The sequence below is a fragment of the Ruditapes philippinarum genome, unplaced genomic scaffold (genome assembly GCF_026571515.1).
Source record: "Ruditapes philippinarum isolate M1 unplaced genomic scaffold, ASM2657151v2 ctg1006_1_1_1_1, whole genome shotgun sequence".
Lineage (NCBI taxonomy): Eukaryota > Metazoa > Mollusca > Bivalvia > Venerida > Veneridae > Ruditapes > Ruditapes philippinarum.
This window is the reverse complement of record NW_026864870.1, coordinates 45,053-117,141: the sequence shown is the minus strand read 5'-3', so window position 1 is coordinate 117,141 and position 72,089 is coordinate 45,053. Positions and strand designations below refer to the sequence as shown.

At 32.7% G+C, this 72,089-nt stretch overlaps 2 protein-coding genes across 2 annotated transcripts; both read right to left on the bottom strand.

Moving 5' to 3' along the window:
- Positions 1 to 20,100: 20,100 nt before the first annotated feature.
- On the bottom strand, positions 20,101 to 49,056 carry LOC132727116 (sushi, von Willebrand factor type A, EGF and pentraxin domain-containing protein 1-like). The gene is made up of 20 exons (XM_060712523.1): positions 49,018 to 49,056; positions 48,311 to 48,455; positions 47,831 to 48,004; positions 46,381 to 46,554; positions 45,699 to 45,872; positions 44,988 to 45,161; positions 43,452 to 43,625; positions 40,284 to 40,448; positions 39,464 to 39,628; positions 38,338 to 38,502; positions 37,516 to 37,680; positions 36,381 to 36,545; positions 35,575 to 35,739; positions 34,460 to 34,621; positions 33,348 to 33,512; positions 30,408 to 30,572; positions 28,510 to 28,595; positions 24,970 to 25,057; positions 21,333 to 21,536; positions 20,101 to 20,781 (listed from the first exon to the last, which is right to left on the bottom strand). The coding sequence occupies exons 1-20, from the start codon at positions 49,054 to 49,056 to the stop codon at positions 20,777 to 20,779; spliced, it is 2,919 nt and encodes a 972-aa protein (XP_060568506.1). The 3' UTR covers positions 20,101 to 20,776.
- Positions 49,050 to 51,429, bottom strand: LOC132727115 (uncharacterized). The gene is made up of 4 exons (XM_060712522.1): positions 51,354 to 51,429; positions 50,636 to 50,702; positions 49,584 to 49,722; positions 49,050 to 49,177 (listed from the first exon to the last, which is right to left on the bottom strand). Exons 1-4 carry the CDS (start codon positions 51,427 to 51,429, stop codon positions 49,070 to 49,072), a joined length of 390 nt encoding a protein of 129 aa, XP_060568505.1. The 3' UTR covers positions 49,050 to 49,069.
- Positions 51,430 to 72,089: the final 20,660 nt, after the last annotated feature.

The following is a 72,089-nucleotide window of genomic DNA, read 5'->3' as shown; positions in this document are numbered from 1 at the left end:
ATGATATATAAAAAGAAAAAGAAAAAAAACACTTTCAGTTAATTTTAACTAACATCTAACCAAAAATTGTTATGTTGTAGAACTGTTATTGAAACAATAAAACCACATTTTATTAAGTTCTAAAAACTATTCTTGTTATTTAAAGGATATATTTAATGAAAAAAAATCATTGTTTTATTTTTTTATAACTTTTGTGAAGTTTGTGGCCTTTTAAGATTTTACAGTTATTGAAATGATTTAAAAAGAAATGGTATTTAATATATTTTTTTGTTATTTAAAAGATTTATAAGCAAAGGATCACTTTGAAAGATCTTTTATCATTTTTGTGAAGGTAGCGGCCTAAACTTGTCATATGGTACGCCTTGGATTCAGGCGTTGATATTTACATTCATACGCATTATTTCATACTTGTTCGTGTTTTTTGATAATATCGATCAGCCGAACAGAAGCATATAAAACTGACAGACTGGAATGCAGGCTTCTATATGGTGTACAATTTCTGTAACAAATATGAATGGTCCTTTATGAAGTTTTAAAACATTTTTTTCGGGTACCATCCAATTTATTTTCCCCGTCCAATCCATGAGTATAAGTCATCCTTTACCGTCTTTACAAAATAACCTTTGCTTACACATTTATTAACAATAACTCATGATTACAGATGGGGTTATGGTCATACCCTAAATGATTACCTCCTTGTTATTGGATGAAACTGAAAAGTGAATGGTTTGGATTCTAATTGCTAGCATTCAAGTGTAAATTAGTCGTTATTCGGGTGAAAAATGTATTGAATGTTAACATGTTGTCATTTTAACGCTATTTTTTGTTATAGTTCAAGACGTTAACTTGTAATTTTTAAACATTGATTTGTTTTAACATTTGTATAATTTATGTTGTATGTTGCTTGTAAATGTACATGTATGTAGTTGTTATCATGAATCACATGTTTGTCAAAATATCGTTATGCTATTGCTGTCTTTAAACACTTCATTTCTATGGCGTTGTATATACGGATATTCCTAGAATAAATGTACATTACCTTTGCTTTCTTATTAGAATTATTTAGGTTTCGCTTCCATTTTCCAACTGCATCGCATAATAGTTATACCTTAACACTGCATGAATTATGGTAAAAAAAAATACATTTTTGTTACAATGGTGCCAATATTTGGGATATGGCCAGTTATGTGTTGACGTGCCGTAAAAATCCAAACAAACAAACAAATTATAACGGTCATGTTATTCTCTAAAACTTTTAAAAGTAAAAATAAAATCATAACTTGTACACGAAATAAATATCTACATAACCATATCATTATGTAATAAAACTTAATTCTGCATGTATATTTATAATAAATAAATTGAAGTATTATTATGGCGAGTGGTTAGCGCGTCGGACTAGTCATCTATATATCGCTCACCGTGTGGTCACAAACCCAGTCACGGGCAAGGCGTTATTTCTTGAGCAAGAAACTAAACACTAAATGAACAATGGCTCCCAGGCCACGAAACAACGGAACTACTATGGCAAGAGGTCGAAAGTACGATGACGATGATACGATATTATGCCGAGTTTTCATCATGGTGGTTTCATTAGTTTTTTTTTTCGATTTTTTAATTTTTTTTTTCTCTTTTTCTTTTTTTTTCTTTTTTCGACTTTTAACCATAATAAATTAGTTTTAACGCTGTTTCGCGTTATGTATGTGTCGTGATGGCTGTAATTGGACATCGTGGAGATCCGTCAAGAGCAATATTCAAAAGCAAATATATATAGTTGACACTTGCAGTCTCTATTTTCTTTGGTGTCTATTATTGAGAGATAATTAATTATATTATACCTCATTTGCAAACGGTATTCTATATTCAATATGACGTCATCCAGTCCAGAAACCGCATACAGACCGGGGCGGTCAAGACCTTTTAAACGTAGTTTTCACGACGTGCGAATTTCACGACGACACAAACAGACGATAACTGTCAAAATGGATAGGTGATTTGTCTCTTTATCAGAGACATAAATGTATTACATGTTGATCAAAAGTCATGATTTGTCTTTAATTTAGTTATAAATTTTATTTATACTGTTTGTGATATTCTAAAAGGTTTTTTTGCCTAGTAACATTAATTTAATATTGAATTTTGTTAACAAAATGGAATTACAACTCCTTGATCATCGGTAATACGTATTCGGAATATTAAAAGAAGAGCATGATTTTTGCTGCATTGCTTGGAAATTATTAAACAAAATCCGTTTAGGGTTTGAGATTTTTCACACTGAACTAGTAAAATCATTATTTGAAAGCTGCGCTTCGGGCCATATACCTTCCTCATTCTGACCAACCAGTCCGTAAAGCCTCGGTCTCACTTACTCCCGGCAGAGCCCAGGACCATCCCGGTAAGTTACCGGGATGATCCGGGACGATCCGGGATGAAATTATTGTTGCGGTCACACTTACCCCGGCAGCACTACGGTAGTTCCCTACTAACCACACAGGATGCGCTCCGGATCATCCAGGCAGAGCCCAGGTGAAGCTACGGTTCATGCCGGTGCTTCCCCGGTCGTTCCCGGATGACGCCGGAAGAGCCCCGGTTGACCCAGGCAGAGCCCCGGTCGATCCAGGCAGAGCCCCGGCAGAGCCCAGGACGATCCAGGCAGAGCCCCGGTAGAACCCCGGTGGATTGAAAACGCCCGAAAATGATAACTTTGATACATAATTTTTATTTAATATAATATCTATTGTTCCAGAATAGTAATTCATGATGATTTTCTGAAAAATCCTTATGCCATACTGGATAGAAGGGAAATGGGAAGGCTTTTAATACAAACAAGTTCAATCATCACAAATTGTCCTTATTTTTTTTTAAATGATCCGGGCTTTGCCGGGGCTCTACCGGGGCTCTACCGGGATCAACCGTAGCTCTACCTTTATCCTCCGGGGCTCTGCCTGTAGTTACCGGGGCTCTGCCGGCATATACCGGGGCTCTACCGTAGCTCTACCGTAGCTCTGCCGGCTATATCATACCCCGGATCATCCCCGGTTTGTGCCGGCAGAGCTACGGTGCTTTCCCGGTATCACCCCGGTCGTTCCCGGCAGAGCTAAGGATGATGCCGGCAAAGCTATACCTTCCCGGATCATCCCGGACCACCCCGGTGATATTAAATATTTTATTCCATCCGGGGTCGAATGCCGGATGTTCCCGGATCATCCCGGATCATCCAGGACGTTGCCGGCAGAGTTACGGATGTACCCCGGTTGTTCCCGGTCGTACCCCGGTCGTTCCCGGATCACCCCGGACGTCTACCGGGGCTCTGCCGGGATGTAAGTGAGACTGTAGCTTAAACTTGCATATTGCCCGAAAGGTCATGTCTTTTTCTTAAATAAACCCCATTCATCATTTCCGATACAGGACCTTTCTGTTCTAATGTTTTTTTTTAAACCGGTTGAAGCTTACAGATAAAAGTCAGATGGATAAGTGATAGCGTTTGCGTAGATGGGTCAGTGATTTCCCGCATACATTACGAACATTTTCAAACAACATTCTTTGTGTTTATTTGTTATATCAAATACATAGGTACATGTGTTGAGCACGTTTAAGCTAATTATTATTGACGTAATGGTCAAGTCCATTATAACGGTGTAAAACAGTTATCATATTGTATTTATCATCTTTCAACGATATAAATAAGAAAACTACTAATTAGTCAACTGTCCACTAACGCAGTAGGTAAGCCTGTCAGTTAAATTTCTTTTTGAATATCAATGCAAGGCAGGTTCGATTCGCAAAAATTATTTCTGCATGAAGAACATTTTTACTTTGTTGTGTTATTTTTATGTACTTCTCATTTCACTTTTCTTTTGTTTTCAATGTAGGCATATATAGCAAGTTGGTAAAACCTTATACTGCATACAAGTACACCTATTGTTTCAACTTCAGTTCTGCTGGCACGAAATACCCGTGCACTGCACAAGTACTATGACTACTACATACTGATCAAGACACGAGATAAAAATATTATTATCAGTATATTAAAATTATTAGACATTATAACAAAACTACCCTGAGATCCCAATTCATTTGCATATATCATAAAATTAAAAAAATGAGGAAATCAATGAAAAATGTTTAACAATTTCTGAGGCTCGAACTTAATGGTATCGTATACCGACAACTTTACCGAATTTGCCATAAAGTTGTTTCAAATGGTACTTCTTATCTTGTATTATATTCTCTTCTTCAAAAAAAAGCTGTTTTACCTATTATCCTGAGATGATAATTTGGTCTAAACGGTACTTAAAAAGTCCTTTAAAGATTAAGTCTGCATATTATCGGAGATTGAAAGTCAACAACTATATATACTATAATTTCTAATAAAATGTGTACCATCGTAGTGGTTCAGTTGGTAAATCAATGTCACTGTAACCTCTTATGATTTGCACTCATAGGTTCGAATCCAACGCTCAGATATGACATAATGATGATGTTATTTTGTTTTTTCCCTTTTCCTGGGACAGGAAGTGTTACACGAAGGATGAAGTTCTTATGATAACTTGTTCAGGAGTTCTTGTGATATCTGTCACGGAGTTCGTCGGAAAACATCTGAATATACTACAAAAACACTCGTCAAAAATGGTTATTTACATCGTTCAAAAATGAGTTTTGGGAGCTTAATTAAACTTAAATGATTAAGCTTGTCTTTTATCTTGTATTATGTGTCAAAAACTAATTCACATACCATTTTCCATCGCCTCTTGGTTCAAATTTGGTAGTTTTGAATAAAATTTCCAAATTATTTGCCAATTCACAAGTTTTGACCGATTTGTTTCTGGTCTTCATCCTTGCCATACATAATTACCTTATTAACTGACCTTGACCGTCAAGGTAAAGGTATTGAATTTTGGTTGCCACAATTTTGATATTATGTACGTATTTGATTAATATATGAAAAAAAACAACAGTCCTTGTGAACAAAATTAACAAACCTATTAGTAACCTATTAGAATTAAAGGTAAATTTATGTTTGTCTTCAAGTTTGTTTTAAGGATTTCTTAAAACCGTTTATTTGTTTGCTGTAAGAAAAGTAAAAAAAGTCGAGTCTTCCGACGGTGGTTCTTGTGTTTGGACCGATGTCTTTCATATTTAGTAGGCCGTAAATTTTCGTTGTTCTCTCACTTTGGGTGGAGGTAGATCCACTTACGTCAAGGTCAATGGTTCTAAGAAAAGATGTTTATAGTTTTGTACTTACAGCCTTCACTGCAAAATGTGCAATGACTACATTGACAAATATACAGGTTCTGGTATTTAAGAGATATCATTGGCTTATATAAATATAGACGTTACATTAAAGCAATATATCTGCATGTATTATATGTATTTCTTAACTGAGATGATGTACCGAAATAGGTACATAGTTTCGTTGACCAGTCTCATATAATCCTTACTGTATGTATTATCTTTTTAATATGTTAATAAAATTTAAAACAAATCCCAGTTGTTCATTATTTAAAAGTATTAAACATCCTAGTATTGTACTTTTATTAGACTGCTTTTTTCGCATAAACGGAATCGGCAAATGTGTTGGAAAAGGGTAAAAAAATCCTTACATGCCTGCGTGATGTAGACAATACACCGGTATTTCACAAACAAGTTATATGACATTTTAAATACCCCCTTTTTAAGACTTTAAAGCCGCAATTTTTTACATTTTAAAAGGTACTATTCAAATAAAAGCCATTATATGTAAAAAATTTAAGACTGTCCAAAATGATTGTTTTGACCTAATTACCATTAATTGACGAGATTTGTCTAAAGAACAACATAAAGAGCCATTCAAATTGTCATCAAAATTGTGTTGTTTTTTTTCTTTCATGTAAGGAGGAATTTCTTATGAACTTTATGATATAAAGATAAGTACCCCCGCAATAAGTCACGTTTTTAATAATATTAATAACATTTGTACAAATGTAAATTTCCGACTGCGTTTTCTTTCTTTAGAAAAATTTGTTTTCAAAATGATTTTTCTTTTTATATGTCCTTTAAATAACAAGAATTGTCTTTAGAACTTCATTAAATGCCGATTTATTGTTTAAATAACATTTCTACAGTTTTACAGTTTCAAATCACTTAAGAGTTGTTCAAATTTCTTTGCCAAACTTGTGTTAATGGTTAAATTCAGGCCGCTGGGCCGCCAGGTTGCCAGTTTCACAAACAAAGGTAAAATGAAAAAGTGTTCTCAAAGTGATTTTTTTAATATATCTTTTAAATAACAAGAATTGTCTTTAAAACTTGATAACATGCAATTTTATTGTTGAAACAACACAACACACCAATAATTTTTTTGGCCGCCGCCAACTTTACAAAAATTTATAAAATGAAAAAGTGTTCTCAAAGTGATTTTTCCCTTTATATATTCTTTAAATAACAATTATTATCTTTAAAACTTCATTAACTGCCGTTTTAGTGTTAAAATAACATTTCTACAACATTAAATTTTTTTGCCGCTGGGCCGCTAACTACACAAGAATGAAAAAATAAAAATGTTCTCTGAAAGTGATTTTTTCTTTTGATTTATCCTTGAAATAACAATAATTATCTTTAAAACCTCATTAAATGCCGTTTTATTGTTAAAATAACATTTCTACAACATTAACTTTTTTCCGCCAGGTCGCTGTGCCGCCAACCTGACGCCGCCAGGCCGCTGTGCCGCCAACTTCACGCTGCCAGGTCGCTGGGCCGCCAACTTCACGCCGCCAGGCCGCCAACCCACGCCGCCAGGCTTGGGGTAATAAATAAGGAATAGTATGTTGTAGTAGCTTTCTGAGGCTTTGTATTTTGCTACGAGCAGAGGTGTATACTAATATCAATTTTCCAACGTTGCAAGTTGGAAAATACATAGCCTTTGAAACTTTTACAACATGATTTTCACTATATTATATACATTTGTTTTACTCAGAAAATGAAATGTAGTTGTCAGAAAATAAATTCATGACTGACGGATGAATACGTGACTCTTGCAAAATCGACCACGCCTTTAATGATTTTGTTTCCCTTTTTTAAATGCAACGTTATACAAAGCTATGATCGGAACCAACGTCTAAAATAGTCCGACACTTCCATATATGGTACAGTATTTGTCACTAACATAATACGAAAAATTCTATCCGTTTAAGCGTATTTGCGCCCCAAGATTTGCGTGTATTTTCAGGAGAAAATTTATAGGCATATTATAAAATAAATAACACATGGGTTTGTGGGTAACAGTAAAAATATCATCCCTCGTTAAAATACTGTTACCCTCGCGCCTCTACGCCTCGCGTAACAGTATTTTCCTCGGGATGATATTTTACTGTTACCGACAAACCCATGTTTTATTTATATATCGTCCAAACTTGCAACAAAAAGCACTCTCAGGTATATCTGACTTCTTAAGTGGTATTTGAAAGTATTCACTAGTTCAGTCCAACAGCTAAAAAGGCTTAAACAATCTATCGCATTCAGACAGTCCTGAATTCTTGGTAGAAGGAAACCATCGGGTGTAACAAGGCTGTTCACCTTTCGGTAATCTACCCATGGTCTTATGTCGCTTGACTTCTGTTTCACTAAAACTATAGGGCTTGCCGGAGAAGAAGTACTTTCTTGTATTACACCTTTTTTAAGAAGGTTTACTATAGCATTTTTTTCTGCTTCGTGCTGCGCTAAAGGTACCCTTCAAGGTCTCTGTTTAATTGGCTTGGCATCACCTGTGTCAATTGCATGCTCTGTTTCTCTGAACCTTTCTTGCTGCCTCGACCCTCCTTACTTTGAAGCATGCAAACTCTGCGGTTTCACCTACTCTCTGGTTTCTTTTACTAAATTTGACCGCAAAAGACCTAGGGGTTTCTATAACGCTATAAATGTTATTCAACTCATCTATTAACTGTCTGTAACTTAGTAATACATTAAGCTGTAGCTGTGTGAACACAAACTCTGCGGTCTGTCCTTCAATACGTGGCAATACTTGGTCTAACCCTGTCTTATCTGACCTACCTTAACGCTGAGCTATAGCTTCAAATTTAGCTATCCATACCTTCCATTCTTCTTAACCAGTTAACGGTACTACTTTAAAATGTGTACCTTCATTTCTGTTGTTGGCACTGTACTTTGACGTGGGATATTGAGTGTAACTACAGTCATCATAATTGCTGGTTACACGGGTTGGCTATTCATACCAATCTGATTTACATTACCGGTTATACGGGGTGGTGACTGAAAATTCATATATTGGTCTATATTAGAAAGAGATCCTCGGGCTGTTGTAAAAGAACGCCCATTTTGGTAATCTTGAGGGATATTTACATCAGGTTGATAATTACCAGATTGTACTTGAAATCTTGCATTAATAACAGGGCCATGTGTACTTTAACGTTCTTGCCAATTTCTTCTATGCATGTGTGGTAGTCTTCCATAAGGGGGTTACATCATCAAATATGTGGTTATTTGAGTTCAAATCACTTCATTAGCTTTATTACTATCCTAAAGATTGACATTAAAAACTGCTTTAAACTTCTCAGTTCATTGACTACATCTTTTAAAACATCAGATATAGTGCTAAGGACTTCATTCACATTATTTGTTTCAGGTGTACTTTGTAAGATTGATGACGTGTTTACACCAACATCTTCATGAACATACATCATATGTGATAGGACTGACATGTTATCATCTTCACTCGCATGACCTTGTCCCGCTCCATCATTTGAGTTAAAAAAATCTAGTATGATCACTATTGACTGCTTGCACTGTACTCATATTGGCATCTAAAGTTCTGCTCAAGCTATGGCTTGTATTCGTAACACTGGATTTGATGTCTGATTTTCAAATCCCACCGCTGCCACTATTAAATGTTGCTCTACGGTCAAGCTATATGGTACAACGCCCCTTACGTCTTTTTCAAAATGTGGTAAAGGTAACGTGCTCAAGACTTGGTAACCAATAATCGGACTGAACTGTAACGAACAATGACATGATCACAATTATAACAATGTTCTATATAAAATAGAAATTGTTAGGGTCAGGGGGACTGATGATACTTGTCTTGGATAGCTTTCAAAGTCTATAGATCCATTAAACTGTAATATACTATTATGAAATCTGTCAATAGTGGGCTGCTCTGGCTAGGACACTGTACTCCACATTACTTGATAGTACTTCTCCACTTCTGAAGGTACGCCAGTTTAAGATTAAAATTGAGTCACAAAAAGAAAGACTGTTCACAGTTTACTAATTTTAATTAGTGGTAAACTGTTAATAAATTCAAATGTGAATTTTCTTTAAATAACGTTGTAAATAATATCAAAATATGTATATAATTATTTCCTAAATATCCTGCAGCTATGTCTTATATAGACTTCACATAAATTATTACCGCGACTGCCGTTCAATTTCTCTTCAAAATGTGGAAACGTACATGAGTCAGTGACCGTATTAATGTGAAAAAATAAGTTCTTATGAATTATTCTTAGACAATAATTGATAAAATGTAAAATGGTAATCTTAAGACTATGGGGTTTTTGTTGCCTTAAAAAAAGTAAAATTGCCGTTCAGAAGAACACGACAATAATGTAAACTAACCAAATGTTAAATGAAAACTGACTGAAGTTGATCGTTTGCTGGCCTATTTATACAAAATCTGAGAAAACTGAAATAAAAATGTTCGAAAAATGTTCAACTGTACGTTTTTGTTTGCGGGCAATGTTTGACGTTCGAAAACTGAAAATTTGACGTTTTGAAAAGATCAATTCCATGCACAAAGAACGCTGTCAACCAACCGAACGTTCGAACATCTACAATTCTAAGCTAATTTTTTATGAAAGTTTACATAAAAATATGATAAATTTATATATATAATATTTATAAAAATGACAAGTACCATGGATTGACTATAAAAAGTTTGTTGGTTTTGATGATACATAACTTTGAAACAGTTTGTTCGAGCTTCGGCAGCAATGCTATTGACAACAGAAGTTATACAACCCATAATGTATTTATTTAGCGAACAACAACAACACCTGTCAAAGTTTATCGAGTAAAATTTCAATAAATGCTACATTTTAGCTAAATGTACGCTGTTTACAAAAAATATATGTAAACAATTAAATAAATAAAGCATTAATCTTTATAATTCTGACATTATTTATAGTTGTCAGTCTCCAACATTAACACAAAAAGCGTGTATCGGTACATGTAAAATGTTAACAATGCCGATAATGACATACGATCTGAGTAAACAAGTGAGATTATATCAGTATTTGAATAGTTTGATACCGTATACCTCCAACCAACAATATCATAATAACTTGAAATTCTGTAGACATCAATGACACAATTTAAACTACTTTATAAAGCTGATTATTTGTAAACCTAGTTCCTGACTATTAAAAAATAATGCAATGTACTTTGTAAACCTATGTCCTGACTATAAAGAGATGATAGTTTGTAAGCCTAGGTCCTGACTATACAGAGATGATACTTTGTAAACCTATGTCCTGACTATATAAATTTGATAATGTGTTAACCTCGGTCCTGACTATATAAAAATGACACTTTCTTAACCTAGGTCCTGACTTTATAACGATTATACTTTGTAAACCTATGTCCTGACTTTATAAAAATGACACTTTGTAAACCTAGGTCCTGATTATATAAAGATGATACTTTGTAAAGACATGTCCTGACTATATAAAGATGATACTTTGTAAACATAGGTCCTGACTATATAGAGATGATACTTTGTAAACATTTATCCTGACTATATTAAAATGATACTTTGTAAACATAGGTCCTGACAATAGAGCCATGACACTTTGTAAACCTACGTCCTGACTATAAAGAGATGACACTTTGAAAGCCTAGGTCCTGACTATATTTAGATGATACTTTGTAAACATATGTCCTCACTATATAAATATGTAACTTTGTAAACCTACGTCCTGACTATATAAAGATTATACTTTGTAAACCTAGGTCATGACTATATAAAGCTGAAACTTAGTAAACCTAGGTCCTGACTTTATAAATTTGATACTGTGTTAACCTAGGTCCTGACTATATAAAGATGATACTTTCTTAACCTGACTTATAGAGATGATACTTTGCTAATCTGGTTTTATTGGGATGATGCTTTGATAATATCTGTCTTGACTATATAAAGATAATATTTTGTTAACATATGTCCTGACAATATAGAGATAATATTATGTAATCCTCAGTCCTGACTATATAGAGATGATACTTTGTAAACATGGCCCTGACTATATACAGATGATACTTTGTAAGCATATGTCCTGACTATATAAAAATGATACTTTGTTAACCTAGGTCCTGACTATATCAAGATTACACTTTGTAAACCTAGGTCCTGACTATATGGGGATGAAACTTTGTAAACATATGTCCTGACTATATAGAGATGATACTTTGTAAACCTAGGTCCTTACAATATAAAAATGATACTTTGTAAACCTATGTCCTGACTATATATATATATAATAGTTTGTAAACCTAGGTCCTGACTATATAGAGATGATACTTTGTTAATTAAGGACTGACTGTATGGAAATGATACTTTTTAAACATATGTCCTATTTAGAGATGATATTTTGTAAACCTGACTGTATTGAAATGATACTTTGTAAATCTATGTCCTGACTAAATGGGGATGATACTTTGTAAACCTTGGTCCTGACTACATAAAGATGATACTTTGTAAATCTATATTCTAACTATATAAAGATGATACTGTATTGAGATGATACTTTGTAAACCTATGTAGTGACTATATAAAGATGAAACTTTGTAAACGTAGGTCCTGACCATATAAAGATGACACTTTGTAAACCTAGGTCCTTACTATATAGAGATGATACTTTGTAAACTTAGGTCCTGACTTTATAAAGATGATACTTTGTAAACCTATGTACTGACTATATAAAGATGACACTTTGTAAACGTAGGTCCTTACTGTATAGGGATGATACTTTGTAAACCTAGGTCCTGACTTTATAAACATGATACTTTGTAAAACTAAATCCTGACTTTATAGAGATGATACTTTGTAAAACCAAGGTCCTGACTATATAGAGATGATACTTTGTAAATCTAGGTCCTGACTATAAAATTTAGACAATAAATTCACGAAGAATATGATTTGAAATATACAAGGTTGAATAAATTCGTGTTAAAGGAAACTTCATGTCGAATCAAGAAAGGAAAGAAGTGTACAGTCATATCAATGGCATATTTACACTTTTAATGACCTTATCTGCTGTAATACTAATTTTCATTAAAATTTACATAACTTTTTAACAAATTTTTTTCGCAAATTTCATCAATTCAACTCTATATCAAACAAATTGTTAACTATTTCAGGTAATTGAAATAGAAACACCGTGCTTGATTTAACGAACTTGTAATAATAAAATTATTTCTAACACTATCTTTTCCCGCTAATATAATGAAAATAATAAATGCTGCATTAAAGTTAAAAGACCTATTCATATATATTTTGAAACGATCACGTTAAATTAAAAAAAGTTTAAACATAATTATTCGAAATCTTTACGCTTCGTGTTTTCTGCCAGTAAACACAAATAGGGTTGCCTGTACCGAAAGTGAATTGAAGATATTATAATCTTAGTTAAACCTTTTCACTGGTAATTGATTGGTAAATTGTCAATGATGTTGCAAGAAAGTGTTAATACCAGGCTCTATGATATATATAAATATTGATAATTTCGTTTTGATGCAAAAATAATAATCACTCAGGTCTACGGTCTTCTTGGTCGATTTCTACGCATCAACACACCAAAACAGTCTTAAATAGCCAATTTTAAATAGCCGATAAAACCGCTTGGAAGCAGATTATGCTCCAACAGATCTTTAATAATAAATATTTATAAAGCTAATTTTAAAATAAATGATGAACGAACGTTATGCTGTTTTTCACGTTCAATATGATTTCATCAATTTTTCCACATAACCCAAAGCGCAGGTATGTAATAGGGCCATTTATATATAATCGATAAGTCTTGTAAAAAAGCATTTTTGACATCTTGCCATTTGCATTATATAGAAACATAGCTCGGAAACCCTGCAGATTGCAGGCGTGTCTATGAAAAGAAGTCTTTTTGTCAATCGTTCTTGTTTTGGATACATTATCAATAGAATACAAAATAAATGTATTATATTTGTGAGAATTAGATAGCACGTTGAACATTACAATAATATGTCTCGATTAACATGACCTGCGTCACGACAAAACCAGCATAGCGCGTTTGCCAATAGCATGGATCCAGACCAGCCTGCGCATCCGCGCAGTCTGATCAGGATCCTTGCTGTTTGCCTACAAACCCTATAACAAGTAGAGAAACTGATAGCATGGATCCTGATCAGACTGCGCGGATATGCAGGCTGGTCTGGATCCATGCTGGTCGCAAATGAGCTGTATTGGTTTTGTCGTGACGCGTATCAATTATGATTTTATTCAACTCGTTCAATAAGATATAGTAATGCTATATAAAAATAAAAACATCATGTTTGTAACGTAGCTTTGTGTAAAAGATTGTTGACGTGTGTCAACGGTTTGATCATTGAAGAATTGATTATAAAAATTAGGAATGCATAAATAAACCAACATTGCTTTTTGAAAGAACAAATAAATAAATAAGTCATTTATTACATTGGACGATCGTTAAGTCCTGAATATATGAATTCTATTATTTGTTTCTTCCTTAATAATAAAGTGATTCTCTTCAAAATATATACTGCATTCATATCTGTAAAATATCGACATTTATCTGTTTATAATTGAATTAAAAATTCTTTCTAAGCTCTGTGAATTCAGTAATATATTTGATTCAAATTTATTAATAACGAAGAACTTGTCTTGGAAGAACTTGACATGATAACCGCCGTATGAACACATCTGCGGATGTTTCTAAATTCAAAATTCTACTATTTCATGTTTAAATGTTGAATTCTGCTTAAGCCGGTGCTAGGGGGCAGGGACGGTAACTTGCACTTTCCAGTACCGTCCATGAACAGGCTCAATCAAAACGAGCCTGCAACATTTTCAATTTTGCCGTGTTGGGCTTTCTTTAGGGATTCTGTATTTTTCTATTTTATGATCACATCCGTGTTATTTGTGCCGTGTGGCGGCTGTAAAAAGTCTCCCCGTACATTTAATCAATGATGTTATATTTTCGATCCTTGAAGATCGTTTAGCACGACATTATTGTTGTGCTTGTGGTATTTTTTGTTTCAACTTTTCGGCATTTTCTAGTTGGGTGGTTCCAATATCCCTACTTGAATAATGTTGAATCACCCTTGGGATATGTTGCCTGCCTTTTAAATTTGTCTTTTGACGTCTTATCTGTGATACGCAGGCTTCATAACCTCTGATCCCCTTTCAAAATTCCATTTTATTTAGTTCCGCCCATTGTTTTCTCTTTTAGGGCACACGCTTTTTATTACTTGGGGACCATACGCCGCTTTTCATGGAATGGCACTTACGTGTCACATTGAAGGTTCCATGATAACCGCCGTATGAACACATCTGCGGATGTTTCTAAATTCAAAATTTTACTTTTTCACGTTTAAATGTTGAATTCTGCTTAAGCCGGTGCTAGGGGGCGTGGACGGTAGTTTGCACTTTACAGTACCGTCCATGAACAGGCTCAATCAAATCGAGCCTGCAACATTTTCAATTTTGCCGTGTTGGGCTTTCTTTGGGATTCTGTATTTATCTATTTGATGATCACATCCGTGTTATTTGTGCCGTGTGGCGGCTGTAAAAAGTCTCCCCGTACATTTAATCAATGATGTTATATTTTCGATCCTTGAAGATCGTTCAGCACGACATTATTGTTGTGCTTGTGGTATTTTTTGTTTCAACTTTTCGGCATTTTCTAGTTGGGTGGTTCCAATATCCCTACTTGAATAATGTTGAATCACCCTTAGGATATGTTGCCTGCCTTTTAAATTTGTCTTTTGACGTCTTATCTGTGATACGCAGTCTGCATAACCTCTGATCCCCTTTCAAAATTCCATTTTATTTAGTTCCGCCCATTGTTTTCTCGTTTAGGGCACACGCTTTTTATTACTTGGGGACCATACGCCGCTTTTCATGGAATGACACTTACGTGTCACATTGAAGGTTCCATGATAACCGCCGTATGAACACATCTGCGGATGTTTCTAAATTCAAAATTTTACTTTTTCACGTTTAAATGTTGAATTCTGCTTAAGCCGGTGCTAGGGGGCGGGACGGTAGTTTGCACTTTACAGTACCGTCCATGAACAGGCTCAATCAAACCGAGCCGGCAACATTTTCAATTTTGCCGTGTTGGGCTTTCTTTAGGGATTCTGTATTTATCTATTTCTTTAGGGATTCTGTATTTTTCTATTTTTTGGAAAATGCGTGGTCGTATAAATTCGTGTAATTTTAAATGAAGCTTTATTTAAGCTCAAGCAGGTGATAGGGGCATGCGGGATGTTGCACGTTTTCATAATCCCTCATGTACATACTCACTCAAACCAAGTCTGCAATTCTCTCGTAATTTTGTTGTGATTTATGCTTCCAATGGATTATTATACTTCACAACAGCAAGTGTCAAGTGCTGTGTGGCAGCTGTAAAAAGTTTCCTCTTACTTCACTTCAGTGTTGTTACACTTTTCTGGTCCTTCGGGATCATTGATGCCAGCACTATTGAGTGTTGAGAATTGAGTATCGCTCAAGCCGGTGCTAGGGGGTGGGAGGGACGTTGCACATATTCATTATCCCTCATGTACAGACTCAATCAAACCGAGTCTACACTTCTCTTGTAATTTTGATGTGATTAATGCTTCCGAGGGACCACTTTGTTTCCAGATCATTTCATTTCGAATCAAGAAATGAAAGGAAAAATGTCGTTTCATATCAGTTATATATTGATACTTCCTGATTCATATCGGCAGGAGACATATCGCCAGCAGATTCAGTTAATGTATTTTCCATCAATATTGTCTTAGGATTGTGCATTTGTGCCAGCTTTGGTTTAAACGTATTTATTCAACAAAACACTAAATATACAAGTGAACAATATTTACAACGTACATTTTTTGATTGGGCAAAAAGGTATAAAGCTATATATAAGTGTCCCCTCCACAATTCTAAGGATTCATATGGAGCAGCATTTGGGTATTTACTCATTTGACTATTTGTTGTTTTCATTTGCTTAAGTTAAAATCATATTCCTACAAAGTGAGTGAATCAAAGTTCTTTACTATCCTTTCTTATTATGTTTATAGTAAAAAATTCTGGAAACAAAGTGATCCCTCAGAAGCATTAATCACAACAAAATAACATAAGAATTGCAGACTCGGTTTGATTGAGTCTGTACATGAGGGATAATGAATAAGTGCAACATCCCTCACGCCCCCTAGCACCGGCTTGAGCGGTACTCAATTCTCAACACTTTATAGTGTTGGCATCAATGATCCCGAAGGACCAGAAAATATAACAACACTGAAGTGAAGTACGGGGCAACTTTTTACGGCTGCCACACAGCAAGTTGTAATATTCTAAAGCCAATGCCAGTACTTCATCTTAATTCGTTTAATTTAATATTAGATACTAATATATTACTTTTTGTTATAAACATGTGCTATTTCCACTTATTTAAAAGAAAGTGTGTTTTCTCGAACTTGTTTCTTACAAATGTATTTGTGCAACTCTTATTCCCATTCCAGTCACACTGAAAATAAATGTGTACGTAGAGGCTATAAGAATTGATGTTATAGAGATTAATCCATATTCTAACTTTATGAAATTATTAACATTAAGCCACCTTAAGCGAAATAAAACTGACTCATTTCAATAAGAAGAGCTGCAGAACAAATAGAAACGAGAAACCACGTGATTACCATTTGCTTTCTGTATCCTAGCTGTAAAATTTTAGCACAAAATTTTAGTGATGGGGGATAACTCATGTATCGCTTCGGTATTTTCCGTTAGCACAAGGTGTGAGGATACAATGCTACTCGGCAATTTAATCCAAGTTTATAGGTAGTGTAAAATATGAAAAACAAGATCAACAAGGAAAGGCGGCGTTCAATGAACGCAACCCCCCCATGACCCAGCAACAAGAACCAATGGCAAGGAGCCCAGGCGGACCCCAAACATAAAAAGGACAGGGCAACGACACGTTAATCATTAAATGATAAATAATTTGTAACTGATTTGGAATTCAAAGAAAATAATAATAGGCCCACAAAGGGGAAGGGGACAGGAGACGGCGGGAAGGGGGGGGGGGGGGTTAATCAAAGAAATAAAAACTAGAGACAATGGGGAAGATACTTACCGTAGACGAGAAAACAACAAGGGGCAAAAGTGTCACCAAAACAGTATGAAACAACATAGACATACATCTGAGGAACACAGTGGGGCGCCGCCTTGGAACGGTCAGCAGCATAATAATGACTGCTGGGGAGTTTAAACCGGTTAATGGTGCACCAAACCTCGCTCTTAGCCCCACCATGTTCCTATAAACGAGACAGTGTAAATAAAATGAATCCCCGCCAAGTGAAATTCTAACAGTTGTCATGGTTACAAAAGGTAAAATAAGTAAAACACTAAAATGATCATGTAGAAACATATAAAAGTAAACCCAATGACCATAACAAAAGTACTCAATGTCCTAAAGGAAGACAGAGCAACAAGAAAATCACCTACAAGGGCCCGACGAAGCAAGGCAGAAGACAAACATTAAGACAATTCAGTCCCAAAGGCCACAACTTTGAATGGCCAGGTGAATTTCTTGGATATATTGAATATTCTGGATTTAACCTTTTAGCCCATGAGGATATTGTGGAAAATGGCAGTTTTCATTGAAAAGCCTCCTGTTACAAGGTCAAACTGCTATGAAACTATAAAAAAGATTCAATACTGATGAAACTTGGCACAAATGTTGACTGGACCATGCCCTCTGTAACATCATTCTCAATTGTAAATTTTCTGTTACCATGGCAACGTGGAACGTCTCAAAATCACTATTTTGCATTGTTTTTTTCCATCAAAATTGATTTCAAAGTGCTGCAACTATTCAATGAATTAAGATAAAGTAAAAGGCTTTTCAGCGTTAGTTACTAGACACCCTGAGATCAACCTGAGGCCTGTCACATGTCAAAAAAAATGTCTTGGCGATGAGTGGGGGGGGGGGGCTACCGCAGAAAAGTGATCAGTTTTTAACAACATTTTTCAAATGAAAAACAGTGTTGGGGGATTAAATAGGGCATTTTTACAATGTTAGAGGCCTCAAAAAGGAGGGGGGCATAAAGCCGTCAAAAAACGTCTATATAAGGGAGAAGGTTAAATGACTGGTTGTCTTTGAAGTGCATTTTCAGCTTTTGTGACATATAATATGATCCCTTGCAAATTCGAAAACATAGCCAGAAATAACATGCTGTTGACTATAGATGTCAAGGCTGCAATTTTTGGTAAACATTGCTTTTAAACAGCATGCTAGGTAAAAACAAGTCATTTTTGAAGGGGATACAAACTATAAGCAGTATTAAAAATCTACAAGGTTGAGCACCAGTTTCATTGTGATATTTTGCATGTAAACGAAGTTGCTAAAGCAGAGACGGTGTTCCTTTAGCATGTATAGTTGCAGGTCTTTTTGCCGGAGGAAAGAAATGTGTTGTTTTGGCCACTGTAGATTTTGGACTTCAACGGAATGAATTGCAACTTTTTTGACTGACTGACTATTGCATATTGAATGATTTCTTTGTAGATTTGCAATCTTATGTCATATATGTTCTCAACAAAATGTGTTTTCTTTTTCCAGGTTGTGTAGTTTGGTATCAGAATTATTAGACGTATTGCTTGTAGGACATTGACGGCAGAAACTTGAAATTAACTGTGGAGTGCTACCCTGGATTTCGTGGATTTTTTTAAAGAGAATATTTCAACGGTTACACCGTCAGAAATAACGGACTTTTACGGAAATATTGGTTCCCGGCAAGATGTATAAATCTAAATTTCAAAGTAGTTTCGTATTCGTGTTTCGTCTAGGTGCATTTGTATAGATTTTATTTCATTGTTATGTAACCCACTTTGTATTCTTAAAAGGAGGGACGTTCAAGATCATTAGTTAAAACTTAAATTTTTCAAATTGAAAAGGAAGAAGTATGCAACATAATATCTAATCACGTAGTTTAAACAAGAAGTAGAAACAATTGATCCTTACATTCTGCAGTAACTGTATCAAAATACAAAATGTTTATCTGGCAATTAAAAAGTAGCAATTAAACTTGTTTAAATCAATATAAATTTATATGATTATAGATAAGAATTTATTGAATACGAATATAAATTAGATAAATAGACATTGAAAGATAAACAGCGAATAAATACCCAAATTCTGCTCCATAGATACAAGGGTGAACTAAATCGTGTATCAAGAGACTCAAGTCGAATTAAGAAATTCATTTTTTATTTCGTTTCATAAAAAAGTCTAATGGAAACAACAGTTGTGTTTTCTTTTTTTAATGAACTTGCCAGCGTTTCTTTTACCAATTCATCATCGAAAAAAAACTAATATAAACCTTTTTTTCTATGACTCACTTTGACTTTATTCGCATTCTGATCAGGATCCATGTTGTGCGCTATCAGTTTCTCTACTTGTTATATGGTGTTTAAGTGAACAGCATGGATCCTGATCAGACTGCGCGGATGCGCAGGCTGGTCTTTTATTTAGTTTTCGCCCATTGTTTTCTCGTTTAGGGCACACGCATTTTTTTACTTGGGGACCATATGCCGCTTTTCATGGAATGGCACTAACGTGTCACATTGAAGGTTCCATGATAACCGCCATATGAACACATCTGCGGATGTTTCAAAATTCTAAATTTTACCAGTTCATGTTAAATGTTGAATTCTGCTTAAGCCGGTGCTAGGGGGCGTGGGCGGTAGTTTGCACTCGACAGTACCGTCCATGAACAGGCTCAATCAAACCGAGCCTGCAACATTTTCAATATTGCCGCGTTGGGCTTTCTTTAGGGATTCTTATTTCACTCTATTTGATCCATGCTGGTCGTAAACCCATTATGTTGGTTTTGACGTGACGCAGCTAATTAGTGTCTCGTGTGAAGAATTCATGGGTTTTTAGTCTTTTATTCAAGTACTGATGTTGTTTTATCGTGGACTCACATTAGCGTTATCATTAGCTCAAATTATTTTTAATAAAGGTCTCATGTAAGAATAATATATGCTTCGTGTTACCTTTAGTATGCCCGATATCTTTATCTATGGCTACTTGTAGCATTATCTACGTCTCATAAGATCTTAGCTTTACCTTGTGTTCAAGTAAGAACATTAGTAAATGTAAAAAGACATTATATAATATTTCGATAGTATGAAATTTTAAAGATATTTAACACAAACAATGTCTCATAAGTTGTACATTTACTTTGTATCAACAACAGGGACTCTGACTAAATAATATCACCATGACCTTTCAGAAAAAATTACTTTTAATTGGATATATAATTACATCAATTCCCAGTACCTAGGTTCAAATGCCATCTTAGGTAAATAAACAACACCCATTCTATTAGAACGTACTTTATTATTTATATAATTTCAATATTTGATGAAATTGCATGGTTTGAATCAATTCATTTTTGAAAAGCATGAAACAACCAATAAACGATTGATTGCGAGTACATCTTGTTAAATTCTTTTTCCTGGTAAGCTCCTTTGTTAATCTGAAAGAGAAGAAAAGCATTTATTTTATCCACAGAATCATTGTGAATAACCATGTTATTTCCTTTGTATACCGAAAAGATCTTTAAAGTTACTTTATGATTTTATTTTGAAATTAAATATTATTTATTTCTTTTGAGTTTGGTTAATTATTTATAGTGTTTATATCAACAAACTAACTAAGCTGTCGATACACCTAAACAAATAAAGAATAACTTTGACAGTGTTCGTTAACATTTATAAGACACTGGACTTTATGCATAAAACTCCGACAACAAACGTAAAGATGAACAATTTCCTAGGTTATAAAACAAACGATATTTATTTGTGTCATGGTAATAAACCGTTCACTTACTGTCAACCGCGAAACCTCATTGGTAAAAATTCAAAACAGTAAGCTGAGGTTCCGGGATTTCTATCCTTGATCTAAAAATGATTCTGTGTGACACTTTATAATTACAGCAATAAAAGAACGCTACAGAATATCTTATTTAAGTCATTTGTTATTTCAACAAATGAAAAAAAAAGTAATTATTATTAAGATTTTACTCACAGAGTGACATTTCGCACACATACTCCTTTGTGTTTCCACATCCAAATGCAGCCCAAAAGTCAGTGTTAAGAAAGTAGACACAATCTTCGTTAGGACTATTATAGTCAATCTTATGGCCTATTATGTATTTGTCAAATAATGTTCTTGAATATTCCCACACAAATGTACCTTCCTCATTTATATCGTTCATTCCCATCCAAAAATCTGAAAAATAGTATTTTATAATCTAATAATTTATAAATGTACGATTTTGTTTCTAAAGATATCAAACTTTAAAAAATTACGCAATTACCTCGATTTTTTATGTGAAACAAGAAGCATTTACAGACTGTAAAATCTTCCGTCGAACAGAAAAAGTGTTATAAAAAGAGGATTCTTCATTGGCACCGACTGACATTTAAAATAAAAAAGAGGTTTGTGATAATAACTCATTTTTTTGCTAAAAGTGAAACACTTATAAAAGAGGAATAACTCCGAAACCGTAAAAGGGTGGAGTTGTCATTCCGATTTACTGCATTTCTCTTCAAGACATCTGGCTTTATATCCATTTATCATGCTAATGTGTATAGTTAGTCATAGGTACATCGGAAGCAAGCGCAGTTTGCATTTTTAGGTGATGCATTAAAATTCTAAGAGTTACAAATGATAACAAAGCGTATATTTAATCAACAATTTATATAAAACATTCACCGAAAAGACCCGTGTGCTCGTATAGATTTGATAATTTGTACCTATATCTATATTAACTGATCCATAAAGTTCATATATACTACCCTACTTTTGCTAAGCACCATATGTTTGAGTGTATTTTTGGGGGGCAAATTTTATTAACGCCGTGCGAAAGGTTTGAAATGTTGATTTACTGTGTTATCAATTTAGCTTAAAAACGAATTTAACCCTATAAATAAGATTTACACTGATTTTCTGCTAAAGAAGAGGATGACCCGCTCTCTGAAGATTTAAGCATATGCAGCGTGTTTTTCAAATTTAGTAAATTGTCCCTATTATAGTTTTGATGGTTCTAAGGGATATGGCTACCCATTCTCTATATAGCACACCCAGGTCGGCTTGCCCATTCCAGCTTATTCCTCCCAAAACAATAACTTGCTTCTTAGCGGTCATTATAAGCGATAGTTGCAGTCTGAAACCATTCAAGACTCTAGCACGAGGTATGTGAGGTCTATACAGAACCTAGACTCATCAGTGAACAGAAATTGTCTACAGTGTTGCATTATCCACGTCTATGCTCCATGGTCCAATCCAAACATGCCAGGCGACGTCGTTGCGTCAGGAAGAAACGTACGCACGGTCTTCTTGGCCATTAATTACCCTCATGCAGCTTTCTACGTACGGTCTGCGTGGAAATACGGACACCCTCAGCATTAGCTTTCATTTCGAAAAGAATTCGTTGTTGAAAACCTTACAGACGTGTCTGAACGACCAAAAACCGGTCCTGAGCTGGTTCTGTGACGCTTTGCCGACCTCCAGCATTCCTCCTGGCGAGTGTACCATCTAGCCGGTATCTCTCCAAGGCTTTGGTGATGTCGGTTTGGTGTATACTACACTAAGCGCTGCATCAACCTAACGGAAGGTGGCCACCCTGTTGCACCATCCCTTTAGCCCTCCACAACTGTGCTTCTCTCAAATGCCACCAAATGTTAGCATTCGCCATATCAAATTGACAGATCTAAGATATGTTTTTGTTTGTGTTTGTTTTGGGTTTTACGTCACATCGACACAGTATAGGTCATATCGCGACGTTCCAGCTTTACTGGTGGAGGAAGACCTCAGGTGCCCTTCTGTGCATTATTTCAGGCACGAACGGGTACCTGAGTAGAACCACCGATGTTCCGTAAGCTAGCTGGATAGCTTCCTCACATGAAAGAATCCAAAGACCTTGTCGGGATTCGAACCCACAGCGGTGAGGGGCAAGTGGTTTGAAGTCAACAACCTTAACCACTCGGCCACGGACGCCAAGATATGTAAGCCACTACATGACAATAGGCGGGTAATCTCGCCGTATAACAAAAGACATGTGATTTTAAACATAATAACACATAAAAATATTAGGTTGCATGCTTTCAATGTTACCAAGACGAGATGTAACGGATAATTCAATACGAATAAATTTGGGGACTATCTCAAAACATTGTGCTATCAGTATTTTCCAAAATTGGAATGAAATCTGTTTTAAACTTTTATATAAAATGTCACTAATGGTGCTTAGCAAAAATAGTTTATAATATAGTATAGAAAGTATATAATCACACAAAGAAAAACGGATGAACGCATGGAAGGGGATTATTTTCATTTCCCTCGCCATCTTTTCTGTGCGGGAAAACATGCTTTTTTCTCAAATTAATACACATTTCTTTGTTCATACATTTTCTCGTAGAAACCAGTATATGGACATGAAGGTGTTAATATGGCTTAGAAATTTAATCTTATCTTTCTAGAAAGGTATATAATTAAATTCAACACGCCTTTCATGTAAATGTAAAGGTAATTGTTTTTGTGGTGGTTTTATTTTGTAAGAAAAAAAATTTCAATATCTATATTGTTCATTGTAAGCTGACACTTTTGTTATATTATTTTGCCTTTTAGAGAGTCAAACAAATAGATTTAAAACAAAAACATATACTTTATACATTGGTAACTCAATATATATCTCACAGTGTTTACATTGTTTTTGTCACTGAAGTAAATACACATAAAGATATTAATTATACATTTTTTTTGTAATAAAATCTAAGTTTATTTTTCTTTGTAAAACTATTAACTAGATTACATATGACTTTATAGGTACTTTCGTTGTTAGCAAAAGATATGTTCGGTCTTCAAGTCTTTCTAAATGAAATGTATGATTATAGACACGAGTGTACGGCGCGTAGACAATTCCGTAACAAGTCAAAGGCCATCCCCAAGACCCCCTTTTAAAACAATGAAGTTAAAAAAAATACGTGAATGAAATTTTCTAAATCACAATTAATATGATTGGTATATCACATATCACTATAAAAATATACTATAAATTTATATCAAGGAATACAACTATCCACTGACTGTTCCCTGCCTCGATCGGCATAACGTCATCATGCTTAAAAATATTAAAAAATATGACTGTTTCTAGAAAAAGACTGTCATTAAATAATCTTTGGTTTTCATAAAATGTTATATATTAGATCGCTCGAAAGTGTCCTTATGAACAGTTCTGATTGCATTATTGTAAAAATGCCAAACTTGAGCTACAAGTGCTTGAAGATTTTGAATGGACCTATCAGATATCCAAAATAAAACTTTATAGCAAATCTTTGCTACTTTTAATCTTAAACGTCAAATCAATTCGAACGTATATATTTGTATTAAGACAACTTACTGGTTAGTGCAAAGGGTTCATTCCAGTGAGATGCGTGTGTGCAGGGACGGGACTTGCTTGTGCGTCTTTTTTCCGACGTTTAAAACTTGGTATGTTATATTTTTTAAGAATGTGTTATTGGTAAAATACACAAAATGAACCAAACAACTAAGGAAAATCGCCATATGCTCTTTATTGTGTTGCTGTGACGTATACTCAAATAAAAAATAAAATAAAAACCTGGTCCTTCTAAATACTATACTGTAATAACGCTTTACTTACACTTAACATCGAGCTCCGTCTTAACAAAATTGTTTTCAGAGGTAGAGGTGATTTCAACAAGGTATCCATCTTTTGATTCGCAATCATTCTGCAGGAGAAAAATCAACTCCATATATTTATTAGTTTAAATAAACATGTATGTGTCCTATTATAGTTTAGTACGGACGTTTGACGTCACTACTTGTGATCCATTTTGTTTCTTTTTCTATCGTTTTTTGCGAGTGTTTTTGCCAAGAACAATAATGCAAAGTAGCTTCAAATGTATAGAACTTGTGTCATCTATTTGATACATGAAGTTATCTCTTAATGAAGATATAACTAATTACTATTTAATTTTGCTGAAAACCAAAATGTCATTATTCGGAATTGTGACCGAGACGGAATGATATATCATTGTTGATGCATTATCAAACTGAAATTTTTGTTGTTTTTTTTGATGTCATTGAAAACAAATCTGCTTCATTTTAAGTGTTCTCATTCAAATGTTTCGCTTCTTTTTTAATTATTACATTACTCATAAATTAACGGTCAGCCTTGTGATTTATGTGCTACAGGAATTGTAAGTACGTTCCTTGTATAGCCGAAGCAATTGATTTTTCATGATAGTTTCCATCATCTTAGATTTCATCAAAATGATAGAAAAGTTAGTTTATAAACTGAACTAAGCTTTGTCATTCATCACTGGCTTCATTCACTGCATAAGTACAGGATCGTTAAGTACGAATGTCAAATTCCTTAATATGTTTCACAAATTTCAGCGCATCTGTCACAAAGTGGCATTCCGAGATTTTCGTCCGTTGTCCGTCCGTAAACTTTTACTTTAAACAACACCAACTCATAATCCGCTAAGCCAATTTCATCCAAACTTCAAAGGAATGATTATTTGGTGGTCTTTAAAATTGTTCAAAGAATTTTATTCCATACAGAAATAGGAGTTCAATGGTAAAAAACTTTAAATAATTTCTTAAAAAAAAAAAAAAAACAATATGGAACTAGAGGTTAGATAGATGTGGTCAAAATTGCTTCGCCTTGGGAGGTCATTGATTTTCCTTATATTTATTCAGTAAGAATTTAAAAAAAACTCTTTTGGAAAACACAAAGAGCTTGAGCTTAGATAGTAAGCATGAAACATCTTCTAATAGGTGTCTACCAAGTTTGTTTAAATAAAAAAACCTGTGGTTAACAATGGCCCCGACCAAATGGTTATTAATTTTCCCTTAATGTATGAAGTGAAATCTTAAAACAATATTCTCTGAGCAACATTGTAAAGCAAAGATATTTAGCATGAAACATGAGAATTTTTATATTCAGGTAAGCGATTTCAGTGCAGTCATGGCACTCTTGTTTAAAGTTTGAAAAGAAATGATATATGGAATTTAAATGATTTGCCTTAAATGGGAGTTGTTTCATAACGATTTGAAGATACGTTTTGCCCACTTAAAAACATTATGAAAAACTATTTTAAATAGCAAAACATTAAAAAACTTATAAAAATATGTTAATGTACCTAATTACAGAAAGCGACATTTATAATTAAAAATAACAAGCAATTATCATAGAATTGCACGCAATCCATAAGTCCCCTACCGGTCAGAACCCCAGCAACATTCTGATGGGCCATTGACCATTAAATTATACCATTGAATGAATGAATGACAACAATGAGCTTATATCTTTTGAGTTCAAATTTTGTCTATATCATAGTAATGTGTTACATTCCCTGCCAAGTAAGGAAATTATTTTAACAGACAACAGATAATGAAAAGTGATTTATGAGTTTATCAAATGTTTCAACTTTTCTCTATTTTAAGTAAATTTGTTGGAAAAAATCTCGTCATTTTATTATGATATAGGAGTTTGAAGTAAATCCTAAAAGGAATAAAGATGTTGGAAGTAAAAAAATACCAATTTCTCAAAAAAGATCAAGGGGGGGGGAGGGGGCATAATTCTGAAAATAGTCTTGCAAGAGTATTATATACCTTCTCACATATGTTGAGTGATAATAAGAAACATACATATGAAGTTTGAAGCAAATATATAAAGAAATAAAATGTTTAAAAATAAAAAAAAATAAAAACATTTTTTTATGAACATTCTTAGTTAAAGGGAGATAGATGGTGCGAGAGTTGTAAACCTATCACATATGATGTGGTTGATGACCAGAAACTAATATTAAAAGTTTGAAGTAATTACCTTAAGAAATAAAGAGTTATAGTAAAAACTGGAATCAGAAATCTTGAAATTCAGTGTATTTGTTGCCATAGCAATCAGACTTTTCAGCAAACGAAGTAAACAAAATGCATTATCTCCAGACTGCCATCTACCCATATCTCAAGTTTCATAAAAACATTTTCAGTACTTTTAACGTTATCACTGGGTCCAGTTTATATGTGAAATTTGCCATGTTTTCAGTCTATTTGTTGCCATAGCAACCAGAATTTTCAACGTAGGAAGAAAAAAAGACGTGCATAATATCCATACTGCAATATCTCCATATATCAAGTTTCATAAAAATATTTTCAAGCTATCGCGGGATCAAGTTTTGTGGTCGGACAGACTGACAGACGGATATTCTAACAGGAGAGTAATAATGTGGCTACTCAAATGTTCTCTCTATTGTTCTTTTTAGCCACACAAACGAAAATAGCCACATGAAGGCATACAGAATGAATGACATCAAGTACCTATTGTCCCTCTAGCCACATAATTACTTTCCTGTGAGTGCGGATGTACCAACTTTTGACATTTATGATGCAAATCAGCTCATAAACACCACCTGGACCAACGTCAATAAGCAAAATTAGCTCATAAAACAAGAAAATAGCTCTTAATTCGAATTTTATGAGCTTTTGTTCTTTATTTAACTACGGAATGAAGCTCATAAATATCAAATGTTTGCTCGGACAGACAGACGGACGGAGTGTAAACCTAAAGTCCCCTCCGGTTAAACCGGTAGGCGAAACAGTCATTTATATAGCCAAACAACTTGTTTATGGAAACATGTATCTAGTAATTAATTACAGTACTACAATTTCTTTGGTTGAATTAACGTTTGCGCTAGAAAATCTTATCAGTGTTTTTCAAGATACATCTTTGTTTGCACTTAAATTTTATTTTCGTCTGTAAAAATGCTACAGCGATAGAAGATATGGTTGTTTTTATCAGAAAGAAATATATAGCAAAATTATTGACTTAATATGATATGATTATATATCTAAAGCACTGCTTGATAAATAATATGTAATAGTCGTCGTATGTTATTATTAACAAAATACTGACCGTTATCATATTTTTTAAACACTTATTTCAAACATTATCTTTCTAAATATGTTAAATTAAGCAAACACATTTCATCCTTCAAACTGATTACACCACTAAAGTAAAATTGCACCAACGTACATAAATACTGTTTTGCATGGAATATACGTTCTTATATTCATATTGGGAGCCAGTGTTTCTATAAAATCTGTTGTAGATGGAGTAAATTATCAGTTGGACGAAATGCTAAACAGTATGGGATAATAAAAGAAATAATATTACTTTGGCATTTTCCCATGTCGCCTTTGTGAATACACCCAGATAACAATTATTTTCAAATCTGATCCATCCTCCAGGACATTCAGGACCTAAAAGTAAACATATAACAACAAAATAACACAGAGAGTATTATTAAGGTTGGTGAAGAATAACAATGAGATACACAATTATTATGAGCAGTAAGGCGTGAGTCTTTACAACCATATTATCAAACACTTTATAAATCATTTGAAACAAAAGGTATTAATAGTTTTTTACGGTGCTAAATTTGTATTACATCAAATACATTTACATATATCAGCTAAAGTTTTTAAGACTTTATAAAGGACAAAATAATGTCAATTATTAATATACATTTAACATTTAATTTAATAGTTAATCAATAAATTAATATTTAGTAGAAAATCACGAAGAAAAAATTAACAGAAATAGGTAAAGTATTCAGCGTCATAGTACAGATGACCTTCGATCATGTGGCCTATGCAAACACGACTTGAATTTGTCATACATTAAGTGCACTTTAAGCAAAAGAAAAATAAAATTGCAAACTATGCGAACGTGTGAAAATTGATGAAAATATTTGAAAGTTGCGTAATAAACTATTCTTATATTATTGAGAGAACTTCCAATCAAATAATATGTTACATATCGGTAATGGTGTTTGGGAAACAATAATCATGTTAAAGATCACTGTGAGCTTCAACTTTTAACGTCAAGGACCAAAAAAAACACTATATTTTATCTGTAGCGTTATTCTATCATGAAGTTGTATTTCCCTGTCCAGATTTTAATTCTTTAATGTTTTCGGAGAGGTTCATTTTTGAATAGCTAAATATAAACCTTAATAATACAGGGAAGGCAAAGGGTGGGTCCGCGAAGCAGGGCTTAGCTATAGCTTGCACGGCCATAGACTACATAGAGGATATTCAAGTTTTTTCTATAAATACATGATTTATTTTCATCGAGTGGTATGAAAATAAATATTTCATGAGTGGCGGTAGCCACGAGTGAAATATGGTAATTTTCATGCCACAAGATGAAAATAAATCATGTATTTATATAGAAAAAACTTGAATTTTCTGTTTATTATATACATTTTTCTCTTTTTTTGCGATAAAATTTGAAAGACTTTCCCTTAAATTCTGTGTACTGGCAGAATTTAAAAGAAAGAAGTCCGACGAGACACCAGTGAAAAACGGAAAATATGTTTCACTGCAGTGAAAAATAAATTTTTACAGTGAAAATACGGAAAATGAAAATATGCATTTTATTTCATCAATATTTCTCAATATTTCATTAATAAGTTTATAATAAACGTTAAAATTTAATAAAGTTAACAATCAAATAAAAAAATATTAAACAATTCAAAAATATAAAGATTTTTAAATCAATGAAATGTTCAGTGTCATATTTAGTTGGGCGCCGACATTTTTTAATAAACACTATTATAATAGGCAGAGTATTCCGATAACGGAACAATCGCAACTTTTCGACTTAAAAATAACCGTCGAGGTGTTCCGAGTGAAAACATAATTGGTGCATTATATACCGAATGACACCTTTTAAACGGAATATGTTTAGTAACAATGAAAGATTTTTGTAACCGACCTTCCCACTCAAAGTCTTTTCCAAATTTTATATTTATTAACGTAAGACAAATTAACAAATGACATAATGTAAAGGTGATAATAAAAAATAATCACATATTGTGTAAAATATCTAAAAGGAAATACGGTGTAATTTTTTATCTTTTTCAAATATTCTGTACAGTAATAAATATAACTCATTTATAACTCATTAAACGTCGGGGATTACATTGCAGTAAAAATATACATAACACATTTATTGACAAAAGTTTTGAATAATAACAAAGATGGAAATTGAGAAATATTGAAATTGACCTTTAAGAGAACAATTCAGTGGTGTTTCCCAACTGCCAGTGTCAAGGCAGCTTATTGTACCGTTTCCCTCATATCCACTATCACAGACAAGAGAAGCGGTTGATCCAAACGTTGTTGCGTCAAAGTGCAACTTACCATTGGTCACATTTAATGGAGACCCACAGTCTGAAAAATGTGAAAAATGGTTAAATTGAAAAGTTACATTTAAAAATTATATCTCGACGTTAAACATAAGCGGAAAAGAGGTTAATATTTAACTTCATTGTAACAACCGTTTTTTTTTTTTGTTTCAAAAGGTGTCATCAACAGACATAGTTTTATACACTTTAATTTATATTCAAAATGTTATATAAACACGTCAAAAGGTATACAGAAAAGCTTGTTAGGTTTCAAAAATGACGAATTACATCATTTTTTTTAACAGGATCCACTGTTTCCTATTGTACCCATAGCCACATAAAAAAAACAAATTGTTAGCGCGCACGTACTGACACAGGACGACCAAAAGTATAAAATCATAATAAATCACACAGGACGACAAATGCTAAAAAATCATAATAAATCACAATAAAGCAGCACACCTCCAAATTGATGCTAATTTTCGTGAATCTTTGAAAGTGTGTTTAAAATAATTATTTAGTAAATTAACCCAAAGCAAGCAATAAGTATTAAAACATTATCAAAGGCACAAACAACCCCCGTCAATTACTAAAAAGAGAACAAAATATGCAAAAATGGCTCTTACTGCGTTAGTAACGCAGTAGAAATGTAGTCATAAATACTTAAAAATCAGTCATTTATCGCACATTACATGTAAATTATTACTTGAATCTTGAATAGTTTTACTTTTCAAAAATCTTAGTACATTTTGCTCAGTTTTGATTTTATTGAAATATTTTCGCTCATCTGGAGGCATGCAGCTTTAATAATATCTGTCATATGTTGCGGTTCGGACCGGAATATCCGTCCCAAGGGGACCCGCACATTGGGCGGTAACGAGGCTTGCCGAGTTATTGCCCATGGACGGTGTTCCCGAGGCACGGATATTCCGATCCGAACCGCAAACATATGTCAGATATTTTTTCTTGCATTGTCTGCCATATTATTTCATATTTTAGATAGTTTACCTAAATGCGATATATGTTCATGGAAATTAAAGTCATTTCATCCATAACTATGTTCTTACTATAACTTATGAACTTACAACTTAAATAACAACGGCGAAATGACGTCATCATAAACACATATTTCCATTCTAAAACGACGTCATTTTAACGCGGTTCAATCATAAAGTGCGCTAAAATGACGTTGTTGTTGGGCACGCGACTCATCTGGCACCCCCATGCCAGACGAAATTTTCGACATGGGTAAAACTAGCGGAAACCCCAGTCTGCTATGCAAGAACAACAATTTTGTTCTTTGTTGAGCTACAAATGTGATCGAAATATGCTCTGGTCAACTAAAATAATACATTGACAATCTTTTGATATTTGAGCGAGACACTTAGGGGTCGATTGATTAATATATAACATATTTGTAAGGAAATAGGAGGAAACATATATTTTGTATAAGGTCCCTGGTACATTTAATCTTAAACGTCATGAAACAGAATCAATTTTTATCAGTAGCGTTATTCTACTATGATATTGTATGTTTCCGTGCAGATTTTAATTTTTTAGCGTTGTCCTAGCGGTACATCTTTTAAATAGATATACATATTATATTTAAAATTAGAAAAAATAACATAAGACAAGTATTGGATGAAAAATATATAAAAGAGATATACAAAATAATTACCCCTCACTTTTTTCGTAATGCTAATTTCCCATAGGCCTTTTGGACTTATTTTGACTGTTAAATGCAGGTGAACCACGTGACTAAGAATTTTGTACTGTTACTTAAGAAACAGTATTTTCAACAGTATAAAATCTGGTCACGTGGTCTATTTTCTAAATAAAATGGCCGCAATTTTTCTCTCGATTCATTCTTATTTTCGACGTTAAACCCCGATAGGACATCAATTTCTTCTCAGGAGTTGCTATGACACTCATAACATATAGTTGTTCGCACCCTGGTGTGCTTTTCGCGTTTAAAATATCTTTTTGTTGAATAGTCAAAAAGTGAACATCCGTTTTCAACGGAAGTAATTGCAATGTAAATAACTATGAGTCAAACTGGAACATGCAGACGATTTAAGCATACAACAATAAATTATTTAAAAATTTTAATCAGTGAAACGTTACAGATATGGTGAACAGACATAGGATATACATGTAATCGTTATTTTGTCAAAAACCATGCTAGGACTATTCTGGAAACAGAAGGATCAGATTTTACAGATCATAACTGTGTAAATGGGTTAGTGTTGTGTTTTCTAAATAAAACCTAGCTTATCGTATGTTTATGATTTGAAGATATCATCACTCGCTTAAAGAATAAAAGAAAAAGAAAACTTCTCAAGTAGGCATAAGGTACACTTTAAACTTAAAGGTAAGGACTGTTTAGTTATTGTTACTCTTGGACTTGGTTTATTTTTGTTACAGTTAGATTTAGTTGACAGTTTCAGATCATCAAAGTATTTTTGTTCCGGGTGATAAAATGAATAACACATGAGTTTGGGAGTAACAGTAAAAATATCATCCCTCGTAAAAATAATGTCACCCTCTGCTACGCCTCGGGTAACTTTATTTCTCTCGGGATGATATTTTTACTGTAACCCACAAACCCATGTGTTATTTATATAATAACATAATGTGTACAATATCTATAAGTTAATAAGGAAACAGATCTTTTACAAATCACCAATATAGTAACAAGTAAAATACATTTATAAATCATTAACGTTCGGGCTAACATTGTACTTAAATGTATATAACCAATGTATTGACAAAATGTCTTAATATTAAACAAAGTTTGAAATTGATAAATGTCAAATTTGACCTTTGATAGAACATCTTGGTGGTGTTTCCCAACTGCCAGTGTCAAGGCAGCTTATTGTCCCGTTCCCATCATATCCTCTATCACAGACTAGAGAAGCGATTGATCCAAACGTTGTTGCGTCATAGTGCAAGTTACCATTGGTTACATTTAATGGAGACCCACAGTCTGAATAATGGTTAAATTCATAAGATACATTTAAAATTGGTATCATGACGTTAAACATAGGTGGGAAAATGGTTTATATTCATTGTAACGATAAACTAGGATACATAGAATGAAATAATTCCTCAGTATATTATATTGACAGCGAGTGGCGAATGCGTGAAACTATCGCCCAATTACCACAGAATAGCTTCTAAATTTTGTTTTGCAAAAATCATTATTTTATCTGTAGCGTTCTCTTATCATAAAGTTGTATTCCCTGTTCAAGATTTTAATTCTTAAGCGTTGTCCAAGAGGTACATTTCTGAATAAATACATATAAAACTTTAATAATACGGGAAACTAAAGACCGTGTCAGCGAAGCGGATCCTGACTTTGCCTTACCCGTCTATAGACGTGTAGAGCTAAATAAAATCAAATTAAAAAACAACAATTCAAAAATCTATAGATTTTCAAATCAGTGAAACTTTCAGTTTCATATCTTGTTAAACGCCGCCATTTTCAATGTTATACTATAATGAAAGTCAGGGTATTCCGATAACGGGACGATCGCAGATTTTTAGCTTAAAAATAATCATCAAGGTGTTTCGAGTGTAAACAGAAGTGGTGCATGAAATACCGAATGACAGCTTTAAAACAAGAACTGTTGAGTAAAATATGACCGATTTTAAACCGATTTTCCCGCTCATAGGCTTTGCAAAATGTCTTAAAGTAAGAACAGTATAGAATGACACAATATAAATATGATAACAAAAACTCATATTGTATAAAATACCATAAAGTAATACGATATAATCTTTAATAGATCGTTTTTCGATAGTCTATACAGTTATACATATAACTCATTAAAGTGCGGCATATTTTATTGTAGTAAAAAATACATTACTTATGTATTGACAAAAGTTCTAAAAATTAGACAAAGATTCAAAATGATAAAAATTAAAATTGACCTTTAATAGAACATCTTGGTGGTTCCCAACTGCCAGTGTCAAGGCAGCTTATTGACCCGTTTCCATCATATCCTCTATCACAGACCAGAGAAGCGATTGATCCAAACGTTGTTGCGTCATAGTGCAAATTACCATTGGTCACGTTTAATGGAGACCCACAGTCTGAATAATGGTTAAATTCATTAGATACATTTAAAATTGATATCATAACGTTACACATAGGTGGGGAAATGGTTTATACTTATTGTAACGATTAAATAGAATACCTAGAATGAAAGAATTCCTCAGTATATTTTATTGACAACGAGTGGTGCATGCGTGAAACTATCGCCCAATTTACTAAGAATAGCTTCTTAAAATTCTGTTTCAAAACACCATTATTTTATCTGTAGCGTTCTCTTAACATGAAGTTGTATTTATGTTCAGAATTTCAATTCTGAACAGTTGTCCAAGTGGTACATTTCTGAATGGCTACATATAAAACTCTAATAATACGAGAAACCAAAAGCCGTGTCCGTGAAGCGGATCCTGACTTTGCCTTACCCGTCTATAGACATGTAGAGCTAAGAAAAAATCAAATAAAAAACAACAATTTAAAAATCTATAGATTTTCAAATCAGTGAAATTTTCAGTTTCATATCTAGTTGGACGCCGCCATTTTCAATGTAACACTATGATAAAAGGCAGAGTATTCCGATAATGGAACGATCGCAGCTTTTTGGCTTAAAAATAGTCGTCAAGGTGTTTCGAGTGAAAACCGAAGTGGTGCATGAAATATCGAAAGACAGCTTTAAAATGGAAATGAAAAGTAAAATATGAACGATTTTTTAACCGATTTTCCCGATTATAGGCTTTGCAAAATTTCTTATTAAAGTAAGAACATGATAGAATGACACAATATGAAGATGATAATGAAAAACACATATTGTGTTAAACAAACCAGTTAAGTAATACAGTGTAATCTTTAATAGATCGTTTTTAGATAGTCTATACAGTTATACATATAACTCATTAACGTGCAGCATATGTTATTGTAGTAAAAATACATTACTTATGTATTGACAAAAGTTCTTAATATTAAACAAAGTTTGAAATTGATAAAAATTAAAACTGACCTTTAATAGAACATCTTGGTGGTGTTTCCCAACTGCCAGTGTCAAGGCAGCTTATTGTACCGTTTCCCTCATATCCATTATCACAGACCAGAGAAGCGATTGATCCAAACGTTGTTGCGTCATAGTGCAACTTACCATTGGTCACGTTTAATGGAGACCCACAGTCTGAATAATGGTTAAATTCATTAGATACATTTAAAATTGATATCATGACGTTAAACATAGCTGGGGAAAGGGTTTACATTCATTGTAACGATACACTAGAATAATCAAAAGAAAATCAAATAAAAAAGAACAATTCAAAATCTAAAGATTTTCAAATCAGTGAAACTTTCAGTTTATATTTAGTCGGGCGCCGCCATTTTCAATGTAACACTATGATATGAGGCGGGGTATTCCGATAACGGGACAATCGGAGCTTTTTGGCTTAAAAGGAATCGTCCAGGTATTTTGAGTGAAAACAGAAGTGGTGCATGAAATACCGAATGACAGCTTTAAAACAGAAATGTTAAGTTAAATATGAAAAAAACCCGATTTTCCCACTCATTAGCTTTGCAAAATTTCCTATTAAATTAAGAACATTATGGAATGACACAATATAAAGATAAAAAGCACATATTGTGTAAAATGCCAGTTAAGTAATACGGTGTAATCTTTAATTGATCGTTTTTAGATAGTCTATACAGTTAAACATATAACTCATTAACGGGTGGCATATTTTATTGTAGTAAAAATACATTACTAATGTGTTGACATAAGTTCTAAATTTTAAAAAGAGTTTGAAATTGTTAAAAATCAAAATTGACCTTTAGTAGAACATATTGGTGGTGTTTCCCAACTGCCAGTATCAAGGCAGCTTATTGACCCGTTCCCATCATATCCTCTATCACAGACCAGAGAAGCGATTGATCCAAACGTAGTTGTGTCATAGTGCAATTTACCATTGGTCACGTTAGATGGAGACCCACAGTCTGAATTATGGTTAAATTCATTAGATACATTTAGAATTGATATCATGACGTTACACATAGGTGGGAAAATGGTTTATATTTATTGTAACGATTAAATAGAATACCTAGAATGAAAGAATTCCTCAGTATATTTTATTGACAGCGAGTGGTCCATGCGTGAAACTATAGCCCAATTTACTAAGAATAGCTTCTAAAAATATTGTTTCCAAAAATCATTATTTTATCTGTAGCGTACTCTTATCAGACATGAAGTTGTATTTCCCTGTTCAGGATTTCAATTCTTAAGCATTGTCCAAGTGGTACATTTCTGAATGGCTACATACAAAAGTCTAATAAAACGGGAAACCAAAAGCCGTGTCCGCGAAGCGGATCCTGACTTTGTCTTACCCGTCTATAGACGAGTAGAGCTAAAATAAAATCAAATAAAAAACAACAATTCGAAAATCTATAGATTTTCAAATCAGTGAAATTTTCAGTTTCATGTCTAGTTGGACGCCGCCATTTTCAATGTAACACTATGATAAAAGGCGGGGTATTCCGAAAAAGGGACGATCGCAGCTTTTTGGCTTAGAAATAATAGTCAAGGTGTTTCGAGTGAAAACCGAAGTGGTGCATGAAATACCGAATGACAGCTTTAAAATGGAAATGTAAAGTAAAATATGAACGATTTTTTAACCGATTTTCCCGATTATAGGCTTTGCAAAATTTCTTATTAAAGTAAGAACATGATAGAATGACACAATATAAAGATGATAATGAAAAACACATATTGTGTAAAATACCAGTCAAGTAATACTGTGTGATCTTTAATAGATCGTTTTTAGATAGTCTATACAGTTATACATATAACTCATTAACGTGCAGCATATTTTATTGTTACAGTAGTAAAAAATAGATTACTAAATTAAATGTATTGACAAAATTTCTAAATATCATACAAAGTTTGAAATTGATAAAAATTAAAATTGACCTTTAATAGAACATTTTGGTGGTGTTTCCCAACTGCCAGTGTCAAGGCAGCTTATTGTACCGTTTCTATCATATCCTCTATCACAGACCAGAGAAGCGGTTGATCCAAACGTTGTTGCGATATAGTGCAATTTACCATTGGTCACGTTTAATGGAGACCCACAGTCTGAATAATGGTTAAATTCATTAGATACATTTAAAATTGATATCATGACATTAAACATAGCTAGGGAAATGGTTTACATTCATTGTAACGATTAACTAGAATAATCAAAAGAAAATCAAATAAAAAAGAACGATTCAAAATTTCAAATATCTAAAGATTTTCAAATCAGTGAAACTTTCAGTTTCATATCTAGTTGGGCGCCGCCATTTTCAATGTAACATTCATGATATGAGGCGGGGTATTCCGATAACGGGACGATCACAGCTTTTTGGCTTAAATGTAATCGTCCAGGTGTTTCGAGTGAAAACAGAAGTGGTGCATGAAATACCTAATGACAGCTTTAAAACGGAAATGTTAAGTTAAATATGACAAAAAATTTAACCGATTTTCCCACTCATAAGCTTTGCAAAATTTCTTATTAAAGTAAGAACATTATAGAATGACACAATATAAAGATGGTAATAAAAAGCACATATTGTGTAAAATACCACTAAGGTAATACGATATAATCATTAATTGATCGTTTTTAGATAGCCTACACAGTTAAACATATAACTCATTAACGGGCGGCATATTTTATTGTAGTAAAAAAATACATTACTAATGTATTGACAAAAGTTCTAAAAATTAAACAAAGTTTGAAATTGATAAATTGACCTTTAATAGAACATCTTGGTGGTGTTTCCCAACTGCCAGTGTCAAGGCAGCTTATTGACCCGTTCCCATTATATCCTCTATCACAGACCAGAGAAGCGATTGATCCAAACGTTGTTGCGTCATAGTGCAATTTACCATTGGTCACGTTTAATGGAGACCCACAGTCTGAATAATGGTTAAATTCATTAGATACATTTAGAATTGATATCATGACGTTAAACATATGTGGGAAAATGGTTTATATTTATTGTTACGATTAACTAGAATACCTAGAATGAAAGAATTCCTCAGTATATTTTATTGACAGCGAGTGGTCCATGCGTGAAACTATAGTCAAATTTACTAAGAAAAGCTTCTAAAAATTTTGTTTCGAAAAATCATTTTTTAACTGTAGCGTATCATGTCACTCTTATCATGAAGTTGTATTTCCCTGTCCAGGATTTCAATTCTTAAGCATTGTCCAAGAGGTACATTATGAATGGCTACATATAAAAGTCTAATAAAACGGGAAACCAAAGGCCGTGTCCGCGAAGCGGATCCTGACTTTGTCTTACCCGTCTATAGACGAATAGAGCTAAAAGAAAATCAAATAAAAAACAACAATTAAAAAATCTATAAATTTTCAAATCAGTGAACTTTTCAGTTTCATATCTAGTTGGACGCCGCAATTTTCAATGTAACACTCTGATAAAAGGTGGTGTATTCCGATAACGGGACGATCGCAGCTTTTTGGCTCAAAGATAATCGTCAAGGTGTTTCGAGTGAAAATAGAAGTGGTGCATGAAATACCGAATGACAGCTTTAAAATGGAAATGTTAAGTAAAATATGAACGATTTTTTAACCGATTTTCCCGCTCATAGGCTTTGCAAAATTTCCTTTTAAAGTAAGAACATGATAGAATGACACAATATGAAGATGATAAGGAAAAACAAATATTCTGTAAAATAACAGTCAAGTAATACTGTGTAATCTTTAATAGATCGTTTTTAGATAGTCTATACAGTTATACATATAACTCATTAACGTGCAGCATATTTTATTGTAGTAAAAAAATAGATTACTAATGTATCGACAAAAGTTCTAAATATCATACAAGGTTTGAAATTAATAAAAATTGAAATTGACCTTTAATAGAACATCTTGGTGGTGCTTCCCAACTGCCAGTGTCAAGGCAGCTTATTGTACCGTTTCTATCATATCCTCTATCACAGACCAGAGAAGCGGTTGATCCAAACGTCGTTGCGATATAGTGCAATTTACCATTGGTCACGTTTAATGGAGACCCACAGTCTGAATAATGGTTAAAATCATTAGATACATTTAAAATTGATATCATGACGTTAAACATAGGTGAGGAAATGGTTAACATTCATTGTAACGATTAGCTAGAATAATCAAAAGAAAATCAAATAAAAAAGAAAATTCAAAAATCTAAAGATTTTCAAATCAGTGAAACTTTCAGTTTCATATCTAGTTGGGCGCCGCCATTTTCAATGTAACACTATGATATGAGGCGGGGTATTCCGATAACGGGACGATCGCAGCTTTTTAGTTGAAAAGTAATCGTCCAGGTGTTTCGAGTGAAAACAGAAGTGGTTCATGAAATACCGAATGACAGCTTTAAAACGGAAATGTTAAGTAAAATATGAAACAAATTTTAACCGATTTTCCCACTCATAAGCTTTGCGAAGTTTCTTATTAAAGTAAGAACATTATAGAATGACAAAATATAAAGATGATTATAAAAAATACATATTGTGTAAAACACAAGTTAAGTTATACGGTGTAACCTTTAATTGATCGTTTTTAGATAGCCGACACAGTTAAACATATAACTCATTAACGGGCGGCATATTTTATTGGAGTTAAAAAATACATTACTTATTTATTGACAAAAGTTCTAAATTAAAAACAAAGTTTAAAATTGATAAAAATTAAAATTTACCTTTAATAGAACATCTTGGTAGTCTTTCCCAACTGCCAGTGTCAAGGCAGCTTATTGACCCGTTCCCATCATATCCTCTATCACAGACCAGAGAAGCGATAGATCCAAACGTTGTTGCGTCATAGTGCAATTTACCGTTTGTTATATTTAATGGAGACCCACAGTCTGAATAATGGTTAAATTCATTAGATACATTTAAAATTGATATAATGACGTTAAACATAGGTGGGGAAACGGTTTACATTCATTGTAACGATTAACTAGAATACCTAAAATGAAAGAACTCCTCAGTTTATTTTATTGACAGCGAGTGGTGCATGCGTGAAACTATAGCCAAATTTACTAAGAATAGTTTCTAAAAATTTTGTTTCCAAAAATCATTTTTTTTATCTGTAGCGTTCTCTTATTATGAAGTTGTATTTCCCTGTTCAGGATTTCAATTCTTAAGCGTTGTCCAAGAGGTACATTTCTGAATGGCTACATATAAAAGACTAATAATACGGGAAACCAAAAGCTGTGTCCGCGAAGCGGATCCTGACTTTGCCTTACCCGTCTATAGACGTGTAGAGCTAAAAGAAAATCAAATAAAAAACAACAATTCAAAAATCTATAGATTTTCAAATCTGAAATTTTCAGTTTCACATCTATTTGGACGCCGCCATTTTCAATGTAACACTATGATAAAAGGCGGGGTATTCCGATAACGGGACGATCGCAGCTTTTTGGCTTAAAATAATCGTCAAGGTGTTTCGAGTGAAAACAGAAGTGGTGCATGAAATACCGAATGACAGCTTTAACAAAGAAATGTTAAGTAATGTTAAGTAAAATATGAACGATCTTTTAACCGATTTTCCCGCTCATGGGCTTTGCAAAATTTCTTATTCAAGTAAGAGCATTCTGGAATGACACAGTAAAGCTGATAATAAAAAACACATCTTGTGTAAAATACCAATTAAGTTTTACGGTGTATTCTTTAACAGGTCGTTTTTAGATAGTCTATACATTTATACATATAACTCATTAACGTGCGGCATATTTTATTGTAGTAATAAAGTGCATTACTAATGTATTGACAAAAGTTCTTAATATTAAACAAACTTTGAAATTGATAAAAATAGAAATTGACCTTTAATGGAACATCTTTGTTGTATTTCCCAACTGCCAGTGTCAAGGCAACTTATTGTCCCGTTTCCGTCATATCCTATATCACAGACCAGAGAAGCGATTGATCCAAACGTTGTTGCGTCATAGTGCAATTTACCATTGGTCACGTTTAATGGAGACCCACAGTCTGAATAATGGTTAAATTCATTAGATACATTTAGAATTGATATTATGACATGACGTTAATATAAAAGACTAATAATACGAACCAAAAAGCTGTGTCTCGCGATTCTTGAAACTTTGCCCTTTACCACCGTCTATAAGACGTACGTGTAAGAGCTAAAAGAGAAATCAAATTAAAAACAACAATTCAAGAAATCGTGATCTATAGATACATTTAGAATTGATATCATGACGTTTTGCAAAAAATTTCTTATTCAAGTAAGAGCATTCTATGAATGCACAGTAACAGCTGATATATAAAAAAACAACATCTTGTTAAAATACCAATTAAGTACGGTGTATCTTAACAGGTACGTTTTTAGATAGTCTATACATTTATACAAATAACTTCTATACGTGCAGCATATTTATGTAGTAATAAGTGCAATACTAATTATGACAAAATCTTAATTATTAAACAAACTGAAATTGATAAACAATAGAATTGACGCTTTAATGAACATCTTTTTCGTATTCCCAACTGCCAGTGTCAAGGAACTTATTGTCCCGTTTCGTCATATCCTATATCACAGACCAGAGAACGATTGATCAACGTTGTTTCTCATAGTGCAATTACCATTGGTCACTAATGAGAGACCACAGTCTGAATAATGGTTAAATTCTTAGATACATTTAGAATTGATATCATGACGTTACAAGAATACCTAGAATGAAAGAATTCCTCAGTATTTCTTATTGACAGTGAGTGGCACACGCGTGAAACAATCGTTCAATTTACCAAAAATATCTGCTAAATGTTTTGTTTCTAGAATATTTTATCCTATTTCCGTATACTATTTGAATGAAAACAGCAACATTTCACAGTTATTTTCTTTGAAAACATCATCAGCTATAGCTTGATAGACTTTATTTGTGTTTCATATATACACGTCAAAATGTATATTATTTCAGGTTTAAAACCGACAAATAAAGTACACATATCAATATACTTTCGAAATGTTGGAAAATTGATATCTCACTCGATCTTCTGCCTCGCGAGATTTCCGATTTCAAACGTTGCCCGTTGCAAAAATTACTGCCTCAGAGAGCTATTTCAACATGATATTCTGTATTAAATATCTATCAAACAATCTAACAGAAAAGAAATATTTATTATGACAATATAAAGAATATACAAACCCTTTCGATATATAGTGTTTGATGAAGGAAAAACGGTCTATGAAAAACAACTTAACAATTGGATCACTTTTAAATGTTATATAAGTTTAAATGGCAATAATGGCAAATGATAACGAACCTCCTACCACTGATATCATTATTTCTATTTGTATGTAGAATTATTTGAATAGAAAAATCAATCATAAAATCCTTGGTTTGTCAATGTAAAAACGTAATAGAGATAATACTATGAATGGCGGAACTTTTGCTGAGTCATTTCAATTCTTGTTTTTCTTATTTGTATGTTTGTTTGTTTTGTTTCTTGTTGTTTTTTGTTGATGATTTTTTTAATGTTATGACCTATTTTATACATTTGTTTGCTTATAACAAGTTGGTCAATCATTATCGCCACCTTCCTTGGAATACCAAGTAAGCAACATCTCTGTCAAATCAACCATCACAGAGAACTTGCGCCTGGCTGGCAATATGATCTAACCAGAAGCAGCTTAGCAGTTCCAGCATTGTTACTTATAAATAAATATCTACTCTTTTACTTTTCAAGTGGGTGGGGAATACAAAAATAATCTCTATTTTTTCGCATTCATAATCTAATCTCTAAGTTTTTTATGTAAATTAACACAAAGTTCTATTGTTCTCTATTGTATATATAGTTCAGTTGTTATATTATCATTTCAATTATGTATGTTTTAATTATAAAAGTACCTTTTATTTTGCATCTTGATTTTCCCCAGTTCCCAGTTTTTAGGCACTGAATTTTTTCGCGACTTGCCTTATAGCCCGGATCACATACAACTGTTGCTGTTGCCCCCATTGTCGATGTTGATGCATCGTCTAAGTTTATTTTCCCATTTGAGATATTTTCAACAACTCCGCAATCTGAAATTGTCAGAGTAACAATATCTCATTCTATGTTAAATTAAGTGTCACAAACTGAACACATTTGAAAAAATAAGGAGCAAGCAGATATAAAACAATTATTGATAAATATGACTTTCAATAAATAAAATAATTAATTAATTAATCAATTAATTGTAAATGGAAATGAATATGATTAGTATGTCCTATTTAAAAAAGAAACTATATGTAACTTAAACAACATGATAAACTAAATAACAGAAACACCTGAGTTAAAAAAAATGTGTTTACATATTTATAAATTAACAACGATTTAGAAGAGATACAATTGATATAAAAATAAGAAGAAAGAAAGTACTAAAGAGTAATACACAGCTATTTGCAAATGGTAAACAACTTATCTTTGTATTTTTTTAGTTATAATATATAATTTTTTTTATGCCTTACTTGTATACATCATTACGGGCCCGTATTAACAGTTGTTTTTGTTTGGCTTGACGTTACCGCACAAACAGGGTATAGGTCACATGGTGACGTTATAAGCCTATTAGGTATTGAGAGATAGATATCCCTAAAATAAGTGCCAGCTTTTACCAATGAAAACGTGTTTCTAAATGTGTATGTAGCCTCATTTGAGTAGGAAACACAGTCATAAAACATATTAAGATCTTTGGTTTTTCGTTTGCAAATTTGTCAATCATTTTTGTTTTCTTTGAATTCCTAATCAGTTACATATTATTGATCAGTTAAGTGATGAGCTTGTCCGTGATCTGCCTTGTGCCCTGTCCCGGTTTTGTTCGGGGTCCGTCTTGGATCCTTGCCATTAGTTCTTATTGCTGGGTCGTGCGGGGGTTGCGTTCATTAAATACCGCCTGTCCTTGTTGATCTTGTTTATTATATTTTAAATACATAATATAATATAATTCTACGAATGGGGAGACCTCATTTGCTGAGTCATTTCAAATCAAGTGTTCTTAAACGTTCTTTTCTTAAGTATTACTTTTTTGCCGTCTTAAAAACATTCTTTTGTTTATAATTTGCCGGTCGATCATGGTGACTAGCTTTGTTGGAATACTTATCTATAAGTTATTAATAACTTCTCCGCAATTAATAAATAAAAATCAGCAGTTGCACTGGATCGCCATAAGATCTAACCAGCAGCATCATAAAAACTTAGCATTGTTACTTATAAACAGATATTTTTGTTAATTGTTTTACATGTGAGAGTGGAAAGCAATCTCTGTTATCTTTTTGCATTTTTGTAAATATAATCTAATTAGGTTTCAAGTAAATTGACCTATAGTTATATTGTTTTGTATTGTATGAACATTTCAATCGGTATAATAAACACTTTTTATTATGTGTATCTTTTTTTAAAAGTACCTTTTATTTTGCAACTTGACTTTCCCCATTTCCCAGTTCTTAGGCACTTTATTTTTTCGCGACTTGCCTTATAGCCCGGATCACATTCAACTGTCGCTGTTGCCCCCATTGTCGATGTTGATGCATCGTCTAAGTTTATTTTCCCATTTGAGATATTTTCAACGGCTCCGCAATCTGAAATTGTTAGATTAAAAATAAGAAGTAACAATATCTCATTCTATTTTAAATACATAATATAATATAATTTATTTCTACGAATGGGGAGACCTCATTTCCTGAGTCATTTCAAATCAAGTGTTGTTAAACGTTCTTTTCTTAAGTATTACTTTTTTGCCGATTTTAAAACATTCTTTTGTTTATAACTTGTCGGTCGATCATGGTGACCAGCTCTCTTGGAATACTTATCTATTAGTTGTTTATAACTTCTCCGCAAGTAATCAAGAAAAATCAGCAGTTGCACTGGCTCGCCATAAGATCTAACTAGCAGCATCTTAAAAACTTTGCATTGTTACTTAAAAACAGATATTTTTGTTAATTGTTTTACATGTGAGATTGGAAAGCAATCTCTGTTATCTTTTTGCATTTTTGTAAATATAATCTAATAAGGTTTCAAGTAAATTGACCAATACTTACATTGTTTTGTATTTTATGAACATTTCAATCGGTATAGTAAACACTTTTAATTATGTGTATCTTTTTTTTGAAAAGTACCTTTTAGTTTGCAACTTGATTTTCCCCAGTTCCCAGTTTTTAGACACTGAATTTTTTCCCGGGTTGCCTTATAGCCCGGATCACATTCAACTGTCGCTGTTGCCCCCATTGTCGATGTTGATGCATCGTCTAAGTTAATTTTCCCATTTGAGATATTTTCAACGGCTCCGCAATCTGAAATTGTCAGATTAAAAATAAGAAGTAACAATAACTCATTCTATTTTAAATACATAATATAATGTAATTTATTTCTACGAATGGGGAGACCTCCTTTGCTGAGCCATTTCAAATCAAGTGTTGTTAAACGTTCTTTTCTTAAGTATTACTTTTTGCCGATTATAAAACATTCTTTTGTTTATAACTTGTCGGTCGATCATTGTGACCAGCTTTTTTGGAATACTTATCTATAAGTTGTTTATAACTTCTCCGCAAGTAATCAAGAAAAATCAGCACTTGCACTGGCTCGCCATAAGATCTAACCAGCAGCATCTTTACAAACTAATCATTGTTGCTTATAAACAGATATTTTTGTTAATTGTTTTTCACGTGAGATTGGAAAGCAATCTCTGTTATCTTTTTTTGCATTTTTGTAAATATAATCAAATTGTTTTGTATTGTATGAACATTTCAATCGGTGTAGTAAACACTATTAATTATGTGTATCTTTTTTTTTGAAAAGCACCTTTTAGTTTGCAACTTGATTTTCCCCAGTTCCCAGTTTTTAGGCACTGAATTTTTTCCCGGCTTGCCTTATAGCCCGGGTCACATTTAACTGTCGCTGTTGCCCCAATTGTCGATGTTGATGCATCGTCCAAGTTTATTTTCCCATTTGAGATTTTTTCAACGGCTCCGCAATCTGAAATTGTCAAAATTAAAACTAAGAAGCATCAATTACTCATTCTATGTAAAATAAAGAATAATAAATTGCCAATTTGCACAAATTCTAAAAATTAAAGAGCAAAAAGATATAAAACAAATATTGATAAGTATTAATTAATTAGTTAATTGTAAAAGCATATTTAAATAAATTTGATAATTATATCATATTGAAAAGAAACTATTTGTAACATACTGAACTAATTTATATAAATCCTTTTGTTTAAACAAATCAAAAACAATCTCGTCTACTAGATAGTTGTTATATACATCTGTATGCGTGTGATTCACAACTGATCTCTGTATATTATTAGTTATAAAACAGATGTATTGTTTGTAATATGGCCAAGTATAAATAGGTTTAACGTCAACGCACCAACACAGTATAGGCCATATTGTGACCATATGTAGTTCTCCGCGTTACATCGTATAGACGGAGAACTTTTGTCTCAACAGGTGCGATATCAAAACTGTAAAAACCAGTTTGGTCACGTGATAAGAGTCATTGACCGTGCGTACGTACGATTAGTGGTCAGTTGTACAGAGACTCTAGCTTGGTTACACGTCGTTTACTACATTAAAATTCAATAACTTTTGTGCAAAATGATGTTTATATATGTTTTATTTGTTATAATTAAAAGGCATGTCAGAACTGTTTCCGTTGTTCAGTATTTCTAGGAATAGTCGGGGCATTTCAATGTTAACGCATTGACTAGGCTACGGAAACACGTTTCCTCCTGTTTTTAAAAAAATATAAAAAGAAAAGATAGGGGTTTTTTCGTGGGCGGTCCGTATTCTGATGAAGAAATATACGTTTGTATTTTCGATTTCCGTCATGATTGAAAACATTCTAGCTTAACTTTAGAGGTTTTATCAGATTATTAACATGACGCAAATCGCATTTTCGATTGTAGCATGCTTATATTTATCTAATAGAACACATGATAAATGAGTGATTTATTCTTGGGTTATATAATTATATTGTGATAGAAAAGTATTATTGTAATTACGAATGTTTACTCCTCAGTTGTTTACTGGTGGAGGAATACCTTAGCATTATTTCATTACAAACAGGCACCTAAATAGAAAAACCGAAGTCCCGTAAAGTAGATACAGTTGTAAGCTTAAGCTTATTGTTCCTGTAAACTGTATATAATTTCACAACAACCAAGCTTCTAAACCACATACCACTGTCATTTCCTTATTTGTCACATAGTGAGAATGTATGTTGTTTGTTATAAATAGCTATCCCTTACCTTTTAATTCGCAACTTGGTTTCTGCCATTTCCCGTTTTCTAGGCAAACGATTTTCTTTTGAGTTGCCTCATACCCAGGATCACATTTTATAGTCGCTGAGGATCCTATTGTTGTCGACGATTTTTTGTTTAGCTTCACCTTGCCATTCCGAAAAGTTTTAATTGGACCACAATCTGATAATATTGAAATACAACGTCTGAAGAGTATATGCATTACATGAACAAGTTTTACAAAATGTATATAACAATGTTGAAAGCGTAGAGAAGAAGTTTAATTTTTCAGAAGAGAAAATTTGGAACACGTTTACTTACAATGGATAAATAAAGTAGGGATTTTTTTTTGTTGTTGTTGTTCCTTCTTCTCTTGTTGTTGTTGTTTTTTTCTCTAAGTCGCCAGATGATTTGAGAATTGTTTTTAGAAATTTTACAAAATATAGAACAGGAGAATGGCATTGAAATAATATTTTTCTAGATAAATACCAATAATGACGGAGTTGATCCAGTTAACTTGCGGTTTTATGACTGCAATAGATTGAAGCTGTGATGAGCAAGGATCAGACGATGTGACTGCAAGTCCTTGCAGAATTATTTCTTTTCTCTTGGATCCAAACACAGGACTTCCTGGCTAAAATTTTCATAAAATATATCTTTACAATTGATTTCTTAGCAACTGGGTGCAATATCCTTCCGCTGAAGTCAGGTCACAGGCGGTTGCACCGAGGCACGAATTTTCACATCATTCAGAACTGACAGTACATCTTTGTTTTAAAATTCTGAATTATGAATACTTGTTATAAATTAGTTCTAGTTCTATAAAAACCATTTCGTATGATATGGTAAATTGATAATCACAGCAAGAATTTTTATGCGACTCACAAAAAGGAAGAAAATAAAGAACCTTGTTCAAAACGTACAAGTCGCCTCAGCCATTTACTTCATCTACACAACTAATTAGCAAATCTTAGATGTCTTAGATGTGATCATCTTAAAAAAAAACATCTCTAAAAAAGTAAGTCTGAAAACACATCTCTTATTTTTTTCTCAGGATAAAAGAATGCATTTTAAGATTTCGAAACAGACATTAGTAATACGTTTTCTTTAGACTTTTGCAAATTCTTATAGGATCTTCCTTAATTAATCACTACGTTTTTACACGATTATTGTTATAATACGATTAGAGTGATTACTGTAAAATAACACAATTTCAATTTTAACGTACTAGACATCTAGCTTTTTTATTCATGTTGCCTTGAACACATATATGTGTCTCGTCAAAATTACCATCAATTTCTTCCTTCTCACATTGAGTTCCTCTGACAAAATCGACCTTATTTGCAATGATTTTATCTGTAATGGATACATTTATAAGCAAAGTGATCGGGAATAGAATCGTAAAACAAAGCATTTATCAAAACTTCATTGTTGAAAACTACATATCTATTCCAAAAGTTCATCAATCTCAACATGTTGAGGGGTTAAACCCTTTTATCAAGGAGTTTGTTGTTTATTTTCTGAATCGTATATAAATATTTTTTTTCTTCGACTATGTTTCGTTGTTGATAACAAATGTATACTTTGAATAACAAAGCTTGCATTTATTTAATTACTTAAGTTCTAGCGTTATCTAAATACATTAACGAACTAAGATATCTAAATGTTGTTGAATAAAAGTTATTGTTTTTTTTTACAATTTTATTGAACAGACTTTATACGTATATCTTATCCTCTCGCATTTATTATTTTTATAATTTACCAGAATCGTCTCGATTGTACAGATGAAACTTGTACTTTGAAGAGGGTAGCATAGAGTCAGCAAGTTGTGTGAATTTTGTTTTTGTTGCTTCTGTTTCCTTTTCAATCTTAAGAAGGATAAATAGCTTTCCAACAGAGTCCTTAAATAGATGAATAAATGTCCAACATTGAAATAAAATTTCCATAGCATACGTCAATATTTACCAAACAAAAAGAAAAAGCGAGGAAAGAAAAAAAAACAGGGTAAGGAAAGACTATTTAATATCAATTACATACCTGTAGCAGATGCAGTTAGTCCTTACTGAAAATGTGCCTTTAACTCCTAGAATATGTGAATAGGACCTATTGTTTTCAGTTTAAGATACTAATGAAAAATGTCAGTGTGCGTGATATGTTCATTTTACGAATGGTCTCAAATGCACCTCTACGATTATCGATTTCAACCTTATGACTTCACTTTTTTCAACTAAACAAATTCACGTTTTATGATCTCACTTCCATGAATTGAAATCGCGTTGTCACGTTGATAACTATATAGTTTAAGCATCTGTTTCAAGCCAATTTGCAATAAGGATCTCGTGAAGTTAAACCGTGATATAAAAAGTTGACAAAAGTTGAACCTCAAGACGTATATCTCTAACAAGTGATATTTTATTCATAAAGTTGTAATAGTGAACGTCAAATTTAGTGCGTTCATAAGCTGTTAGACAACTGGTTTTTTGTTCGATTTGATTAGATGTTTTAACACAAATCAATTCATTTTATTCACAAAGACATTTCTAAGTATTTCTAAGTATTTCTTAATCATCTTGTGCATATCTTTTTGTTTTAAGCATTTAAGTTGTTCTATTTTAAAAATTTAAATTGTATATGTGTATGCTTTTAAACCTCAGTGGAGACTCATTAAAATGTAACACATATTTGTTACAGTGCAAATGTATTTAGAAAGATCGCCAATTGTCATAATGTTAAAGGTGTTTTTTTTTTTAAATGAAACATCAATAAATTTCAAATTTTACACAAACTCCTCTTACATTAAAATATAACACTTACCCGATCTTCGGCAATAACCTTTCTTGAACCGTCTTTGTAAACTGTAATGCTGTATTTTGTAAGCTTGCTAAAATTAAGAAAACACATGACTTTTATTTAAAGTATATAATAATTCATTCTATTAAATTCTAAGGCTTTTTCACATGTTACTTGTCAATTAAAATTTGTTTTATGCTTATCTTGGCAGGCCATATAATCATTCCATCCAATATTCGTAATCAATCGTTGTAGAGAATGTATCAAGTGCCGTGTGAAAGATGTATAAGTCACCATCTACCTTTACTTCAGAGTTGTTTTCTAATCCTTCAGTGATCATTGATTCCAAAACAATTAGTGCGGACGATTGAATACCGCTTAAGCCGGTTCTAGGCTACGTGAGGGATGTTGCACTTTCCCCCCAAGAACAGGCTCATTCAAACCAAGTCTACAATACCATGCAATTATGCTGCTTTATTTCCTTCCAATGAAAATCCCCTTTCCCAGACAGTTAAGATGCATTTGTAATATATAAATTAGACAACGATAAATGATCATCAAGCAATAAATATATGATAATTCAATATGGGAAAGGACACTCAATGACATTAGCTTTCAAACTTTTCTGTCTAATCCCAAAATGTATCGTGTAAATATTATTAATCATTATTTATTATTATATCGTACATTATGTAAATATATCGAATAAATATGTTTAAACAAATATGATATAATGTCTTACATTTTCTTATCAATGCAGTCAGCAAGCGTAAGAACCCATTCATCAGAGAGTTGTACACCTGCGCACACCTCGTCATTGCCGAGTTTTATATACAGTAACCAATTTTGTACTGCCTTCAAATTGCCAGCTTTTTGGGGTCGTATCTCTTGTGCCCCGACGCTGTTGTTTATTTGCCCTGCAGATATCATATATAAGAATATTATGTGTGTTTCTAAATGATAATATTCGTAAATTTATTGTTAATGCATGTAATACCAGACAAAGTTAGTTGTATTCATAAATTTCAGACTTCACATATTTTTATGTTTATATATTATATATTGTTAACATATTTGTCATCATAAACTTAACAAGTGAAGCTAACAATTGCAATAAATACAAAATATGTACATATTTCACGTTGTAACACATCTCAATATAATTAAACTTTTTATCTTTATTAACATATAAAATACTCATTCAAAACGTAAATTTCTGTCGGATTATCCATCAAGTAATTGAGAGCTGTGAAATAAAAATAATATTATTATTCTAAAGTAAATTACTTTCTCATCTATAAGACGAAAATATAAGTATTCGTATAGTAATTATCATTAACAATGAATGTACTTACATAGAATGCACATAACAAGTATGTAAAGAACACCCATTTTGTCCATACGTGTGTATAAACTAATGAATTAATGCCACAGAGTCTCCACACAGCATTATTTATACCTTCATTGCAGCAAGTCCGCAGAATAAAATGCCTTATAGCAATTTTTTTTATCAGATAACTGCTTTTAAATTGAACTAATTATCTTTTTTACATTTATTCTTGCGACATATCAAATTCTACAAAGGTTCAATTTTCGGACACAATTAAGTTGAGTTCACACTAAACTTCCCACCCTTGTGCACTTCTAGTGCACTAAGAGCTGAACTAAAATGCCTTATAGCAATTTTTTTTTATTAGATAACTGCTTTTAAATTGAACCAATTATCTTGCGACATATCAAATTCTACAAAGGTTCAATTTTCGGACACATACAGTAAAGTTCACACAAAACTTCCCACCCTTGTGCACTTCTTGTGCACTAAGAGCTGAACTAGATGTGCACACCTTGTGAACTTCTAGTGCACTAGACAATATGACCAGGCTGGCCAGGGAAGGTGATACCTAAATGGTTTATTGGATAATTGCAGGGGGCATCCATTGTAAAGCCGCTGTAAGAAAAAAAACTTTGGGAATATATGGCCAATTCATGAATATAAATATTTCAGCAGTTTTATTAAACATTTTAGGTGGTATCATATTAAAGTTAAAATTCATTTTGTTATTGTAATCATATTTTTATTAACCAGTATTTAACTGTAAGTGTAAAATAATACCCCTTAAAATCAAATTTATAGAATTAATAAGGTTATATTTAAATATGCTCCGTAATGGATAATTAAATAAGTGTTTTAAAGCTTTTTTTATAATGGCCATGTTTTTCAATTTTTCTAGTGTACACATGGGAAACTCACTGTGATATTTCTGGCCCAATTGATTTAGTTTATTATAATGTTACAACATATTTTTTTTCATAATCTCAAACAAATCAAGGAAAGGTTTATATTTAAGCTAAAATATTATTTCTATAATATATAACTTAGAGACAATTCCTCATGTTCAATATTGAAAGAGAATATTAATACATTGATTTAAAAACAATCAATTTACAGTGATAATTTAGTATAACTGTGTAATGCTTGCATATGTTTTAAAGATATAAATAATAAGAATATTATCCATAAAATAAATAAATTTGATAACTTTATTCATGATTTCATGTGTAAAGGGAATACTTTTATTGAAGAGGAAAATCTCAAGTCATGCTGTGTATTGGTAGAGGGACTATTTTCATTATACTACTCTCCTGCTGGTTAGTGGGCCTCAGGGTAAATAACAAAGAACAGTCAATTTTGCAGATTATAAGTATGCGTTTTCTCAAAATGAATGTTAGTCATAAGCCTGGGATTCTTCAGGCGTTGGCACCCAGGCTAGTAAGTCATATAGATTAATGACCAAAATTTTTGTATAATCAAATATACAAAAAAATCGTAATGGCATAATGCATTTTGGATATTATCGTCTCCAAAGCGGTATTTTTTTTTACAAAATACGTGTAAGACACATATTTAAATGACTTTAATTTTTGTATAATCAAATGTAAAAAATAATCATAATGACATAGTAGTAGTTGTAGTTTCTTCTTTTATTCCATTAGGCAATATGCCCATGATGGCATTACAAGCATGTTATAAATGGCGAACAATGACAAGCAAAGTGTACCTTAAACACCAATAATTGGAGAAGTTCGAACATGAATATAACAAACATAAGAACATAAACACACGCGCACGCATTCACACTCGCACGCTGGCACACACACATGCAACCACATCTAGTAGTTCACTTTGTGCACTCCTAGTGCACTTTGTTTAACCTTTAGTGTGAACTAATCTGTAAAGTGTCATTTAATATATAGTAAACGTTGCAACAATGTTTATTTTACACACCAACGTGGACAGTACCTTTAGCTTACCACGTTCGTTAGTGCAATTAGTTTTATACATTCTATTCCACTGCCAATTATTAATCTTTTTTAGGTTTTGTTTCTTTTTTTAATATGTAAATAAAAATTTCCTTGACCATTTCGTTTTGAGTTCAAACCCCGTCAAAAGCAAGCCATGTTTTCTTGAGCAACAACCTTTACACCATTGCTTAATAATGGTTGGTTTCAGGAATGGGCTCGAAAGTGTTTCTCAATTATTTATTGGATGAATTGCGAATTTGAAATATAACGCTGTCCCTGTGTTTAACTAAACATTGAAAAAAATTGGTACCGACTTCGGTTTAGAAAATCAATAATATGATGTAAAAACAAATAAACCAAAAATGATATTTCAAAGAAAGGGTAGGTGCATTACTAAATTTAACTTCTGTGACATATATATATTTTGATAGGGGCACCTGAGGCTAAATTGTTAATGGAACTAGACTTCAAACCACTTGCTCCTCACCGCTATTGGTATGGGTTCAAAAACTGCCAGAGACATTTGATTCATTCACGCTAGGAAGTTATCAGAATATCGGTGGTTTTACTCAGGTACCGGCTCTCGCAGAAATAGGGCACGAAAGGACAACCGAGGTCTTTCTCCACCAGTAAAGCTGCAACATCGCTATTGTGCGATGTAAGCACTAACCACAAAAGAAAATAGTTAATATAAAAGCAGAGACAAGTGTAATTTTTTGTTAAATAAATCTTTATATGACTCCCTAAGGCATTTAAAAATAAATAAATAATAATAAAAATATATATATGAGCCCCGTCATGACAAAACCAACATAATGCGTTTGCGACCAGCATGGAGCCAGACCAGCCTGTGCATCCACGCAGTCTGATCATGATCCATGCTGTTCGCTGACAAACGCTATTACAAGTAAAGAAACAAAAGCGAACAGGATGGATCGTCTGGTCTGGATCCATGCTGGTTGCCAACCCATTATATAGGTTTTGTTGTGACGCGGCTCATTTTGAGAACTGGTTAACAACTTATTTATTACTACTTTGTAACAAGATATTGAAACATTGGTTTCAATTATTGTAAAAATGAATAAATATATTGAAAAATCGTATTCATATGACGATATATAGTTCCAAATTTGTCTACTCTGGTACTATACATATAAGACTTTAACTCATACTTAGAGACAACCAACTTATATATTGCTACCTTGCTTACAAACACTGACATAAGATCTCATATATTGTAATTGTGGACTAATGTAGTTGCTTTATAATGTAACCATAGCCATGTATATTGTAATAAATATGATATGCTGATATAATTGTCTATGTCAGTCGTTGGTATTTTCTTAAATATTTCGGCAATATTATATCACGTTTCCAAAATTCCAAAAAGATTTATTCGAAGGTAAAGGTGAGTTTTCCAAATATATTGTTAAGTCCACTACAGATAAGTTTAAAGCATTATCAAACGTTTGTCACTACATTCAATCAACTGATTAAGCCATTAGTCTCATATGATATTGATATCTAAGGTAACACACGTGGTCAGCAATGATATGCATTGTTCTTAATAATCATTTTTAAAGCCGTCTATGTAAATTACTTTCGAGTCCACTTCCTGGAACCAACCAGTTCTGGTATCATATGAAGTGACATGGTTGTGTACCGTGTAGGGCTCGAACTCATGATTTCTGGGTTGGGAGGCAGGCACGTTAAGCATTAGACCACCGCTCATCTTAAATAATATTAGTATAATTTCATACAATCTTTGAATTTTTTAATGAAGATATTAGCAATACATTAAAAAATAAACATAAACTGTTATATCTAAATACATATAATAATTTAACAATTTCATGATCTTACAAATATATTAATATGAACAATTGACCAAAATGTATTGTGTTAACTATTTTAGCGTAGGTTGGAATATTAACCTGCGGATATGATAAATAATACATAAGAAAGCAAAACAAATGCTTTCAATATTGACCTAATTAAAAAAAGAAAGCCTTAAACAAAGTAATATCAAGGACTAAAAAGTCATTTTATAAATAAAGAAAAAGTATCAATTAAACAACTCAACTTTGTTCATTTCATACTAATTATCACGACAGAAGTCAAACGCGGCCTGTTCATTTCTCTTTTATTAAGTACATGCAGTAAATAAATATTTCGCAAAGTATGCTTTAAATAATTTAAATAACATTAATTACAAAAATATTCAGTTTTATATGCAAAGTAAATTACAATAAATTTGTCAAACGCAATAACGATGAATATGTCAGCGGCCTGGCTTATTATTTTTTTTACATATTTCTGTATTTTAATAATTTAACAAATTGTTCCTTGCATAATAAAACATATAACATTTAAAACAAAGCAAGTAAAAATACATTATAACAATTTAACATAAAGAATTTTAGTCTATCATAGTGAGATACATAATGTGCTATTTACAGTCAACTTAACTTGAAGACATTGCCTTTTGTTAAGTTATAAATTTAAATTATTCATTTTTGTACCTCTGTAACCTTTGTATTTACATACATATATCCCCTATATATATAAAATAGAGGTTGCAATAAAAATATAACAATAGCACCAAGAACATGTCATAGGATAAGTTTTAGAATGTTTTGTGATGTTTTGAAAAAATAATTGCCATGGCAAATTTGCCATGGAAAATGTAGGAAAAACCTTGCCATGGCAATTCTAATTTGCAATCATGGCAAAGTAATTGCCATGGCAAAATGACGACTTGCCATGGCAAAACACACTTTGCCATGGCAAATGCAAACTTTAAATGCATATTTACATAAAAGTATCAAAGATAGAAAAAGAAAACATATAAACTTTTAAACCTTTTAGTAAATATGACAATTTAAGACAGTTTTCATTTTTTTAAAGCGCGTAAAAATAGGGGTTGAATTTGCCAAAAACTGGCGCGGCAAAAAGAAACCGGCAGCTATTCAAACAATAACAAAAATTCAATTAAGCAATGGTCAGATAAAATATTTGGTCCATTTAAATGAAAATTATCTACATGCTCAAAAAGTTCAGGCTTACATAGAACGTAATCTATCACGCTCGAGCCTCGATTATTAACATCAGTATACTGACCAACATTCGAGTCATTCCCTAATTTTCCATTCAGAGAGATTATAAATGTGATTAAATTCTCAAAATTTAGGCCAATTATAAACATATCAATGTTTTAATGTATTAAAGGCTATTTATGCTTAAATCCTTATCTTTAACTAAAACAACCATAAATTAAGATCAAAAATAACAATTTGGTATAATTCCCCCCCCCCCCCAAAAAAAAAAAAAAAAAACTATCTATATTTATCTATCTTTTTGTAAAAGTCAAATGAAATAAAAGGAAACTGCTTAATACATATAAGAGGGTCTGGTGCACTACAAAGTGCACTTATAAAGTGCACTAATAGTTCACTTTGTGCACTCCTAGTTCACTTTGTTTAACCTTTAGTGTGAACTCATCTGTAAAGTGTCATTTAATATATAGTAAACGTTGCAACAATATTTATTTTACACACCAACGTGGACAGTACCTTTAGCTTTCCACGTTCGTTAGTGCAATTAGTTTTATACATTCTATTCCACTGCCAATTATTAATCTTTTTTAGGTTTTGTTTCTTTTTTTAATATGTAAATAAAAATTTCCTTGACCATTTCGTTTTGAGTTCAAACCCCGTCAAAAGCAAGCCATGTTTTCTTGAGCAACAACCTTTACACCATTGCTTAATAATGGTTGGTTTCAGGAATGGGCTCGAAAGTGTTTCTCAATTATTTATTGGATGAATTGCGAATTTGAAATATAACGCTGTCCCTGTGTTTAACTAAACATTGAAAAAAATAGGTACCGACTGCGGTTTAGAAAATCAATAATATGATGTAAAAACAAATAAATCAAAAATGGTATTTCAAAAAAAGGGTAGGTGCATTACTAAATTTAACTTCTGTGACATATATATATTTTGATAGGGGCATCTGAGGCTAAATTGTTAATGGAACTAGACTTCAAACCACTTGCTCCTCACCGCTATTGGTATGGGTTCAAAAACTGCCAGAGACATTTGATTCATTTACGCTAGGAATTTATCAGAATGTCGGTAGTTTTACTCAGGTACCGGCTCTCGCAGAAATAGAGCACGAAAGGACAACCGAGGTCTTCCTCCACCAGTAAAGCTGCAACATCGCTATTGTGCGATGTAAGCACTAACCACAAAAGAAAATAGTTAATATAAAAGCAGAGCCAAAAGTGTAATTTTTTGTTAAATAAATTTTTATATGACTCCCTAAGGCATTTAAAAAAAAATAAATAAATAAAACAAAACAAACAAGAATTTCATTTATATGACGTGTTTTTTTTTAAGTTATTAACCATGTTTTGAACTGTTCTTACAAACATATTCAATTATTTTTTAGCTTCAATAACGACACAATATCTGTCAAATATCTCATACTGTTTGTGACTTTAATTATAACAGTTTGATAAGTTACATAAACAAACAATTATACGTGTAAATACAATTTGAATATTGTATAAAAACAGGTAGAATCATTCCAAGTTCGGCACATTGCTATTTTATTACCATATATATGAGCCCCGTCATGACAAAACCAACATAATGCGTTTGCGACCAGCATGGAGCCAGACCAGCCTGTGCACCCGCGCAGTCTGATCATGATCCATGCTGTTCGCTGACAAACGCTATTACAAGTAAAGAAACAAAAGCGAACAGCATGGATCGTCTGGTCTGGATCCATGCTGGTCGCCAACCCATTATATAGGTTTTGTTGTGACGCGGCTCATTTTGAGAACTGGTTAACAACTTATTTATTACTACTTTGTAACAAGATATTGAAACATTGGTTTCAATTATTGTAAAAATGAATAAATATATTGAAAAATCGTATTCATATGACGATATATAGTTCCAAATTTGTCTACTCTGGTACTATACATATAAGACTTTAACTCATACTTAGAGACAACCAACTTATATATTGCTACCTTGCTTACAAACACTGACATAAGATCTAATATATTGTAATTGTGGACAAATGTAATTGCTTTATAATGTAACCATAGCCATGTATATTGTAATAAACATGATAATTATGCTGATATTATTGTCTATGTCAGTCGTTGGTATTTTCTTAAATATTTCGGCAATAATATATCACTTTTCCAAAATAAGATTTATTCGAAGGTATAGGTGAGTTATCCAAATATATTGTTAAGTCCACTACAGATAAGTTTAAAGCATCATCAAAAATTTGTCACTACATTCAAGCAACTGATTTAGCCATTAGTCTCATATAATATTGATATCTAAGGTAACACACGTGGTCAGCAATGATATGCATTGTTCTTAATAATCATTTTTAAAAGCGTCTATATAAATCACTTTTGAGTCCACTTTCTGGAACCAACCGGTTCTGGTATCATTTGAAGTGACATGGTTGTGTACCGTGTAGGGCTCGAACTCATGATCTCTGGGTTGGGAGGCAGGCACGTTAAGCATTAGACCACCGCTCATCTTAAATAATATTAGTATAATTTCATACAATCTTTGAATTTTTTACTGAAGATATTAGCAATACATTAAAAAATAAACATGAACTGTTATATCTAAATACATATAATAATTTATCAATTTCATGATCTTACAGATAAAATATATTAATATGAACAATTGACCAAAATGTATTGTGTTAACTATTTTAGCGTAGGTTGGAATATTAACCTGCGGATATGATAAATAATTAAGTAAGTCCATATCAATAATACAAAAGAAAGCAAAAAAAATGCTTTCAATATTGAACTAATTAAAAAAGAAAGCCTTAAACAAAGTAAAATCAAGGACTAAAAAGTCATTTTATAAATCAAAAAAAAAGTATCAATTAAACAAATCAACTTTGTTCAATTCATACTAATTATCACGACAGAAGTCAAACGCCATCGGCCTGTTCATTTCTCTTTTATTAAGTACATGCAGTAAATAAATATTTAGCAAAGTATGCTTTAAATATTCAGTTTTATATGCAAAGTAATTAACAATAAATTTGTCAAACGCAATAACGATGAATATGTCAGCGGCCTGGCTTATTATTTTTTTGACATATTTCTGTATTTTAATAATTAAACAAGCTGTTCCTTGCATAATAAAAAATATCACTTTTTTAAAAATAAGCAAGTAAAAATACATCATAACAATTTAACTTAAAGAATATAAGTCTATCATAGTGAGATACATAATGTGCTATTTAAAGTCAACTTTACTTGAAGACATTGCCTTTTGTTAAGTTATAAATTTAAATTATTCATTTTTGTACCTCTGTAACCTTTGTATTTACCTTTTGTGGCGGAGGGTTGCCTTTATGGTATTAGGTTAAGAATGTAGCCACTGTTTGATCCAGAGGCGGCTAAATGGGTTCATATTAGGAATTCAACTTGGAGAAGAATAGATGGTTTTGACCAATGTTTAAGTATGTTATACTCGAAGATAGCCATAATGATCTTTCCTATCGGCGCTATATAGTCTGAACTGTATTTGTGCGCCCTTAAACAACATCACCAATAACAAAAAAAGAAAAAGTAATACATATATGTCTCATTCAATATTGAGAGTTTTTAAACATGTCTATTCATGAGTCATTATGTATCTTGCACATATTGAAACTAAGGAATGATGAATTTAATAAGTAATGATGGTTCACAATAACGATTCATCACAATGTAATATAAATATAAAAACATTAAATCATAAAAATGTTAATAAAATACACATATAGCCATTCTAAAATTGTTACTTCAAAGGGGGACAACTCCTTAACCATTTTACATTGATTATAACGGTTTTAGAGTAAACGTTTCAGTATGGCTGGTCTTAGTTAAATTAACTCAAGGCAAAGGAAATACACTTTTTAATTAATTTGTCAAGATCAATAACGATGTTATTTTTCGAGACCAGGTATGTTAAATTTATACATATGCTCGTATTCTAAGGCCTCCAGCTTTAAATACAATCAGATTTTCAATCGAGATAATAGTACATGTATTAGAAAGTGACATGTTAAAAGAAATCTTAAATTAAACGTTTACTTTCTATCAAACATCAAAATTCTAAATGTTGCTAAATAATAATAAATGAATAAAAACTAACTGTATACTATATATGCAATATTTCAATGTAAAGATATTAATAGAAAATGTTGAAAAATGTCAAGATCTAATTATCATGAACTTCTAATAATTTTTGAAGAAGAAAGAACATTAACTAGATTACAAAACACTTGATAAAATTTGTTGATGAAATGCGCTTAACCTGTGTAAACAATTTAATAACATATATATATAAAAGCACATTTTCCAGCGTTACCGCGAAGCACTATACATGAACATCTGCGTTACCTCATAAAACGGCTTGAATCACATTTATCTGAAGATGTCATAGATTTCTTTTTCAGCAAGTGTGTTTCTTGTACGTTGTAGCGCATTTTATTGGTCCATAAGTAGTCACACTGTATTGTAAGTGTGTAAATCTTTATAAAGCCAAGTACGCTAATCAATTGCACAAAAAATTGGTTATATAATGTTGGTTTTGGGTGTATTTCAGTTCAAGAGGTTTTTTCCTTACCACCGTTTCTTGTGTTTTTGGTTTCGTTTGTTTGGTTTTTTGTGTTTTTTTAAATCATTTTATTGGATTTATTTTAGACAGAAATAAGGTTCGATCTACAGATAATATACGCTTTGAATTCAATACTTTATCTTATACAATATTATTGCCAGCTTAAGGCTATGTTATCGGTATACCATAACAAATTACATGTAAATGGTTTGTAGCAAAATATACATTACCTTTATCTTAAATCAATGACGTGGGGTCATCTTCATTTTTCAACGGAAATTTTGATTTTAAAAGGTATTAATTTTTTGCCATAAAGACGCACACAATTTCTATGATAACGATATAACTATACAAAGTAAGTCTTTAATAATAGGTGTGATGCACAATAAGGCTCATGCCGTTGATCTACCGTGTTTCAATCTTTATCAAATTCAATTAAACCTCACGTGAATACAGATATCTCCATATTGCGTGAGAATATTGCATACATTTTTCTTATCAAAGTTTCATTCAATAACTTTAGAATCAGTCTACTTTAAACTGAATGATCATGATTTGCTTTAAAATACTTATCATTTATACAGTGCCTGTCAATGGTTGATGGGCATTCCCCTTGTATACTCCTAGATGTGGAAACACTGCTACTTTTGCTTTTGAATTAATTGATAACAAAAATATATAATCGAACTTTTTAGCATTCTTCTACCCGTAGGGCACGTGCAAAGTTGTTAAAGAGATCGTTAGTATAAAAAGATCATACTTTTCGAGTGCATAGATGTGAAGGTTATCCTGGTTTTAGTCTTGTTTATTATGTTAAAAATAATATAAATTTCTTTGCCGCTAGTTGTGGGAAGCCCAACTATACATTGACTTCTTAAGAAGGGCGGCTGCTTAAAACGTGTAATTGAGAAAAAAATGTAAGCTTTTAAACACTTTTGCATTTTTTTTAACACACCAACCTACCGCATACTTACTTTACATTGTCATTATAAGATAGATGTGTATGTATATTATGTGAAGAAATAATGACTATATCCTATCTTCCCAGAACAATGTAGTGGCTGTAAAATCAGCGTTTACATTTCAAATGAAACTTATGACCTAAAACTATAGTTGACGAACAGTATACACAGAAACGACATTTAAAGCATTCGTTTGATTTCAATATGTAAATATCAATTCGCATGAATTCAATAAGAAAAATATCTTTTGAACTAAAATACAGTTAAACTTCGTTCGCTCGAACTCAGATCGCTTGAATACCTCCCTTGGCTCGAACTCATCGCCTAGTCCCGGCAAAATTCCTATATAATATATATTGGTGTACATGTACCTCGGATCGCTCGAACACCAATCGCTCGAACTCTCGAACCTGATCTCTGGTCCCTTCTGCAGAAATATAGTGTACAATCAAACCTTTTCGGTCGAACACAAACAGACAACAATAGTTGCGGGTCGACATGTTCTAAATAATTGACAGTCTGCGACACTTGGTTTTAACACCTCGTGATAGTGACAAAGGCAATTAAAGTTAATTGATACAAAATAAAAGGTGTTGTAACCGATTTGTTTATTATGATAAAATTGTTCATTTGCCATCTTTAGTACGATTACGTATAAGACAGAGACCTATGTTAAGCCTCCCACCAGGTGCTATCTTTGTCAGAGCTTTGGTCATATGGCCAAGTCCAGCAGGGGTAGCACTAGGTGCGGCAGGAGTGCCGGGGACCATAACACAAGGTCCTATGGGTCACAAGCAATTAAATGCACTAATTGTGGCGAGGGACATAGCGCGGCATACACGGGATGTGTCGCCTATTTCCGCGTAACAGTAATTACAGCCATTGCCCGAGCCAGGAAAGTAGGCTTGGCCAAGGCCCAGGTTATACTGAAAAAGGAGGAGGCCATTATCAAGGAGGTAAATAATCCTCTTCCACACCTAATAACATAGAGATCAGAGGGTCATCGCAGGTAGCAGAAGGGTCACCCGTCACCACAGATGGTTCAAAGGCTCGAACTGTGAGTGATTGTGAGGACTTTGATGTCAAAGATGAGGACTCTCGTCTCTATGCACTTCTCATATCTAAAAAGTCCCTCGATGGACGCATCCCCCGAGGGATACAAGAATCGATCTCTTTCCGGGTAAATGTCAATCCCTGACACACCAGTTAAGAGTATTACTATGGTACCATCATTGGCTAATAAATCTGCCCAAATATCTCCGGCCAATAAAAAGCATGTACACTTTGGATCTATATATGTTAAAAAAGACAACAATAGATCTACAGAAACCAAATCGGTCTGCCTAGACGAACTTGCAAGTTTAATTAAAGATATAATCAACAATAAAAGCAGACCAGCCCATAACCGGCAGGACAATTTCATAAAGAATGTCCCGTTAAATAGAATTGGTTTTAAGTCCGAGCCCGAAACTAGCCCATGGTGGAACTGTGGCTTTAAAAACAAAAAACCACAAGGTCTTGACATACCGGGGGCAAACATGTTAGGAGGAGGGAACAAGGCCCCTGTCACCCCAGGTAAACTTAAGAAGGGGAGAGCTTCAATAAGTACCTTTATTAAATTTTCCAATAACAAGAAGTTCTCTAAACCATCCCAGTCATGTCTTAATCTCTAAATATCATTTCACACAATATTCAGGGGTTACAAGCCAAATAATATACAGAAATTAAACATTTTTCTGATAATAACCCTCACATTGATATCTTTTGTATCCAGGAAACTAAACTGAATTAAAATAAAGAACAATCAATCCCTGAATACACCCCTGAACACAGACATTTTAATAAGAGTGCTATTAATAGTAAACGTATAGCAGGAGGGTTAGCTTTTTTCATAAAAAAATCAATTAATTATTTATCCTACCAGATGTTCAAGCACCTGCCAGAGGGGATGCTGGACATATGGCTTTGGCTGTACAATAAGGTGTGGAGTGAGGGGATTAACCCCGAAGCTTGGAAGGAGGCATGTGTTATACCTATATTCAAAAATGGTAAAGATAAAACAGAACCAAAATCTTATAGACCTATTAGCCTAACATCTCACTCAGAGAAATTACTTTAGGGAATTGTTAAGGCCCGTTTAGAATATCTGCTGGAATAAAAAAAAAACATTATAAACCCCTTTCAATCTGACTTAAGAAAGGGGAAAGGGGAGGAGCACTTTAGACCAGCTTGCTCGACTGCAGTACGACGTGATCCTAGAAAAAAATAGATCACGATCAGTGCTAGCAATCGTTTTGGACCTGACAGCAGCTTTTGATCTCACATGGCATTTTGGAATTTTATATAAATTCAAAGAACATGGCATGACTGGTGCCTGATTTCAGTATTAACGGTCTTTTTGGAAGGCAGTAAAATATCGGTTCTAGTTGAAGGTGTAGCGTGGCACACCCAAGGGCTCGATCCTCTCGCCGTTATTATTTTCTATTATCTATTAACAGCTTACCAGAATATTTCTCAGGTTCCGGTATGGTTATTAGCCAGTTTGCTGATGATTCCAGCACCTGGAAATCAGGCTCCAATTTGGTTAAGCTAGCAAAGGATGTACAAGCTTGTATGGACTCTCTATTTGGATGGGCACACAAATGTGGCTTTAAAATATCTGAACCAAAACTGTGAGTATTGTATTTGGCAATCGAAACAAGCACAATTTGAACGTATCTTTAGGTGGTACTCTAATTAACTTTGTTAAAACGGTCCAATTCCTCGGTTTACTTATAGATCAAAAATTAACATTCGGACCGCATATCAATGATTTTGGTCAACAAATGTAAAAAGGATTTATATGTCATGAGGATGTTAAAAGGCACTGATTTTGGGACTGACAAGAATAGCCTTTTACTCCTATGTAAATTCTTAATACGTTCAAAGATATATTATGGTGCTCAAATATATTCTTGTGCTAAGAAAACACATTTAAATAAACTCGATACCGTTCAAAACACTGTCCTCCGATCCCCCAGGGCCCTTCGCCCCACATCTGCTAGGGACCTCGAGGTGAAGGTCGGTATATTACCCTTATCAATTAGAAGACAATCTCAAACTTTTTTAATAAACAAATATATAGGTCAAACACATATTTTTACGATGGATCAAAGGACCCGGACTCTGGCAGGGTAGCCTCGGTGGTAGTTATACCTTCCCTACAAATTGACAAAAATGATAGGTTAATCAATAATGCATCCATCTATACCGCCGAGCTCCTTACAATTAGAAATGCAATGAGAAAAGCCAGGAGTTGTAGAGAACTACTTCGGAAACGATTTTAACTCCATATGCATATTGCATAACTAATCAAGGGCCATAACTCTGAGTTAAAGTGTCTGACCGGAACAAGCCGAAGATATGCGCACCTCCTCTTAGTATTGAAGGTTCCCATAAAGTTTCGTTGAGTTCCAGCCAGTAGTTGCAGAGAAGTAGTGCGGACAAGATTTTTACTCCATATGCATACTGCATAACTAATCAAGGGCCAGAACTCTGAGTTAAAGTGTCTGACCGGAACAAGCCGACGATATGCGCATCTCCTCTTGGTATTGATGATTCCCATAAAGTTTCGTTGAATTTCAGCCAGTAGTTACAGAGAACTACTCCGGAAACGATTTTTACTCTATATACATACTACATAACTAATCAAGGGCCATAACTCTGAGTTAAAGGGTCGGACCGGAACAAGCCGACGATATGCGCATCTCTTGATATTGATGATTCCCATAAAGTTTCGTTGAATTCCAGCCAGTAGTTGCAGAGAACTACTCCGGAAACGAAATTCGGACGGAGGGATGGACAGACGGACAACGCCAAAACTATATCCCCCTCCCGATTCCATCGGCGGGGGATAATAATCTTGAAATAGACAAGGCTATAACAAGACTGAGATTGGGCACAACCATGTGACCAGGGGATATAGGGCCAATACATTAAGCAAGATGACCCCAATTGTGTCCAATGTGGAGTGAGAAATAATATATCACACCTATTGCATGAGTGAGACCAGTTCAAAGACCATAGGAATGAGCTGCGGTCCGCACTTGATGCAGTAGGCTTGGAATATAGCACACAAAATATACTTAGTCCACCCATGAAACAATCAATACATATTTTTAAGGCGTTATAACTATTCCTCCTAAACTGTTGCTTAACAGACAAAATTTAATTAAATAATATCCCATAGTTGGGAATAAATGATCCAAAATTCCCATAAAACTCTGCTTTTAGTAATAATAACCAAACTTTTAACTACAAAAGTGGAGGCAGTGGAGGCACTTTTATTATTTTGTTTTATTTATTAAAATATAACCGTGACTTGGATCCCAGTAGCAATTTTAATATAAGAAGTCAAGACAGGTCTTTAAAGTAATATCCTATTTTTCTTCCCCTCTGTAGATTGTAGTGGATTGTAATATTTGTACACCTTTACCTCCTATTTAACAACAGATGTTTATGAGACCCAGTTTGTATACTAAAGGCCCTTGACACCGGTTTTTCCTTACTTATAATTTTAATAAGCTCAAATCGTATCCGACAATCCTCCACTTTTGCATTAAATATCAATTGATAACTTAAAACACACAATAACAACTTGGTTCGTATCGATTTATTCAGGGAATAGACATATACACATACAATATTATCATATATATCAACTTGCATATATATAAATACACACATATAAATGCAACAAAAATAATTATAAGATAAATAAATGAGTATGTTCTATGTAACCCTAGGATTGCCCATTAAGCTAAAAGCTTATTTCCAATGGGTCCATTTACTGTAAAATTATTACACTAACTTACATAATAATAAATGAATTATAAAGAAGTTAAAATAAATGACAATTTTCAACAATCAATACACATTTTTCAATATAATGAGACAAGTGCATTGTACACAAACAAAATGAAATGAATTTCGTTTAAACTAAAACATATCAAGTACAACATAAACATGTTACAAAACCTTATCATAAATTACACATCAATTTAATAATAAATAAACATATTATTCAGTTGTTTATCATTTTCATTACTTAAAAAAAGTTTTACTTTCGTTTTAAATGTTTGGATATTGTCAATTGATCTAATGTTGTCTGGTAAAGAATTCGAGTCTTTTATGGCATTGTAGAAAAAATGTTTTTTTTAAGATAAGAATCATTTTGAGGCAAAACAAAATTAAATTACTAAATCTTAAATTGGATATTCTTCTAACCTAAAACAATTCATTTAAATAAGAAGGGCTTTTTTGTAATAAACTTTATGGATGTGGTTGAGTCTTAACTGTCTAACTCTATCATTGACATTTAATTATTTAAGATCGGACAGAACCTTATTTGTCACCAAAGTCCTAGGAAAACGTACAACCTTATTTTGAGCTACTTGAAGTTTGTGCTTCAGTGACTTACTCAGTCCTTCGTACCAATAAGATGAAGAATAATCAAAGTGACACAGCAAACGGCAAAGTATATATATTTCATTTTCGAATGAAAGCTTAGATAAAATTGATTCTAGATACTTATTGAAATCGGTTATTTAGGGGGCCTATATAATATTCCAACAATAATAGGTTTATTCCGCGGCAAAAGTATCTCAACAAATATTCATTCGTTTGTGTTGTTTGACAAATCATCTTACATTAAAAGAAATATCATTTCTAATGTACATACATACTCCACCTCCATTTCTATTGCAATCATTTCTTAGTACAGTATAATTTTGAATGTCAATTTCACCATCATACACACTAGAGTCCAACCAAGTTTCTGATATCGAAAAAATTGCTGCATTGCAGTTATTAGCTATCGTTTACAGTTCATACATTTTCGGAATTATGGATCTTACGTTGAAATGAATAAAATGTAGACCATTGTTACTGAAGCACTTGAATAATTGTCCTCGGGCGCCGTCTGTGATGTTTCGTTAATACCTGTCTGTCCTGTGATCTCATCCTGAACAAATTCGTCTTCGAAGAACGAGTCCGAAAAGCAGAAACCCTCACAATGAAAACAAGACCAATTAATTGAGGAACGTTGTAATGTTGAATATAATGTCGGGTCCACCCTAGCACACTTAATGTGCCATCAAGACGCACATTTGTCGCACGTAACTGAACGATGTGTCAGTGCAATTGCTCGTTTGCATGATCTGCACGGGTTGTGGATATGTCCTGAATTAAGCGCAATATCACCTGTCAGCGCTAATAGAATCTTCACCGTAGCTGCTAAATTGACCGAAGTAAAAGTTCGCCTTGTATGAGTATAATGATATAGAATTTGATGATAATAAGAGATGCTTTCGCTTGTAAATTGATAATAAGTATAAATCTTTTTCTGCATTTTCTTCTACAGTGATTTTTCTGCTCAAAGTTAATTGATGATTTGTGATCAATTTATCATATAAATAAGAATATTTTTTTTCCGGAGCGACAATTTTAATTTGTTATGCCGGACGTGACGTCATAGTTAATAGCTATTTCATCTAAAACAAATGTATAAATATCATATATGGTATCAAATAAATAGATATTTCAGATTCCTATGAAAACCAGTGAAATATCTATAAATTGACATAATTTGACCTAACAAAACCCTAAATAAAATCCAAATGGAATTGAAACATCCATATAATTATATAATAACAATTAACAAACATCATAAGGGGCCTAAACAAGAATATCCGTTTTAATTAAAAAATAGTTATAGCTATTTTCATATACAGTATATCAACTATAAAATAAATAGTCAATTTTAAAATTAACAAGGACAAATTACACAAACTTAACCTCCACCACAAGAAAGTATTCATTATTTACACATTTCACATAGTTATATTAATTAAGAGTCATCATTCATTCAAAGAAAATCCCATTGAATTTTATTGAATTTATTGAAAACCAAAAATGATATGGCCATTTTCCTATGATATATAAATCTGATAATGAAGATACAACATTATGCATAGTACAAGGGAGGTAACTCAGAAATAGACCAATAATGTTTTTTCAATGGGCAAACTGAATTTAATTGAAAAGTAACTCTATAAACTTAAATGGTTCAAATAAGACTTATTTTGAGTATAAATAAGATTCCCAGTCTGTCACTCAAAGAATAATATTAATTCATATAAAATTATAGCTTTAAATCAAATACACATGGAGAATAATTTACACGGTCTTTTGAGATTTGCATACGAAGAAATTACAAGGACGTTATATACATTTGTTTGACATGCACAAACGGACACTAAATGGTGAAATATTTGCTACTAAATTAATAAATAAATGAATAAATAAATACTAGATAGACAGATAAATAAAAATAGCATAAATGTAAACGAGAGTTAAGAAATCTGGTTAATAACCTGTCGATACGATGAGACAAATTATTTTGTTTTAAGCCAAGTTTTCAATATATACCATGCTCATCCTTAGGTAAAATATTTTTTCTCAAATACATGTAATTAATTTAGATCTATGAAATTGCTATGTCTAACTCGAGTAAAAAATGAATAAACTATGTAATGGGAAACTCCTTTCTCTATTACGGGACAAGTAAAGTTGGTCCTTTCTATAAAAAGAAACTGCCAATTTATTTAATGACAATATATATAGATATTGTGACCACCTTAAGTGTGTATAATTTTACCCATAACCTATCTACTTTGTGTAAAGTCAAAACATCTTTATTTTATATTTAAAACGAGACTGTTTTTAGAAATTATTAATATTTTCTAATGCCAAATTTGAGCAAAATTTCTCTTAAACACTTGAATGTAAATTATATCTAATCAAGACATTGCAATAAAAATGAACGTGATTGTGGTCTTAAATCCTCATGTATGATATACAATTTCAGACCGATTTGTGAACAGTATATAATTACTTTATATATGTTTGCATGTAAATAGTTTTCATCTGATAATATGCGATAAATATTTAAATTTATTGGAACATTGTTTTCATCTGATAAAATGCGATATACATTTAAATTTGTTGGAAAATATATCTGAAAGTGACTTTTCTGAAGCTGATTGTGATATAAAGTAATTCAAAATAATTTACCTAGTAACAAATGATATTACTCTTTTAAAACAGCATGTACTCGTATACATTGAAATACTAAGTATTTAAAATGAATTTCATGGTTGGATTGTATAAGCGTTCAAGCAAAGAAATGTGAAAAAATAATATTCAGTTCGATTGCAGAGCTACATGTCAATAAAGAGGAAGCTATTATGTCGTACACTTTATAATCTGTATCAGCGATTTATTATCCCGCAAGTTCTCATTTTGTGTGAGATGTTCCGTCATCTTGAATTTGTTAAGAACATATTATGACTGTAACAAAGGTATTTGCAAAAGTTATGCTAAAGTATAAAATATTTATAAAATGAAAACCAATAAAATATTTGCTTCATAATCCCACAACTTATTCTTAACACGTATTTTCAGCTAGGCGGTTTGATGAGCCCGAGAAATGTCTTCTGTGAATTTGCTGTAAAGGATCTTAATTTCATTTATTGTTAATATAATAAGATTTTGCAGTTGTCGGAGATTTTTGTCTTGAAGTAATTTAAATACTTGATACACAAAGTGATCTTAGGTTTAATCTATCTTTTAAAATATTATTTTCTGACGTGTTTGACATGAGAAAATTAACATATATGTAAATAATATAGATATCAACAGTGAAAGACCGTGTATTTATTTGTAAAGGCCAATTTCTTTTAGGATTTTACTCTCATCTCCATGATCTCTTTTACGATTTTATTCGCATCTTTTTTACGAGTTTACTCTCAGCAATGGAGAAGTACCATTTAGAACAAATAAATAAAGTCATCAATTATTCCTAAAGACAAATATGAATAGTTATCTAATTTTATATGATTAAAACGTGAAGTCACTTTGTTGATCACTTGCAGTTTCTTATAACGTATACAAATACAAAGTATTTAAGATACCCGTTGAATTGCTTTTAGTTATAAAGTGTATATTCAGAAGAATTAAGTTTGCTTGCAATCAAATATGAAGTTTGCAAAGAAACTGAATGCCACGTAAGAAATTTAGATACAAAACATTTGCCTTTGCTATATCTTGTATTTTCTAGCACGAATCACGACGATTTTTTTTATTTATTAGAACGTGCCTTCTTCTGATATTAGGTAACTATACAGGACTGATATAAACATTTCTTTTCTTTAAAAGTTTTCAGCTCGATCAATCATCGTCATTAGTGAATAAACCTGCGGCATGTGTACTATTTCCCCTATGGCATGTGAATATTTGTATTGGAACATACATGTAACACATTCAATTAAAGCAAATATAGAGTAGATTCAACGAATGAGGAATTTCTTTAAAGTATAATTAGGATTTAGATATTGTTCGAGCCCCTTTTCTATTTTTTTCTTTTTTATCTTTTAAATGCAACACAAACAATAGCTAAACGTCTTATCGAAATGCAATATGTGTTTCAATAATTTATGTATTTGAAACGATAACCGT

What these genes read in the sequence shown, in the direction of transcription:
- LOC132727115 (XM_060712522.1), bottom strand. Translation starts at nt 51,429, where the DNA reads ATGACGAGGTGTGCGCAGGTGTACAACTCTCTGATGAATGGGTTCTTA. An exon ending in AGGTTATTGCCGAAGATCGG is followed by an intron (nt 49,723 to 50,635) that starts GTAAGTGTTATA and finishes CATCTATTTAAG; the next exon opens with GACTCTGTTGGAAAGCTATT. An exon ending in GTACAATCGAGACGATTCTG is followed by an intron (nt 49,178 to 49,583) that starts GTAAATTATAAA and finishes TATCCATTACAG; the next exon opens with ATAAAATCATTGCAAATAAG.
- LOC132727116 (XM_060712523.1), bottom strand. Translation starts at nt 49,056, where the DNA reads ATGTCTAGTACGTTAAAATTGAAATTGTGTTATTTTACA. An exon ending in GATCAACTCCGTCATTATTG is followed by an intron (nt 48,005 to 48,310) that starts GTATTTATCTAG and finishes CAATATTATCAG; the next exon opens with ATTGTGGTCCAATTAAAACT. An exon ending in ACCAAGTTGCGAATTAAAAG is followed by an intron (nt 46,555 to 47,830) that starts GTAAGGGATAGC and finishes TGACAATTTCAG; the next exon opens with ATTGCGGAGCCGTTGAAAAA.